Here is a 72,089-nt window from a genome sequence, read left to right on the forward strand (position 1 = left end):
GGTCGTTCTGGGTTTGCGGAAGTCAGTCTGTCGGCGTACAACTGGCTAGAGGAGGGGGAGGATGTCAATCTCCTCTCTAAAGTCTCCACAAGGGCCTGCTGGTATTCTTCCATTTTGACCTGTCTGACTCTTTCTTCAAACAGCTTTGGAACATTGTGTTTGTACCGTGGATCCAGAAGGGTATAAACCCAGTAATTGGTGTTGTCCAGAATGGGCACAATGCGTGGGTCGCGTTCAATGCAGTCTAGCATGAATTGAGCCATGTGTGCCAGAGTCCTACCAGAATCCTCATCATCCTCTTGTGAGCGTTGTGATAGTTGTTGTGATGCATCATAGTCGTCACCTTCTTCCTGGTCTGCTTCTGCTGACCATTCGCGCTGAATTGTGGAAGTCCAACGTGCACCGCTCTGGCCCTCGTCAGTGGTGGCAGGAAATTCCTGCTCCAACTCCAGCTGTTACTCCTCCACTTCTTCGTCATAGCTGCTGGGGCCAACGTTTCCTGAGGCGGATGGCCTGATGTTGGTACCATCACACTGATCGTTTTCTCCTTCAGATTCCCCCAGTTGCATCATGACAGCTGTTTCCTTGATTTTCAACATTGACCTCTTCAGTAAACACAGCAGTGGTATGGTAATGCTGACTGAAGAGTTGTCACTGCTCACAAGCAACGTGGATTGCTCAAAATTTTGGAGGACTTGGCAGAGGTCCAACATGTTGGCCCAATCGGATCCACAGAAGCTTGGCAGCTGTCCGGATGCGCCTCGGTACTGCGCCGTCATGTACTGGACCACTGCACTCTTCTGCTCGAAAAAGCGGGCTAGCATGTGCAGCGTAGAATTCCGGCGCGTAGGGACATCACACAGCAAGCGATTGTGGGGGAGATTGAAGCGCTCCTGCATCTTGGCGAGTGCCCCCGAAGCAGTACTGGAATTTCTGCAATGTTTGGCCACTCGTCGCACCTTCAACAGAAGATCGGCCACGCCTGGGTATGTCCTCAGGAACCGCTGAACTACTAGGTTCATCACGTGTGCCAGGCAAGGGATGTGTGTCAGCTTAGCCAACCTTAAAGCGCGAATGAGATTACTCCCATTATCACACACAACCATGCCCGGTTTCAGGTCCAGCGGTGCCAGCCACAAATCCGTCTGTTCCTTTATTCCCCTCCAAATTTCCTCCCCTGTGTGCTGCTTATCCCCAAGGCAGATCAGCTTCAGCAACGCTTGCTGACGCATGCCAACAGCTGTGCTGCACTGCTTCCACGATCCTACTGCTGCTGGTGCTGGGTTCGCGTTTCCGGATGAGGTACAGCTTTGAGATGCGTTGGAGGAGAAGGAGTCAGAGAGGTAGGTGCTGCTGTTGTTATCCAGTGGGAGGGACGGCGGTGCAGCTGTTTGCGGCGTGGGCAACACCCGCGCCGTAGCAGGTGAGGAATCGCTGCCAGGCTCCACAAGGTTCACCCAGTGCGCGGTAAGGGAGATGTATCGACCCTGGCCGAACGCACTCGTCCAGGTGTCAGTGGTGAGGTGAACCTTGCAGGCAACGGCATTCTTCAAGCTTCGGGTTATTTTGCTGACCACGTGCTCATGCAACTCAGGCACTGCAGAGCGCGCAAAGTGGTAGCGGCTGGGAACCACGTAACGTGGGATGGCCACTGACATCATGCCCTTGAAGCTGTTTGTCTCCACCACTCAATATGGCAGCATTTCGCAGGCCAGAAGCTTGGCTATGCTGGCTGTTACTGCCACGGCCCGGGGGTCATTTGCTTGCAATTTCCTCTTGCGCTCAAACATCTCCGAGACAGACAACTGAACCGTAGGGCTGCACACTGAAGGGCTGTTGGTTGTTGTGTTTGATGAACACTGGGAGACCTCAAGAGCACTACTCCGGAAAGTGACAGTGTCAGCGTCGTCTGATGTTTGTGAATGTTGTGAACCACGCAATGGCTGGGCTACTGCTGCTGCTGAGGCAGGTCTGGTGGTGAGTCTGGTGATGAACCCAAGGGAGGCAGTGTTGCTGGTACCCTGTCCTGTCGAGTTTGCCCACAGAGTGGGATGTTTGGATAGCATGTGGCGGCACATGCTGGTGGTGGAGAGGTTGTTAATACTTTTCCCCCTGCTCAGGCGGGTCTTGCACACCTTGCAAATCGCCATGGTAACATCCTCAGTGCAGTCTTCAAAGAAAGCCCAGACTTTGGAGCACCTGCCTTGCTGGCGATTTCTGTTTGCGCCTCTTTTGCCTCTCACTTGAACTTCCACGCTTGTGGTGCCTGAAATTGCGCGCCGCCTACCTTGTGGCACAAGGTGAACTCGTGCAGCAGTGGGTTCTTCAACAGACTCATCTGTGCTGCTGCTACGACGGCGATGTTCTCGTTCACAAACAAAATCTGGGTCTCTGTCCACATTGTCCATACCCTCCTCTTCCATCTCCTGAAACTCGTCATATGTCATTGTGGGGGGCCGCCGCCGTGGAGTAGAGCTCCCCAGAACAACCTCTGCGCAGCTCACTCCAACGTCGTCTTCCAGATCTTGTCGGCCGACCTCCTGCAATTGCAACCCCTCCTGCCCAACTTGCTCTGGGATTTGGGTTTCCGAGTCCTCCTCGGACTCGCCTTGTATTTCAGTGCGCGGTGCATTTCCCACAGTTAATGGTTGTGAATCCGGGCACAACATTTCTGGCTGTTCCTCCATTGACCTTTGAAAGGTGGAAGTTTGTTGGGCTGGGAATAGCTCCTGCGAATACCCCATTGTGTCCTGAGGTAATTCATTGGACTGGTTATCTGGCAGTTGTTTGCGTGGTGTCGCTGCCGGTTGTGTCAGCTTTGTGCCCACTGGCTCCTTGTAACTGGCTGAGGACTCGGACCTCGTGCGTGATGTGCTGGTGCTGCTTAACCCACTGCTGGATGCTTGAGAGGTCATCCAAGTAATTATCTGGTCCTGTTCTTTTGGATCTGTGAGGGTTGTTGTCCTGGACAACATGGGCGGTATTGAGTGGGTTTTCTTGGGTGCTCCCCTGTGGCCTGTACGTGAACCGTCAGGGGAAACACCTCTTCCCTTGCCCCTCCCTCTTTCACCAGATTTCTTCCTCATTTCACTTATCCTTAAAGTACACGCTGACTGGCAGCAGTACAGTGGCAGTACAGAAATGCTATACAGTGGTGGGTGAGCGGTGTACCACTATTGCCAGCAGCGACACAGAGCACAATGCTATACAGTGGCGGGTGAGCGGTGTACTACTGTTCCCAGCAGACACAGAGTGGCAGTAAACACAATGCTATATAGTGTGGCTGAGCCGTGTACACACAGTGGCAGTAAACAATGCTATATAGTCTGGCTGAGCCGTGTACACAGATTGGCAGTACACACAATGCTATATAGTCTGGCTGAGCGGTGTACACAGAGTGGCAGTACACACAATGCTATATAGTCTGGCTGAGCGGTGTACACACAGTGGCAGTACACACAATGCTATATAGTCTGGCTGAGCCGTGTACACAGAGTGGCAGTAAACAATGCTATATAGTCTGGCTGAGCGATGTACACAATGCTATATAGTCTGGCTGAGCGGTGTATACAGAGTGACAGTAAACAATGCTATATAGTCTGGCTGAGGGTGTACACAGAGTGGCAGTAAACACAATGCTATATAGTCTGGCTGAGCGGTGTACACACAGTGGCAGTACACACAATGCTATATAGTCTGGCTGAGCGGTGTACACAGAGTGGCAGTAAACAATGCTATATAGTCTGGCTGAGCAGTGTACACAATGCTATATAGTCTGGCTGAGCGGTGTATACAGAGTGGCAGTAAACAATGCTATATAGTCTGGCTGAGCGGTGTACACAGAGTGGCAGTACACACAATGCTATATAGTCTGGCTGAGCGGTGTACACACAGTGGCAGTAAACAATGCTATATAGTCTGGCTGAGCGGTGTACACACAGTGGCAGTACACAAAATGCTATATAGTCTGGCTGAGCGGTGTACACACAGTGGCAGTACACACAATACTATATAGTCTGGCTGAGCGGTGTACACACAGTGGCAGTACACACAATGCTATATAGTCTGGCTGAGCGGTGTACACAGAGTGGCAGTACACACAATGCTATATAGTCTGGCTGAGCGGTGTACACAGAGTGGCAGTACACACAATGCTATATAGTCTGGCTGAGCGGTGTACACACAGTGGCAGTACACACAATGCTATATAGTCTGGCTGAGCGGTGTACACAGAGTGGCAGTACACACAATGCTATATAGTCTGGCTGAGTGGTGTACACAGAGTGGCAGTACACACAATGCTATATAGTCTGGCTGAGCGGTGTACACAGAGTGGCAGTACACACAATGCTATATAGTCTGGCTGAGCGGTGTACACAGAGTGGCAGTAAACAATGCTATATAGTTTTGCTGAGCGGTGTACACAATGCTATATAGTCTGGCTGAGCGGTGTATACAGAGTGGCAGTAAACAATGCTTTATAGTCTGGCTGAGCGGTGTACACAGAGTGGCAGTACACACAATGCTATATAGTCTGGCTGAGCGGTGTACACAGAGTGGCAGTACACACAATGCTATATAGTCTGGCTGAGCGGTGTACACAGATTGGCAGTAAACAATGCTATATAGTCTGGCTGAGCGGTGTACACAGAGTGGCAGTACACACAATGCTATATAGTCTGGCTGAGCCGTGTACACACAGTGGCAGTAAACAATGCTATATATAGCATGGCTGAGCGAGGTACACAGTGGCAGTACACACAATGCTATATAGTGTGGCTGAGCGAGCGGTGTACTACTGTTCCCAGCAGCGACACACAATGACTGGGGGGACCCTGGCTAGCGTGGCTGGAGCGCGAACTACCCTGCCTGCCTACCCAAAGCTAAACCCACGGACAAATGGCGGAGATATGACGTGGTTCGGGTATTTATTTACCCGAACCACGTGACCGTTCGGCCAATCAGAGCGCGTTCGGGCCGAACCACGTGAGCCGATCGGCCAATCAGAGCGCGTTCGGGGTCCGAACCACGTGACCCGTTCGGACAATCACAGCGCTAGCCGAACGTGCGGGGAACGTTCGGCCATGCGCTCTTAGTTCGGCCATGTGGCCGAACGGTTTGGCCGAGCACCATTAGGTGTTCGGCCGAACTCGAACATCACCCGAACAGGGTGATGTTCTGCAGAACCCGAACAGTGGCGAACACTGTTCGCCCAACACTAGTTGCGAAGTGGTTAATGCCTAGTATTGGACTCCAAAGGCAGAATGGCAAAACATACCCGAGGTTGCCGCGACACGTGCATGTGTCTCGACACATGGGTTGGGGAGCAGGGGTGCTCGGATACCAATTTTTAAAATCTGAATAGATTTGGATCCGGACACCCAGATATCCGGATCCAAATCGAATATCCGAATCCGAACTTTTGGGTATCGAGTTTAATCAGATATCCGAACTCAATAGTGGTGCAGTGGAAGCGTGCTGGGCCCATAACCCAGAAGTTGAAAGATCAAAACCATCCTATGCTAGGTGTACTTTGTTTTTTATACCTTGCTTTACCACATGTGCCAATCGGCGGCCATAGCCCCTTAAGAGAAAGTGTCATTAGGGCCTTGCTGTAACATAGATTGTAGTGTAACTATTTCAACTAATGTACCCTTCTTAAACTTGAAGATTGTATACAAATGTAAGCAGAGTGGAGCAGTGGAAGTGTGCTGGGCCCATAACCCAGAGGTTGATGGATTGAAACCATCCTCTGCTAGGCATGATTTAATTTTTGCGCCTCGCTTTATCGCATGGGCAAAACGGTTTCCATAGCCCTGTAAGAGAAAGTGTAATAAGAGCCCTGCCGTAACATAGATATTATGATAGCTAAGACTACTCCTGGGCTTTTCTTGTATTTGAAGAGATGAGTGAACTGTGACACCACACTTAAAAAACAAAACAAAACAAAAAAACAGCAAACAGCAAACAGAGAAGCTTCCCCATATTGGAGCATTGGATTTGGTAAAGTCTTAAGCCAATGTGTTGTAAGACACAAGTAAGCTTTAGGTTAGCAGGAATGGTTGCATGGCCACCTAGCTTTTAATCCTTCCCACCCTTGCCCTGGAATCTTCCAGACTTCAAATTCAGCATGTAGTGTTGGTGGTATGGTGGTGAACATAGATGCCTTCCAAGCAGTTCACCTGGGTTCAATTCCTGGCCAATGTATGTGAGCTTGCTTTTGACATCCTATAAATCCCTGAAAAACAAGACAAAACAAGGGAGGAGGAGGAGGAGAGAGAGAGAGAGAGAGAGAGAGAGAGAGAGAGAGAGAGAGAGAGAGAGAGAGAGAGAAGAATCTGAATATGAATCGGATAGCATAAAAAAGTTTGGATATCCGGGTTTCCCGGATATCTGGAATCCGGATGAGCACCCCTGTTGGGAACCACTGCCTTAGGGCAATGACTAGTGTTGGGCGAACAGTGTTCGCCACTGTTCGGGTTCTGCAGAACATCACCCTGTTCGGGTGATGTTCGAGTTCGGCCGAACACCTGATGGTGTTCGGCCTTTTAAGTTCGGGTTCGCCCCGAACTACTAATCTGCCGACGAACAGGGCCAAACAGGGCCCCTGTTCGGCCGAATACTGCCCCCCTATGGGGTTGCAGGCATAAGGGGGGAGCATGCCCCGATCGCGGGGGGGGGGGGGTCGGAAATTCCCCCCACCACCTCCGCTAGCGCTCCCCCCTCTGCCCGCTTCCCCATACAAAAGTTTCAGGAAGTACCGGTCCGGTGGTAGTGGGTGGCTGGCAGTGGGCGGCACTGTGAAGTGAGTGACTGATGAGGAGGAGTCCGGAGAGTGACGCGTTGAGGGAGGCCGGGCAGCGGGCGGTTCAGCAGTAGTATCGTACTACTGCTGAACCGCCCGCTGCCCGGCCTACCTCAACGCGTCACTCTCCGGACTCCTCCTCCTCAGTCACTCACTTCACAGTGCCGCCCACTGCCAGCCACCCACTACCACCGGACCGGTACTTCCTGAAACTTTTGTAAGGGGAAGCGGGCAGAGGGGGGAGCGCTAGCGGAGGGGGTGGGGGGAATTTCCGACCCCCCCCGCGATCGGGGCATGCTCCCCCCTTATGCCTGCGACCCCATAGGGCCCTCAAAAGCGGGATGTTCGGGGAGTTCGGGGTTCGGCCCGAACCTGCCGAACATTGCGGCCATGTTCGGCGAACTTTCCCGAACCCGAACATCCGGGTGTTCGCCCAACACTAGCAATGACCCACTAGAACGATTTTAGCCATGCCTTGAAATTGCTGGTGATTCCAAAAGCGCTAGACTAATGAAAATGAAATGAAATGAAAAGGTGAGTTCACAGAAGTGATTAGTGAAATTGCAATTGCAGTTCCTGCAGCTTTTCTTAAACAATTGCACTCCGATACAAAGCATAGGAGCACTGCAAAATCGCTTTTGAATCACTGTGCAAAAGCAATTTTGCTGCGATTTTGTGTGCATTTTGTGTGTTTTGAATAAAGTTTTTACATACATGTCGAGTCCATGCGTCATCTTCCGGCACATAGTTCCACCCCCTTGCACAGAAGCCATGCCATTGCATGCAAGAGGGGGGGTTGATTATTTTGGAAGCCAGCATATGGACCCAGTGCTGTATACAGTGCATCTGAATGCTTGCAAATAGTGGTGCAAATTGTGGCCCAAAATGGTGGCAAAAGTACCTGCACCTTTTGCCTTAGGGTAGTTAAGTTTGTCATAAACACTTTTACTATAAAGAAATGCACAGACAACATTTGTCTTTTCCAACTTTACTAAAATAATCTGCTTATACTCTTACTATAACCTTAGTTAGTGTGAGTGCTTATACTGTCAGATTCAGTGCTTGAAAAGAAATGCAATCTGAGCTAACAGTCCATTTTAAAATTAATAGCTGGCTATAATGTGAAGTGGAAAGAAAATATTAAACAACAACAAATTCATTGTGAAAAAGACCTATGAAGCATTTATAATAATACTTTTTTTTATGAAAGTGGAGTTTCACTTCAACCTTGATGGAAATATGGTTAGTGCCAAACATAGTTTTACATAAAGCTGCTTAGCAATATAGTAAAATATTCTTGCACACCTAGCAACACTTTGTTTGCATAGTGTAGTTTAGTTTAGTCAAATATGATCCATAATATTAGTATTATCCTTAATATTCCCAAAATTGTCTTTGTTTGAGGCCTCGTTCACAGCGGGACATTATGGAGGCATTGCAACCTGTAACAATGCACTGTGATGATAAGTCTATGCAATGTTCACAGTGTAGTGTTAGCATTGTGGTGTAACGTGTTGCGGTATGGTAAAATACTGCACGTAGTAAGTTACCGTTAAATGCACACGTTAACAGGTACAGGGAAGCATACTTTTCATTGTCTGTATTCTTCACTGTACCTCACTGTAAGCAATGTAACATGGCCGTTATGCGTGGTATGACTTTTTTGTACTTTTGCATTGTGTTCCTGAAGACAAAGCAGCATGTCATTGTGAACGAGGCCTGAGTCTATATTCTATTCCTTGTTACATTTTAGGAGGGCTATTAGTTTTAAAAGGAATATTTTCATTTTTTTTCTTTTAATACTTCTGTTCATGTAGCATTCTCTTTCCCAAGTGAGATAAAGTAAGGGCACTTATCTCCTGTAACTCCATACTATATGTATGAGGCTGAAATGCATATTTTACAGTTGCAAGAATTGTGATGTTATGTGCTTCTTAAGTGAAGAGATGTATGAATTATTTCTTAAGTCAAAACACTCTTGACAAAGCAATTTGTGTAGAACCTAATTCTTTTATATATAATCTTAAGGTTTTTCTTTCAGTGCATAATTTTGCAAAATTTATTGTTAAATATTAACACTTTTTTCAAGAGATCATTGACCTCTTTGTTTATCTTAAGTCAGCCTTATTCTTTAAAGATCATCTGACCAATCATGCATTGCCATTTCATATTAAATAGCAGAGTTTTTAGATCAATTTATACCTGATTTTAAATCAGATACAAAAAGGGACAATTTGCCAAGATGTTTTTTTTTTTTTTTTTTGGGGGGGGGGGGGGGGGGGGGGGTTGTGGGCAGGTGCCAAAAAAACATGGTAGGATAGAGGAAGGATAGAATAACATGTCTTGCAAGATACAAACACAGGACCAAAGCGTTGTTTTATTCATATACTTTTTTCATGTTGATTAGTGATTTGATAAATGCATTGAATCAAGCAAAAGTTGATTTAAAATTAGGATCTCACTTAACTCACTTTGTGTTTCAAATAAAAATCCATTAGGGAAGGCACATCACAACTATGTAGTGCACCTGCTCACGGCCACATGAACAGGGACGTGCTTTGCCGAGCAGCGCCTGTGCAGTCACCACCACCACCCCGACCAGGAAATAAGTTTGGGTGGGGTCAGTAGGCTGTAACAGAGGGGGGGGGGAGAACAGGTAGAGCAGTGTGCATAAGGATAGCCCATAAAACATGCATGCCCCCCCCCCCATTTTTAATTTTATGTTGCGCTAAGGTATCCTTTAAAGGAGGCTCCCAGATTCCAACAGAAGTCCCTAGAATCTATCCAGCCCACCTCCTCCTGGGTACTGGAGGTGAGGTAGAGGTGGCCAAGGGCTCTTCAGAAGAGGTGGGGCTTTGTTGCCCCACTCCTACAGAGGTACTGATATTGCTTATTATAGTGGGGCCTCATGCAGATTGATACCAGCCTGCATAGGTGAGAAGAGGTTAAAGAATGTTTAAAGGGCGGACAATGCAATTTAAAAAAATGTGTATTAAAAAAATAAAAAAATAAACATGTTAAGGAATAAGAGAGGGTCCTAGAGATGTACAGTGGTAAACTGATTACTACTCCTCATTCTTTAGTCAAGGAGTTATTGATTATTTACCAAATTAGGCGCCCATCTCATTGAGTATGACCAACTTGATATGAACGTTGGCAAATGTAGAAGGTGGTCTCACAATTAGAACTACACAATCTAAATCAATATACTTGCTAAATCTGTGAGCTTGTAACTTTTTGATGTATGTTAATACATTTTACCTGTTTTTTCACAGACCTTTATTCTTTTTCTTTCTATCTGGGTAACCCCCTCAAAGATTTTATTTAGCATGTTTCTGCAAGTTAAATTACAATTTTAGACTCCGCTCAGGGGCCTTTTTTTATTATAAATACTAAACAGAAAATAATGTAGTCTTCCTTCCAGCATTTTATCTATCATACATTTGCCTGTACAACTATCAGAATTGATAGGCTGTTGGTTGACAGTGTGCATAGCTTTTTAGGCCATTAGCACCCACTATGACAACAGAACACTCAGCTGTGCAGTGAGGAAGGAACACGTCAAAGATCAAGTCAAATATTTGCAATGTATGTGGGTCCTGGACACACACTAATGGAAATGTGTTATCTGCTTATGAGCTAAAATACACAACTATTTGAACCAAGCACAACAAAACAGTTCAAGTAGAATTATTAATTCTTGCAAATAGAAAATATGTTTTTGTGACAATAATATTTGAAAGTTTTATTCTATGGGCAAAAGTTCCCAAGTAAATGCATATTATATAAGTAATTTTTATTTATGTTTTTAATCTGAAGAAATTGTTATGTATCATTAGCTACTGTTCCTGATGAGTTGCTTTGCCAACTAAACATGCTGGGTGGAGCTATGGAGCAACATTGTGAGACGCTAGCTTGACGCGCAATGTCTAAACATGCTGGAGTGCCTTCACCAGCCTCCTGATAGCGGCGGGCATCCATTGTAGCCGCTTAACATGCAGACTGCTCTGGCTTAATTGCCTTGCAAGTGAGCCAGTTTACTGCAGGCCTCACACCGCTTTCCAGCGGTGGGTTGGTGGATTATACTTTTTGGTTATCCTTGCGTTTAATTTCACATGTGTAGTGTGGACTTTTAAAGCTTTTTAGTTTTTATAAATAAAAACGCACAATACTTTTATGCTATGATGGTGTTGGTCATTAATTGGAGGTTACCACCTGGAAACAGGGAGTGGACTTTTATCTGAGTGCAAATGCATATACTGCATATATATATTCTATTTACCATTCGCTACTGAGTTCTGACTTAACTGTAAATGTGGTAATTAACAGTCAAATAAGAGAGGAATCTCGCAGGTCTCCACAATCACGAAGGAGGTTATGAGTAATACTGAGTCACCAAATGGTGTCCAAAGATGTTTAAACTGTGTCCACCATCACCAGTATAGGAATGAGGCTTACTGAAAAAACAAACAAAAAACAACCCACATTATAAGGTTGTAAAAAGGCTCAAACACTTCCACTGGTGGTGGTAATCATTTAAGGTTGATTAGGTTGTTCCTCCCAGGAGACTCCACAGGTATATCAGGTACTGTATATAGGAAACAACAAAATCAGTACTAAGTGCAGACTGCTTTATTCTTTAAAAACTTTAAACTAAAATGCAACACTCACATGCGGGGCCCATGCACTGGGAACCCCAATATTAAAAGGCGCATATGGGTTAACCAAACAGTGGAAAAAGTCTATAGGTGTCGCCCGTCTCCTTCCCGACCTATGTACTGTGGATTTAATATAATAAATGCAAACACTCATAACTGGTATTTTAATTTTTATTTTACATCTTCAAATGAAACTAGTCTCCAGTCTTTTTTATCTCAGAAAGTGTTGCTGAATGGTCGGTTTTTTCCTGTTATCAGTGTGCTATAGCCATCACAAGGGCGTACTTGATTTTTATTTTTTATTTATTTATTTTATTATAGAAAAGCAATAAAATGACACTTTAGAAGAGATGTTCACTATGTTGTTGAGATCTCAATGCTATGATGCTGTAGATCTCAGCGCTAGATGCGAAAGTTTCTAAGATACAAATAAAGAAGGTAATTCCACACTTTACTGAAATATCAATGAAATAACTTTCCATAATAGAGTTAAAGCAGGAAAAAAAAACGATAAGCAATCAGTAGTACTGTTTTCAAAGTCATTCTTTTCTGTTTAGTATTTTACTCATTATAATAAAAAAGCCCTCTGAGTGGAGTCTATAATTGGGATTTTGTGCCTTTCAGAAACATGCTAATTAAAATCTTTGAGTGGGATACCCAGGTAGAAAGAAAACAATAATAGTGTTATAAAAGTACATAAAAATGTCTTTTAAAAACGAAACTGGGGCTATTTGATGGCACATGCTGGAAATCAAAATATGATCATCATAATAATCCCAGAGGACTGATATGCAAGTGTCTAGGACACATAATTGACAACACTGACTAGTTTTAGGAAGGGAACTTAAATTAAATATATAGTGGTTTGAGATTTTGGTGCACAGTTTGCAGGGATTGTATCTTAATGTACACTTACTCCCGCGTATGCGCATTCAGAAGTCTAAGTTGTAGTACACAGATATGCACACACCCTAATTAATCATCAGCTTACACCCCCCTAGTGACCAGGCTATTTTTTACAATTCAGGCCACTGCAGCTTTGAGTGCTCACTGCAGGGCCGTACAACTCAGCACACAAGTGGCCACCCCCCTTTTCTGCCTACCAGCAGAGCTTTCTGTTGGTGGGCTCTGATTGCTCCTTCAATGTTTGTTTGTTTTTTGTGTATGTATTTGTTTATTTTTTTCAAAAATGTGTCTGTTTTTTTTTATCCAATCCCTCCCTCCCCCCGCCAGCCAATGACAGTGATCGGCTGTCATAGGCATTAGCCTATGAAATCCAATTGCTCTTGTGCCTCCCCAGGGGACAGCCGAGTGACAGGGCTGTCCCCAGTACAGCGCTGCCATAGATCACAGCACTGTACAATGTAAACGGTTTTGCCGTCTAACAGACTGCTGGTAGAGTAATGACGGAACAGAGTTCTGTCATTCAAGCGTGGATGTGTGCGCATTGGCGTGTGTGATTCCCTGCAAACCACGCCCCCAGGACTTAATGTCAATTGGCGTTACATGGTCCTGGGGAGCAGATGCGTTCACGCCTATCGGCGTGACGCGGTCATTAGGTAGTTAAGGAGACAAAGCCAAAGCTGGAAGTTAGTGTATGGAAAATATTTGATTTATAAAGGATCAAACATGGGGTACATTATAATGCAGACATTGGCGCACACCAAATATAAACACCAGTACAAAATACATAATTTTTAATTACAGTGACAAATGTAACCTGATGAATAATATGTACAAACAAATTGCAAGTCACAAAGTGAATAACAAATCCACAACAAAGATACAAAGGGTGAGAGAGTCCTGCCCTTACAAGCTTACAATCTAAAGCAATGGAGGGATGGGGGGGCAAGAGGTGGCATGGGGGGATGGAACCAAAGGTGGTTAGTACACATGCAGTTGGTAGTAGGCAGCAAACCAGAATATTATTGATACGTCCTTAAAACAAGTATGTAAATTAATATATTTGCAAAGGTGTCTAAAGACCTGGGCAATATTTAAGTAATTGGTAATACTATGGACATACCCAATCTCTGATTCTAACACTAGCCCTTCGCCTAATGCCTAACACTACCTCCCTCCTAATGCCTAACACTAACCCCCTGTCTACCACTATAGTAGCTGATTTTCTACTCACAGCCTAACTACTTGTCATACAGCTATAAATAGCCAATTGGATAGTATTGCCTGAAAGTAGTATTGGATATACAAGCTGATCAGCTACTGATAGCCAATCGGCTAGTATTGGGTGCCCAAATCACCAGCTAGGTGATACCCCAGTTTAAAATTCTGTCTATTACACATACCAAAACAAGCACCATAAAACATAATTCAGAGAAATCACTTAAAAGACTCTAGGTCATGAAGCTACTGTTCATTCATGCAATATTACATAAATGTCAATATAATGTATAGCAACAAGATGTCCACAGGATTTTTGGCACTAGTGTCAATTGCTCTGTACTACAAACTGGAGTCATCTGATTTTGCCTAGCAGCATCCACCCTGACATTAAGTCAAAACTGTACTGTGGACATGTAAGTATATTAAATTACAGTAACTGGGCATCCTCATCTTGTAGGGATGATAATGCTTTTCAACTGCTGGATCTTAACCAGCTGGGCACTTTGCCAGCCCAGAATTATTTACACATAATTAATCTTTTTAAATCTTTATGTGTTATTGTCTTGCAAGCACTGACACTGCATTAGCTAAAGTCATTGTAGTGTTTTCTTTGTAGATGCTCATGCTTTATGATCTATGCTGATTTTCTGCATTCTAACTACTGCCCATTTACTTGCTACAGTGCTTACAAAGAGTTTTGGTACATTTTTGAACAATAGTTGTATTTTGACCAATATACATTAAACCTGAAGTGTAATAACTCAGTATAGGTGTATTAGTCAATTTATGTTATAGGTTATTTGAGGGATTATTGGTGGGCAATACTTGCAGTGATAAGCGAAAATGCTGATATTCTTTTTGCATTCATTTTCATGAAAATAGTGTAAATTTTTAATTTCGAGCAAAATACCATCAAAAATCATTTTGTAATAAGTTTTAGATTTTTTTGCATTTTTCACAAATGTTCATGCTAAAATAAGGCTTGTAGTGTTGGGCAAACACCTAGATGTTCGGGTTTGCGAACGTTCGCCGAACATCGCCGCGATGTTCGGGTGTTCACGCCGAACTCCGAACATAATGGAAGTCAATGGGGACCCGAACTTTCGTGCTTTGTAAAGCTTTCTTACATGCTACATACCCCAAATTTACAGGGTATGTGCACATTGGGAGTGGGTACAAGAGGGAAACATTTTTAGTAAAAAGAGCTTATAGTTTTTGAGAAAATCGATTTTAAAATTTCAAAGGGAAAACTGTCTTTTAAATGCGGGAAATGTCTGTTTTCTTTGCACAGGTAACATGCTTTTTGTCGGCATGCAGTCATAAATGTAACACAGATAAGAGGTTCCAGGAAAAGGGACCGGTAACGCTAACCCAGCAGTAGCACACGTGATGGAACAGGAGGAGGGTGGCGCAGGAGGAGAAGGCCACGCGTTGAGACACAACAACCCAGGCCTTGCATGAGGACAAGAAGCGTGCGGATAGCAATCTGCATTTTGTCGCCATGCAGTCATAAATGTAATACAGATGAGAGGTTCAATAAACAGGGACCGGAAACGCTAACCCATCACAGATGTTCATTGTTCATGTTACTTGGTTGGGGTCCGGGAGTGTTGCGTAGTCGTTTCCAATCCAGGATTGATTCATTTTAATTTGAGTCAGACGGTCTGCATTTTCTGTGGAGAGGCGGATATGCCGATCTGTGACGATGCCTCCGGCAGCACTGAAACAGCGTTCCGACATAACGCTGGCTGCCGGGCAAGCCAGCACTTCTATTGCGTACATTGCCAGTTTGTGCCAGGTGTCTAGCTTCGATACCCAATAGTTGAAGGGTGCAGATGGATTGTTCAACACAGCTATGCCATCTGACATGTAGTCCTTGACCATCTTCTCCAGGCGATCGGTGTTGGAGGTGGATCTGCACGCTTGCTGTTCTGTGTGCTGCTGCATGGGTGTCAGAAAATTTTCCCACTCCAAGGACACTGCCGATACCATTCCCTTTTGGGCACTAGCTGCGGCTTGTGTTGTTTGCTGCCCTCCTGGTCGTCCTGGGTTTGCGGAAGTCAGTCTGTCGGCGTACAACTGGCTAGAAGAGGGGGAGGATGTCAATCTCCTCTCTAAAGTCTCCACAAGGGCCTGCTGGTATTCTTCCATTTTGACCTGTCTGACTCTTTCTTCAAGCAGTTTTGGAACATTGTGTTTGTACTGTGGATCCAGAAGGGTATAAACCCAGTAATTGGTGTTGTCCAGAATTTGCACAATGCGTGGGTCGCGTTCAATGCAGTCCTAGGCCGAAGAGGTCATAGCCTAGGGTCACAAAAACCTGTTTATTTGGGCAATTTCAATGGTAGTGATGCTGACGTACATAAATCTCAGCCATGGCCGTTAGCAACGTCTGAATTTCACGAAATGTCTCATGCAGGTAGAAGACATATTGTTAGACTTGGATTCCAAAGATGGGGTCCCTACATCTCTGCAAGCCAGAGTTACAGGGGTCCAAAATTGGTAAAATCCCCCATAGGCTTTCATTGCCTCCCTATTTCACTTTCCAAAATCTCACATCTTTTCAAAGGGCAATTGCTCAGCAGTGGCAAATTTTCTAGCATTGTAGGGACCCTTAGGGGGAACATGACTGGTGAGTTTTGGGCCCCTAGGCCAAAGAGGTCATAGCCTAGGGTCACAAAAACCTGTTTATTTGGGCAATTTCAATGGTAGTGATGCTGACGTACATAAATCTCAGCCATGGCCGTTAGCAACGTCTGAATTTCACGAAATGTCTCATGCAGGTAGAAGACATATTGTTAGACTTGGATTCCAAAGATGGGGTCCCTACATCTCTGCAAACCAGAGTTACAGGGGTCCAAAATTGGTAAAATCCCCCATAGGCTTTCATTGCCTCCCTATTTCACTTTCCAAAATCTCACATCTTTTCAAAGGGCAATTGCTCAGCAGTGGCAAATTTTCTAGCATTGTAGGGACCCTTAGGGGAAACAAGACTGGTGAGTTTCGGGCCCCTAGGCCGAAGAGGTCATAGCCTAGGGTCACAAAAACCTGTTTATTTGGGCTATTTCAATGGTGGCGAGTCTGACGTACATAAATCGCAGCAATGGCCGTTAGCAACGTCTGAATCTCACGAAATGTCTCATGCAGGTAGAAGACATATTGTTAGACTTGGATTCCAAAGATGGGGTCTCTACATCTCTGCAAACCGGACCCCAACCAAGTAACATGAACAATGAACATCTGTGATGGGTTAGCGTTTCCGGTCCCTGTTTATTGAACCTCTCATCTGTATTACATTTATGACTGCATGGCGACAAAATGCAAATTGCTATCCGCACGCTTCTTGTCCTCATGCAAGGCCTGGGTTGTTGTGTCTCAAAGCGTGGCCTTCTCCTCCTGCGCCACCCTCCTCCTGTTCCATCACGTGTGCTGCTGCTGGGTTAGCGTTACCGGTCCCTTTTCCTGGAACCTCTTATCTGTAATACATTTATGACTGCATGCCGACAAAAAGCATGTTACCTGTGCAAAGAAAACAGACATTTCCCGCATTTAAAAGACAGTTTTCCCTTTGAAACTTTAAAATCGATTTTCTCAAAAACTATAAGCTCTTTTTGCTAAAATTTTTTCCCTCTTGTACCCACTCCTAATGTGCACATACCCTGTAAATTTGGGGTATGTAGCATGTAAGGAAGCTTTACAAAGCACGAAAGTTCGGGTCCCCATTGACTTCCATTATGTTTGGAGTTCGGCTCGAACACCCGAACATCGCGGCCATGTTCGGCCCGAACATCTAGATGTTCGCCCAACACTACATGTGACCCGTTCGGCCAATCACAGGGCTAGCCGAACGTTCGGGTAACGTTCGGCCATGCGCTCTTAGTTCGGCCATATGGCCGAACAGTTTGGCCGAACACCATTAGGTGTTCGGCCGAACTCGAACATCACCCGAACAGGGTGATGTTCTGCAGAACCCGAACAGTGGCGAACACTGTTCGCCCAACACTAAAGGCTTGGTGTAATTGCCTTCTTAAAACAGAAGGAAATTTGCAATAATTCAGTTATAAATGAACATTTGTGGTTACCCACAATGCACTACCACTAAATATGCAAATTATCCCTTTTTGCCCTTGTTAAGCCAAGCAAGCATCCAGAACCGCTGGTGTCTAGCAAGCCTATAGCTTTAAGTTTTACACAGCCATATCAAACCCACATGTAGACAGCCTGTTTCGGACTTTTGGTTCTCATCAGTACATGGCAGGGATTGATAAGGCTGTATGAAATAGGGCTTGGACGAGTACAACAGAGTAACCAAGCAGCTCAGGGTGACCCAAACTACTAGGAATGTATAGGGGGAAAAAAACAATTTAGCATTTCTTTCAAGGTAAAAATACCTATTTTTCATGTTTTTGGGGAATTTTACATATTGTACAAATGCAGTGTACTTTCCCAAATATTTTCTAGCAAATAGCATTTTAGATGCAAACATGACTTCCCAAGCAACGTTGAATACCTGTGCTTGTGCCATGTAAAAGAAATCATGTGGGATCAGGTGACTAAATGTTTAGTTGTATGATCAGAAGCTCACGTGCACTGAGAGATCACCATAAAAATCCACTGAGTTCAAGAAATGGGCTCTGGTTTGTCTCTGTTATATTTAGAATTGTGTTCTGCATTTACACCAGATGTAGGTACACCAGATTGTAATTTAGGTACACCAGATTGTAATTATCTGTATGAGTGCCTTATCAGCAGGTATGGGCTCACAACTAATCACGAGTCCATAAAGACTCAAATTCGTAATTAAAATGAACAATAATTGCCGCAACTGTGCGGCTGGATGATAAGGGGTTATTTACCCACAATTCTGCTGTCCTGCCTGCATTCCAAATAGGTTGCACGCGTCCTATTGGATATGTTGCAAGCCTCACCATGGCGCACTTCCTTCTTCTGGCTTGAAGGAGGAAGTGTGCATAGTGAGGCTTGCAATGCGTCCAATAGGATGCGTGCAAGCTATTTGGAGCGCAGGCAGGACGGCAGAATTGTGGGTAAATAACCCCTTATCATCCAGCCGCACAGCTGCGGCTATTATGGCTCATTTTAATTATGAATTTGAGTCCTTATGGACTTGTTATTAGTCGTGAGCCCATCCCTGCTTATCAGTAGGTGTAACTCACAGCACCTGGAAAACAGAGGGCAGACGCTTTAACCCTTTCTGTGCTCCCTAAAAATCCATCTAGTTAAATCTTCAGGCTTTTTTAGGATTTCTGTAACTTGTAATGAAGATGTTCTCCCGTATTGGTTATTATGCTGTGCCTAATATTTTAGAGGAGAGGAAGTTCTGAGTTTATATCCACTTTAAGTAGAGCCCATACCTATTTCTTCTACTTGGTTAATTTATACACCACATTCTCATCAAGTAGAATTGAGTTAGTTGACTGTATTTTGTATAAATAATATTTTGTTAGTTAGGTATTATGCTGTAGCACAAGCATTGGTATAACCAGTCTACAGTTATACTCACTGGCATCCAGTGGCGTCCTCTTTTCCGCAACTTTGGGCCTTCTCATTCTGTGGCAGTCCTGGGTATCTCTGGGATGGTGGAGATTATGCCATTATGCTGGTTCTCCATTGAGCATGCATCTTGAGACCATGTGTGTTGTGCAGTATATTATTTATCAGGCTCAAAGGGGGCATTAGTCATAGCCATGGCTAAATAGCACTCAGTGCTATCTGCTTGTAGCTTATCCTTATTTTGGTTATTATGCTTATCCCTTTGTCTTGGTACATTGGCTTACTTGTAAGCCCAGATTCTGTTAGCCTAGTATCTACATTTTGCTCAGTTGACCCTGTTTTTTTCTGACAGCCCAGATCCCATCCTTGCTTGGTTAACCCTGCCTGCTGGTCAGCCCAGACTCCAGCCTTGCTACAATAACTCTGTCAGTCAGTCCAGCTAACCCTATACTGCCTTTCAGTCCAGACCCCAGCCTTGCTTAATTTACCCTGTAAGTTAGTCCAGTTAATCATGTCCTGCCTGCCAGTTCAAACCGTTTAGCCTGTCTAGTCTATCAGTCCAATTGCCTTTATGCCAGTCAATCCAGTTATTTTGTCATGCTTGCCAGTTCACATCCTTGGTTACGCCAGTTATCTGTATTCTCTTTTTATTTTTTTTTTATTTTTTTCCAGTTAGACTAGTTTGCCTGTCCTGACAATCAGTCAATTTACTCTGCCCCACCAGTAAGTTCAGTTGTCCTGTCCCACCTGCTCCAATTATCCTGTCCTATTATCTTTGTCCCTATCCAACCAGACTTCTAGCCTAGTCCACAATTTGGTATACCTCTACCCATCCCAAGTATGTCAACTTAGATCCTGTCCTGCCAGCCAGCCTGGCAGTCCAGTCTTGACCCTAGACAGTCACTTTCACTCTTTCCCTACCAGCTGTCAGGCCCACCTTGGGCTGCACTTTGACCTAGCTCTGTCTGTTGTAATTTCTATCCAGCGTTTGGTCTCATCGTCTCCACACTGCAGGATGTGCCCTCCTATTCTCCTCACTGGTGTGATTATTCCCAGGGCTCACGGCCTGGTGGCAACTTACAGCAAAGCAGTCCACTACCTGACAGGGTTAGCAGCTTCTTGTTCCTCACAAAATATTCTGGTGAAGATCTTAGATCAGTGGTCATCTAGATGTCCAAACTGTAGAGAAACCTTGTGTCTTCAGTCAGTACCAAGATCATTAGGGCCCTAATGGCTACAGTTACAGTTTAAACTAGTGCAAACTAATAGATTATTGTTCCATGTTAATTGCTGGTTGAATTTAAAAGGAAGGTTTTTTTAGATACCGTACTTAAACTATTTTCATAAGGCATGGTAATACCACAGTCCATGAAGAGACCTAAGGTGTCTTAAAAGCTTGATGCTAATTCTTCTACACTTCTCAGAGTATTTGATGTAACAGGACCTTTTATAATATATAAACAACACCATAAAATAAATATAAACATAAAATATTCCAAATACTTTGCTATATTAAGTAATATTAAAATGAACTGCAAATCATCTGGAAATATGAGACAATTCTTAAATATGGTGTAATTGTTAAGGGCTCTACCTTTGACATAGCAGAGTTAGGTTTAAATCTTGGCTCTTCCTATTTAAGCAAGCCAGCCCCTATTCAGTTAGGCGTGAGCTCTAATGGCTGCCTCTGAAGTGCTTTGAGTCCGACAGGAGAAAAGCGGTATACAAATATTGAAAAATATTATTGAATATGCTGTGTCTAATACAATTGCTTTTGCAGTTTAAATCTTTAACTGTAAGTTCACAAATGTTTGGTCATGTATGCATTCAAGTGAATACAATAAGAATGATTCAAATTTTGTTTAGAGAATAGTTTCATGTGGTTTGGGTATTTGAAAGATGCATTAGCATAAGTGAATTTCTCTGTATGTGCCTTTCACAGTTAGCTTAGTCTTATATTAAAATGAATATCATGCTGTCCTGTGCTTACTCATACGCACAAATGACAAAAAAAAAATCCCACTTTGGTCAGCTGTAGAGCCAATGAATGGTTAATAATTTAGACACACCATTTATAGAACTACTGAAAGGCATTTCTGAACAACAGAATGTACACTGCCATTACTGTATACATATTGACGTATTGCTTGACCTATTTTAAAGCCCGTCCAAAATTTGTAGAATGATTTCTACATACATGTCTTACTGTGGTTCAATGAAGTTAAATGACCTGATTTTTTTACTAGCACGTACTAATGTTGTTCAGTAAACATATACTGACAGATCTTAGGAAATATTGAAACATTTATGAATATTTTTTGAACAAAAGAGTAGATTTCAGTTGATTTGGCTATACAGGAATTTATAGTAATAAATGTGTAATTTTTATAATTCTAGTAGGTATATATGCAACTATTTCAAATATTTTTATGGTATAAACGTAACACTTTGGGGTGATAATGGCAAGTGCACAACTCTCACCAAACAAGACCCCCACATCACTCAGTCCCATGCACGCCTCCAGGACTTCTCAAGAGCTGCTCCAACACTATGGAACTCCCTACCACCACCCATTAGGACAGCCCCCTCCTTCAACATCTTCAAGAAGGCCCTTAAAACTCACCTTTTCACTCTGGCCTACCACCCCTCACAAATGAGCGAACTTAACTTGCCTAATCTCCATACTCCCATCCAGTGACTAAGCATTACCTTGTACTCATACTGTTCTGCGTGATCTGGGGTTTTTTTTGTATTCCTGTATTGTCATATTGCTGTATGTCACCCTAAATATTGTCTGTAACCTTAACTAATGCCCAGGGCTGCCTAATATGTTGGCGCTTTATAAATACAATAAATAAATAAATAATATGAAAATGAGGGAATAATATACTTTTCTTGAAAAAAGACAAGCAAGTATTAAGCACAAGCATGACAGAAAGCGAATGCTACTGCTTTCCAAAGCTTATTGATGTAATTAAAGAATAAAAGATGCCACATCTAATTAGTAGTTATGGAATGGTATAAATAACATTTTGACTACAACAAGTCACTTGAGATGAATAGCAGGGGCAAGGCTGGAAGAGATGTGTGGAGACAGGCAGTATGAGAGCCCTCATACTGCCTGTCCCCACACACACGTGCAGACAATCTGCCCAACTATTATATCTTATTTAACTATTTACTGAATGCAGGGTATGGTGTGCGCCCAGTATATAAATGAGTTGGTTGTTTAGTTGGTCAGCGCATGTGTACATAATGGTCGTGCAAACAACAAGTTGTGTAGTTGGTCAGTTGGTCGTTTGGTCATGCATTAAGTTGCACGTGCAGGGCCGTTTCTTCCACCGTGCGGGCCGTGCGACTGCACTGAGCGCAGGCCAGCAGGTGAAGGAAGGGGGCGCAGGATGGAGGACACTGCTAGATGAACCAGTAGAAGAGACAAGAGCGCTCTTCTGGTGTAATACTTTTCTTTACTTAAAATTTTCACGCATACAAGTTGCACTTACAGTGTGTTAAAATCAATAGCGCTTCTCAGGCCTGCCCTGTGTTTGGCCAAAACAACAGGTGCGGTGTCTCCCGACACGGAGCTGGATTCGGTGGGCGGGGCTTGGTCACGCTGGAGCCGTCTGACGTCACGATGCATTTCGGCGTTAACCACGCCTTCGTCAGGTTTACACCAAAGGAGCACTCTTGTCTCTTCTACTGTTTCACTTAGGTCACTGGCACCACCCAGCAACCAGGAGCAGCACCTTTGTACCATCATAACCCATACCAAGTTAGGGGGCAGCGCAGGAGAATCTCTTCTTTTCGTATAACTGCTAGATGAAGCCAGTGACACGCTGTGCAGGCTGATTACACCAGCACGATCACCGTGCTTCACAAACTGCTCCTGGGCTGCGGCAGCCACACAGATTATCTCTGTACTACTCTCTCCGAGTGTGTGTACAATAGTTGCCTTGACCACGATAAAGCTGCGGCGCCGCCCCCTGCTCTCTCCAGCCAAGCATGTTGCTAGTGTGCAGTGCCTATGCTTCCTGGTAGTTCTCCCATGGGCTGCTCTTGTATCTTGTTACAGACAGGCAGTGCCGCCCCTCCTCCTGATTTCTCCATGGGCACTGCCTGTCATGATGTGCGTCACTGGCCAGCGCGAAAATTCAAGAAAGATGGAGGAGACAGATTCAAGAGAGATGGAAGGACAGAATCTATAAGCGCTGGAGTGTGTCTCAGCTACAGCACATGGTGCAGTGAGCCTTCACTGACAGGAGGGGGGAGATAAGAGACACAGATAAGAGCCAGCATGTCTGAGGGAGTCACACGGAGGACAGAGACAGCCCACAGCCCAGCAGTGTGTTCCAGAGAGCAGCAGAGGCCAGGCTAATCACCAAAAAGGCAGAGGTAAAATTGTAAGTCATGTTATCTTTTATCTATAGGCATTCTCTCTCCCTTTTACCACCTTCTGTCTACCATCTGTCAGTCTCTCCTTCTCAACTTTTCCATCTCTTTCCACCACTGCCCGCTAGGCCTGAACGATTTTAGGAAAAACTTGAAATGAGTGATTTCTGTCCCAAATCACGATTTCGATTTGATTCACAATTTACTTTAAAGTAAGCTTTGTTTCCCCTCTGTGCCTCTCTGTCCTGTCTCTTTTTGCACCCTCTGTGTCCCCTTTGTCTCTCTCTGTGCCTCCTCTAGGTCTCTCTCTGCGCCCCCTTTGTCTCTGTGCCCCCACTGGGCGTTTCTCTTGCCCCCTTTATTTCTCTTTGTGCCCCCTTAGTCTCTCTGTGCCCCTTCTGGGTCTCTCTCCTGCCCCCTTTGTGCACCTTTTGTCTCTCTCTGTGCCCGCTCTGTCCCCAAGCTGCAGCAGTGCTGGACATACCTTCCAGCATGAATCCAGCGATGCCCATCTGACCTCTTCGCCTACTGCATGCACGGCATACTTCCTGTATGTCATGTGACATACAGAAACCAGAAAGTATGCCGTACCCTAGAGGCGATAGAGGACAGACAGCATTGGACTCGGGTGGAAGGTATGTCCAACACTGCGGGCCGCACACGCCGGGACTTGGGGGAAGTTTGTAGCTGTGTCTCCAAACTGTCCCCATGCGGAAATGACGTCATCACGATAATCGCCACTTTGACGATTTCCAAATCGTGATCTTGGTGATCGCGATTTCGGTTTAAATTTGATTTATCTTTCAGGCCTACTGCTCGCCCTGTCACACTCACCCTCTGGACGCCCCAGTATTGTTCACAGTTCTGTCAGTTAGTCTAGACCTCTTGAGCAAGCAGCGACGCTGTGATGCGCGTGGAGGGGACACCTGGGGGACTTACCACTGGTCTAGGCACGGAACATGTAATTATCCACTATTTTTCTGATCCAATTTCTGTTTCTTTTCTGACACCGCCACAACTACGGGGCTGTTTGGTTTGTGCAGCAGCATATGTTTATACAGATATTCATGCAAGAGGTCTTGGATTTTTCTTGGTAACATAACATCCAGCTTTGTTTTTGTGGAGTATTTATGAGTTTATGATACATTTTTGCACACTTGTAGTGTGCATGCAGGGTGTTAGTTTTATTTGGCCATATTGTACCTGAGTTTTGGATAGGTTATGTAGCATTTTGTGTCCGTGCCGTATTGTATATTCACATATTTTTTGAGATGTGCTGTTGATAACTCTGTAACATATTATGATTGGACCAGAACCCCCATTGTCTGTGTTTTCTCATTTTTAAGTAATTTTAGATTTTATTGTGTTAAGGTGTATTCAATAAAGATTTATACATGGAAGCTAAAACTAGTCCATATGCATATTTATCATTTTTTCTCAGACAGATGATCTTTTTCTTCAAGTGTTTATTCTGTCGTTTAGTCCAGTCGCTTGTCTGTCAGTCATTTCAGTCCACGAGCCTGTCCTGTCATTCATTCCAGTCCACCTGCCTGTCCTGTTATTCACTCCAGTCAATTAGCCTGTCCTGTCATTCACTCCAGTCCATTAGCCTGTCCTGTTATTCACTCCAGTCCATGAGCCTGTCCCGTCATTCACTCCAGTCCATGAGCCTGTCCTGCCATTCACTCCAGTCCATGAGCCTGTCCTGCCATTCACTCCAGTCCATGAGCCTGTCCTGTCATTCGATCTAGTCCACGAGCCTGTCCTGTCATTCATTCCAGTCCACGAGCCTGTCCTGTCATTCACTCCAGTCCATGAACCTGTCCTGTCATTCACTCCAGTCCATGAGCCTGTCCTGCCATTCACTCCAGTCCACGAGCCTGTCCTGTCATTCATTCCAGTCCACCAGCCTGTCCTGTCGTTCATTCCCAGTCCACCAGCCTGTCCTGTCATTCACTCCAGTCCATGAGCCTGTCCTGTCATTCATTCCAGTCCACCAATCTGTCCTGCAGTTCAGTGTTCCCCAACCCTGTCCTCAAGGCCCACCAACTGTGCATGTGTTTTGGAAATCCACAGAGGTTGTTAATCAGCTCTGCTGAGACACTAATTACCTCACCTTTGCATGTTTGTGGTTTTCTGCAAAATGTACTGTTGGTGGGCCTTGAGGACAGGGTTGGGGAGCTCTGCATGTAGTTCATTCCAGTCCGCCAAACTATCTTTCAGGTGTCTGAGTCTTCTGATGATGAGGGGGATGTGGGGTTGTTTGTTTTTAGCAGTGTGCCCGACTCCCTGATTTGCCTAGGGTGTCAGGGCCCTGGGGTGCTAAGGTGGCTGCCAGTGCCACACAATTACTTGGGAAGGTGGGGGTGGGGTGGAGGGTACCGGGGTCTTTTTGGCTGAGGGGATTTTGGAAGACCTGCATGGGCCACTTGGGGGGGGGGGCTCTCGAGCTAAAGGAGGTTTGTTGGCCAGCTAGGGAGCTAGGGTGGCTGTCACACAATTTCTTGTGGGGGGGGGGGGGCATATTTTTTGACATTCGCCCTGGGAGAAATTTAACCTAGAAACTGCACTGTGCACGTGTGTACGTGCCTTAAGGGAGAACTGGTAGATTGTGAGAACAATGGACATTGGAAGGGTGGGGACACAAACAAAAGAATACATATATCAGTTTTAATAATACAATGTAATCTTACCACCTGCTTTTCTGGTGCCAAGTCTGGTAGACACTGAATATCATTTTGTTTCTCTTTGAGGCCTCTTTCCCACCAGGACGTTGCGTTTTAGGGGACGTTATGGTCGCATAACGTGCACCTAAGGCAACGCCTGGTAGTGTTGGAGGTGGACGCCAGAGTGAGCCGCATTGTGCGGCTGTTGGTGCGCCTTTTTTTGTCTCATACCTTGTGGGAACCACGTGATCGGAACACTCCGCATCATGTGGTCCCGCCAGCCAATCAGCGGCCGCACCAGGAAGAAAACACAGCAGAAGTGATGGGAAGTCCGGCTCTTTTCAATGAATCAATTCATTGAAAAGAGCCGGACTTCCTATCTCTACTGTTCAGAATCGATTCAGAGCAGCAGGACTGAACCTAGTGATGGGAAGTCTGGCTCTTTTCAATGAATCAATTCTGAACAGTAAAGATAGGAAGTACGGCTCTTTTCAATTAATCGATTCAATGAATCGAGCCGAACTTCCCATTACTACACGGCAGTGCAGTGAATATTAATTAGCCATGTGGCTAACAATAGCGGACTCTCCCCTCCTCCTCTCCTGCTCAAAATAAAAAAAAACCACAATACTGAACATGTGCAAACAGTCTAACGTAGAACGCACAGCATGCTGCACTTTTAAATAACGTGCAGCGTTACAATGTAACGCAACGTGGGCACTGTGAACAGCCCATTGATTTTTCATCACTGTGAGTTGGTCTGCACTAACATGCGCCTGTAATATCTTACTGTGAAAGCAGCCTCAATGCTGTCCTTTGCATCCGATACAAGAATGTGTATTGCAGTATAATGACAGACATTGGTATTAAGTATAAGGCCCAAATTTGCCTTTTACCAGGAGCCATATCCTCAGGCTGAGTATGACAACTGATGTACGTAGGTATAATATAGATAGATGTCTTTGTACTGAATTAGCAACCAGAGGTTTCCAATCCACACAGTATGGCACAGTAAGTCAATGATATAAAATAATCCAGGCTTTACAATGTGTGGGAGTACAACAGAGAGCACTGAGGATTACCTTTTATCTTTGAGTATGAAAACTCCTGCCCTACTGATCGTGTCATCACCAGTGCTTACTCACAAGGTGGAGATGGGCCTTCCATGGTAAACACACCTATTATGATTTGGCCTCCCTATGTAGAAAGACAGTTTATAACATATAATATAAACTGATAAGAAAAATAAATTTACAAACTGCCTAATACTATGTAGGTCTTTTTGTGCACCCAAAACACTGACTCATTTCAGTATACAGTTATAAAATATGTGTATAATATATAACATAATATATGCATTTGCATTAACAATTAGGGAATACTAATAATACACAAACAATTAGATTACCAATGCCATTGTACACAGCGAAGGAAGATATTGACAAATGATAGACAACAGTACTGTAACACAAAATGAGGAAAAGCATTGCCTTTTTGAACATACAGTCTAAAGCCTTGTAGAGACATACTGGGCTGGTCACCCGGGAGGCATTGGGACTCGGTCAATCGGGTAACATTGCAGGGTCGAGGCTGTACAGGTGCATCATTAGCCTGCAGGCTAGTGACACATTCTGTTGATATGTGGGGGTAGAAAGTGCCTACAGTGTGCTGAGCAAGGAGAGGCTCACAGTAGGAGAGGTGAATGAGGAGAACAATGCTGTCAGACAACACTCAGCCAAATTGATATGCTGGGCTGATCACTGGTCAAGGCAACAAGGCCATCAGGAGCTGCTGTACACATGCTAGATTTTCAGCAGAGATGGTCATTATCCGACACCTCAGCTGAGTTTTTATCTAGCACAGGCAAGGGCAAACTTGGCCCTCCAGCTGTTGAGGAACTACAAGTCCCACAATGCATTGCAGGAGTCTGACAGCCACAGTCATGACTCATAAAGGCAAATGCATTGTGGGACTTGTAGTTCCGTAACAGCTGAAGGGCCGAGTTTGCCCATGCCTGATCTTGCATATGTACAGTTAGGTGTTAATGGATAAAAAAAATTAGTAATACACACACACACACACCTTTAAAAGGTAATTGCCCTACGATTTACAAGGTTTTTTAACTTTCCTCTGCATCATCTTGGATAAGTGCAGGACAATGTTGTACCGATTGTTCTAGTTGAACTTGATAAACTGATGTCATTTTTTTCAACCAAACTATATAACCCCACTACCAATTCAACTTCATCTTATCTCTAACATGTTTATATGTTTATAAGAAAAATCACCAAAAATAAGTTGTTCCTGATGAACTCTCTTTTTTATATGAATAAGGTAAAAAAACAAACAAAAAAAACCCCGATAAGATGGGTTAACTCACAAGAAATCTTGTATGGATCAACCCCTAATTGCTTCAACTATTTTCAATAATCTTTTCATCCGGCTGTAACACACATACCTGAATTTGTGTGGGTCATGCATTGTGCGGAGTTATAATTTCACATTCATCGTAGTTCTAACGTGTTAACATTTTTTAATTGTGCTGCGGTGTTGCTTTGTTCCTTTGTGTAATATGCAAGACAATAGAAACGCAGAAAATCATGTTTTGTTTTGTAAACATTTGAAGTTAATTAAATGAATTTTCAAGTACAATAACATCATATTAATGTAATAATCTAAGATGGTGCTGTGAGAGGGTTGTGGCACTCCTAGGTCATGGCTTGGCTTCCTATTGGAGGAAGCTAACAGAGGCGGGGAGCGGTGGGGGGGAGGGGCTGTTATCGAGGGGGCGATGCGGAGGAGGCTGATTGACAAGCCTCGGATAAACAAAGCAGACTAGCGACAAGCAGATTGTCTGTAGCCTGGCAATCTTTTCAGGGGGGACAGCAGAGTGGGGGGAAGGGGGGGTGGGAGGCTGGCAGCGGTGATAGAATGACACAGCGGCATGTCATTGTGCACATGACATGCTTATGGGTCCTATTAGAATTTCAATATGCCACCTTTGGTTTTCTTTAAAGCAAATTTGAAGTGAAAATTAACTTATGAGATAATGAAATAAAGTCTTATGTTGTTTTCCAGTACAGGAAGAAAAGAGCTTCTCTGAGCTAAATCGACCAACTTGGTCGAACACCATCCTGTTTCCTGAATAGCTTAAACAGCTATGAAAAAGTAAGTGCTGCGTGATGTAGGGCCAACTTGCTAAATCGGGTGAATGACGATAACAGCAAGGGACATCGGGATGAGTGGCGAATGCAACACAACTGGCCTGCGGTGTATGGGCAGCCGACAGTTCTCTCTCTAAGCAGAATTGATTAGAGAGGCATGTTTCCCTTAGTTGAATTTGACCATCATCGCTAGATATATGGGTACCTTAAGAGACAGCCTAAAACCTCTTGCACATTACATGCGATTCTGATTTTTTTATACAATCCGATTTTGTATTCCAATTAGAAAATGTAGCAGCCTGCAGTACTTTTTTTTTTTTTAACCACTTGAGGACTCAGCCTTTACCCCCCCTTAAGGACCAGCGCTGTTTTTTCCATTCAGACCACTGCAGCTTTAACGGTTTATTGCTCGCTCATACAACCTACCACCTAAATGAATTTTGGCTCCTTTTCTTCTCACTAATACAGCTTTCTTTTGATGCTATTTGATTGCTGCTGCGAGTTTTACTTTTTATTATATTCATCAAAAAAGACATGAATTTTGGCAAAAAAATGATTTTTTTAACTTTCTGTGCTGACATTTTTCAAATAAAGTAAAATTTCTGTATACATGCAGCGCGAAAAATGTGGACAAACATGTTTTTGATGAAAAAAAACCCATTCAGTGTATATTTATTGGTTTGGGTAAAAGTTATAGCGTTTACAAACTATGGTGCAAAAAGTGAATTTTCCCATTTTTAAGCATCTCTGACTTTCCTGACTACCTGTCATGTTTCATGAGGTGCTAAAATTCCAGGATAGTATAAATACCCCACAAATAACCCCATTTTGGAAAGAAGACATCCCAAAGTATTCACTGAGAGGCATAGTGAGTTCATAGAAGATTTTATTTTTTGTCACAAGTTAGCGGAAAATGACAGTTTGTCACAAAAAAAAAAAAAAAAAAAGGTTTCCATTTCTGCTAACTTGTAACAAAAAAAAATGAAATCTGCCATGGACTCAACATGCCTCTCAATGAATACCTTGAAGTGTCTATTTTTCAAAATGGGGTCATTTATGGGGTGTGTTTACTGTCCTGGCATTTTGGGGGGTGCGGAATTGTAAGCACCCCTGTAAAGCCTAAAAGTAGTCATTGCACTGTGGGCCTCTTAGCGCAGTTTGGCTGCAAAAAAGTGTCACACATATGGTATCGCTATACTCGGGAGAAGTAGTACAATGTGTTTTGGGGTGTATTTTTACACATACCCATGCTGGGTGGGAGAAATATCTCTGCAAATGACAATTTTTTGATTTTTTTACACACAATTGTCCATTTACAGAGTTATTTCTCCCACTCAGCATGGGTATGTATAAAAATACACCCCAAAACACATTGTACTACTTCTCCTGAGTACGGCGATACCACATGTGTGGCACTTTTTTGCACCCTAACTGCGCTAAGGGGCCCAAAGTCCAATGAGTACCTTTAGGATTTCACAGGTCATTTTGAGACATTTGGTTTCAAGACTACTCCTCACGGTTTAGGGCCCCTAAAATGCCAGGGCAGTAAAGGAACCCCACAAATGACCCCATTTTACAAAGAAGACACCCCAAGGTACTCAATTAGGAGTATGGTGAGTTCATAGAAGATTTTACTTTTTGTCACAAGTTAGCGGAAAATGATTGTTATTGGGTTTTTTTTACCAAGTGTCATTTTCCGCTAACTTGTGACAAAAAATAAAATCTTCTATGAACTCACCATACTCCTAACGGAATACCTTGGGATGTCCTCTTTGTAAAATGGGGTCATTTGTGGGGTTCCTATACTGCTCTGGCATTTTAGGGGCCCTAAACCGTGAGGAGTAGTCTTGAAACCAAATGTTTCAAAATGACCTGTGAAATGCTAAAGGTACTCATTGGACTCTGGGCCCCTTAGCGCAGTTAGGGTGCAAAAAAGTGCCACACATGTGGTATCGCCGTACTCGGGAGAAGTAGTACAATGTGTTTTGGGGTGTATTTTTACACATACCCATATTGGGTGGGAGAAATCTCTCTGTAAATGACATTTTTTTGATTTCTTTACACACAATTGTCAATTTACAGAGATATTTCTCCCACCCAATATGGGTATGTGTAAAAATACACCCCAAAACACATAATACTACTTCTCCTGAGTACGGCGGTACCACATGTGTGGCACTTTTTTGCATCCTAACTGCGCTAAGGGGCCCAGAGTCCAATGAGTACCGTTAGCATTTCACAGGTCATTTTGAGAAATTTGGTTTCAAGACTACTCCTCACGGTTTAGGGCCCCTAAAATGCCAGGGCAGTATAGGAACCCCACAAATGACCCCATTTTAGAAAGAAGACACCCCAAGGTACTCAATTAGGAGTATGGTGAGTTCATAGAAGATTTTACTTTTTGTCACAAGTTAGCGGAAAATGATTGTTATTAGTTTTTTTTACCAAGTGTCATTTTCCGCTAACTTGTGACAAAAAATAAAATCTTCTATGAACTCACCATACTCCTAACGGAATACCTTGGGATGTCCTCTTTGTAAAATGGGGTCATTTGTGGGGTTCCTATACTGCTCTGGCATTTTAGGGGCCCTAAACCGTGAGGAGTAGTCTTGAAACCAAATGTTTCAAAATGACCTGTGAAATGCTAAAGGTACTCATTGGACTCTGGGCCCCTTAGCGCAGTTAGGGTGCAAAAAAGGGCCACACATGTGGTATCGCCGTACTCGGGAGAAGTAGTACAATGTGTTTTGGGGTGTATTTTTACACATACCCATATTGGGTGGGAGAAATACCTCTGTAAATGACAATTTTTTGATTTCTTTACACACAATTGTCAATTTACAGAGATATTTCTCCCACCCAATATGGGTATGTGTAAAAATACACCCCAAAACACATAATACTACTTCTCCTGAGTACGGCGGTACCACATGTGTGGCACTTTTTTGCATCCTAACTGCGCTAAGGGGCCCAGAGTCCAATGAGTACCGTTAGCATTTCACAGGACATTTTGAGAAGTTTGGTTTCAAGACTACTCCTCACGGTTTAGGGCCCCTAAAATGCCAGGACAGTATAGGAACCCCACAAATGACCCCATTTTACAAAGAGGACATCCTAAGGTATTCCGTTAGGAGTATGGTGAGTTCATAGAAGATTTTTTTTTTGTCACAAGTTAGTGGAAAATGACACTTGGTAAACAAAACCCAATAAAAATCATTTTCCGCTAACTTGTGACAAAAAGCTAAATCTTCTATGAACTCACCATACTCCTAATTGAGTACCTTGGGGTGTCTTCTTTCTAAAATGGGGTCATTTGTGGGGTTCCTATACTGCTCTGGCATTTTAGGGGCCCTAAACCGTGAGGAGTAGTCTTGAAACCAAATGTTTCAAAATGACCTGTGAAATGCTAAAGGTACTCATTGGACTCTGGGCCCCTTAGCGCAGTTAGGGTGCAAAAAAGGGCCACACATGTGGTATCGCCGTACTCGGGAGAAGTAGTACAATGTGTTTTGGGGTGTATTTTTACACATACCCATATTGGGTGGGAGAAATATCTCTGTAAATGACAATTTTTTGATTTCTTTACACACAATTGTCCATTTACAGAGATATTTCTCCCACCCAATATGGGTATGTGTAAAAATACACCCCAAAACACATTGTACTACTTCTCCCGAGTACAGCGATACCACATATGTGGCACTTTTTTGCACCCTAACTGCGCTAAGGGGCCCAGAGTCCAATGAGTACCGTTACCATTTCACAGGTCATTTTGAGAAATTTGGTTTCAAGACTACTCCTCACGGTTTAGGGCCCCTAAAATGCCAGAGCAGTATAGGAACCCCACAAATGACCCCATTTTACAAAGAGGACATCCCAAGGTATTCCGTTAGGAGTATGGTGAGTTCATAGAAGATTTTATTTTTTGTCACAAGTTAGCGGAAAATGACACTTGGTAAAAAAACCCATTAACAATCATTTTCCGCTAACTTGTGACAAAAAGTAAAATCTTCTATGAACTCACCATACTCCTAATTGAGTACCTTGGGGTGTCTTCTTTCTAAAATGGGGTCATTTGTGGGGTTCCTATACTGCTCTGGCATTTTAGGGGCCCTAAACCGTGAGGAGTAGTCTTGAAACCAAATTTCTCAAAATGACCTGTGAAATGCTAACGGTACTCATTGGACTCTGGGCCCCTTAGCGCAGTTAGGGTGCAAAAAAGGGCCACACATGTGGTATTGCCGTACTCGGGAGAAGTAGTACAATGTGTTTTGGGGTGTATTTTTACACATACCCATATTGGGTGGGAGAAATATCTCTGTAAATGGACAAATGTGTGTAAAAAAAAATCAAAAAATTGTCATTTACAGAGTGATTTCTTCTACCCATCATGGGTATGTGTAAAAATACACCCTAAAACACATTGGTCTACTTCTCCCGGGTACGGCGATAGCACGTGTGGCACTTTTTTGCAGCCTAACTGCGCTAAGGGGCCCAACGTGCAATGACTACCTTTGGGCTTTACAGGGGTGCTCACAATTTAGCCCCCCCCCCACATGACAGGACAGTTAACAAACCCCACAAATGACCCCATTTTAAAAATAAGACACCACAAAGTATTCCATGAGGGGCATGGTGAGTTTATAAAAAAAATTCTTTTTTGTCACAAGTTAGCAGAAAAGGATACTTTGTGAAAAAAAACAAAAAACAACAATTTATGCTAACTTGTGACAAAAAACAAAATCTTCTATGAACTCACCATGCACCTCACGGAATACTTTGGGGTGTCCTCTTTCCAAAATGGGGTCATTTGTGGGGTCTGTCCTGGCATTTTAGGGCCTCTGCAATCATTACATGTATGGCCAGTATTTCTGCTATACTCCTTATATTGGGCATACAGGTAGTGCATTCTGGGCTGAAAGGAAAAATGAACGGCAAACATCCCTTCATTCGCATCGATCAATGTGGATGAACAAATATCTGCCAAAAAATGTGAAACAAAAAGAAAAGAAAGAGAGACATAGGAGCTGCCACCCCAAAAATCCAAACCCACCAGCTCGTATGCCCAGGCAATCCTGATTTATTCATCCACATTGATCGATGTGAATGGAGAAATCATTGCTTGAGTTCTTTTTTGATACAAAGTGCTTGCCAAAGCATATGAATCCCCAACACCACACCTTGGCCCATATGCCTCGGCAAACATATCTTTTTTACTGTGGAGGAGAAATCTCGTCCTACAGCGCTGCATGCACCGATTTTGTGTAACCTGACAGAAGCGCAATGCTTCTGTCAGGATGCACCATCAGTGCTGCAGCTGATTGGTCGGTCGGTCGGTCGGTCGGTCGGTCTGGATAGAAAAAAGAGAGAAGAAAAACGAAAAAAACAAAACAAAAGGAGGGGAAGGCGTCCGCCTGGACATAGGAGCTGCCACCCCAAAAATCCAAACCCACCAGCTCGTATGCCCAGGCAATCCTGATTTATTCATCCACATTGATCGATGTGAATGGAGAAATCATTGCTTGAGTTCTTTTTTGATACAAAGTGCTTGCCAAAGCATATGAATCCCCAACACCACACCTTGGCCCATATGCCTCGGCAAACGTATCTTTTTTACTGTGGAGGAGAAATCTCGTCCTACAGCGCTGCATGCACCGATTTTGTGTAACCTGACAGAAGCGCAATGCTTCTGTCAGGATGCACCATCAGTGCTGCAGCTGATTGGTCGGTCGGTCGGTCGGTCGGTCTGGATAGAAAAAAGAGAGAAGAAAAACGAAAAAAACAAAACAAAAAGGAGGGGAAGGCGTCCGCCTGGACATAGGAGCTGCCACCCCAAAAATCCAAACCCACCAGCTCGTATGCCCAGGCAATCCTGATTTATTCATCCACATTGATCGATGTGAATGGAGAAATCATTGCTTGAGTTCTTTTTTGATACAAAGTGCTTGCCAAAGCATATGAATCCCCAACACCACACCTTGGCCCATATGCCTCGGCAAACGTATCTTTTTTACTGTGGAGGAGAAATCTCGTCCTACAGCGCTGCATGCACCGATTTTGTGTAACCTGACAGAAGCGCAATGCTTCTGTCAGGATGCATCATCAGTGCTGCAGCTGATTGGTCGGTTGGAAAAAAAGAGAGAAGAAGAAAAAAAAAAAAAAAAAAAAAAAAAAAGCAAGCAAGCAGCAAAGCACTTCAATAACATTAACTTTTTAAACTTTATTAAATATGTTCAAACCAAACAATAACATTGGTAACCAAATATTAACTTTTTTGCTTACCTGTTTTTTTTTTTTTTTTTTTTTTTTTTACCTGCGAGCTGAGGATAAACTTCTCCTCCCCCATGGGTCAATGTGCAAAGTGCAAATCGCACAGATATGTGGCGAAGTACATTATGCATTCTGTCCCAAGTGAAAGGAGAGGTTTCTGGCAGGCCAGTGTATTTGGATCTCTCAAAACCTGATGTTTGGGTTCACACTGCATACTGGCCTATCCGGTCGGTCGAGCCCGCTGCACCGTCTCGCCCAAAATAGATCTTCAGGGAATACCACAAGAGTAGCATTCGGCCTAGTAATTAACTGCGTCGCCGTAGACTAACATGACTTCCGGGCCGACCCAAATTGCCGCAGAAGCCACGCAGTAACGTAGGCATGCACTAGCGTTAAGTCAAGCACTTCCGGCGTAGGGGGGGACCGCAAAGTGTGACTTTTGCTAGGCAATTTGCCCTAACGCATCGCGCCAGTGTGAAATAGCACTGAGAGACCCTTGTGTGCCTACTGCTGTGTCTGTAGTTCCCTAGGTTCTAAAAGTGTGCCTTCTCATGGTACCTCTCATAACACTCCCCTAGGCATAGGCCAGGCTGGTCAGGACAGCGGGGACAGTAAACGGGGGTGTCATGCCTTATTCCAGCCTTGCTGCAGACACGACATCTTTTTCTGGGGTTGCGTTGAGTTGGGGTACTGGGAATCGGGTAGGCGTAATGCCTTCCATGCAGCCGGCTAGTTGCATTTGGGGGTTGGGCTCTGTCACCTTCTGGATAGAGGAGTGCCGAAACAATGTCTTCCTGGAATTGAAGGAAAGATCCAGTTCTCCCAGCCTTACTGTAGAGAACAAAGCTGTTGTACATCGCCAATTGAATTAAATACACAGACACTTTCTTATACCAGCGTCTGGTTTTCCGGGAAATTAAATAGGGCCCTAACATCTGGTCATTGAAGTCCACCCCTCCCATGTTGGCATTATAGCTGTGGACGGCGAGGGGCTTTTCAATGACCTCTGTTGCCCGTGTAATTTGTACTGTCGTGTCTGTGTGAATGGTAGACAGAAGGTAAACGTCCCTCTTGTCCTTCCATTTCACCGAGAGCAAGTCATCGGTACACAAGGCGGCCCTCTCCCCCCGTTGAAGTCTGGTGTTAACGAGCTGTTGGGGGAAGCCCCGGCGACTAGGCCGCACGGTGCCACAGCATCGGATTCCTTCTAACTTTAAGTGCTGAAAGAGGGCCACACTTGTGTAAAAGTTGTCCACATAAAGATGGTACCCCTTCTGGAACAAGGGTGACACCAAGTCCCACACAATCTTTCCACTGCTCCCCAGGTAGTCAGGACATCCGACCGGCTCCAATTTTGAGTCTTTTCCCTCATAGACCCTAAAACGAGATGTATAGCCTGTGGCCCTATCACAGAGCTTATACAGTTTCACCCCATACCGGGCGCGCTTGCTTGGGATGTACTGTTTGATGCCAAGGCGCCCGGTAAAATGTACGAGGGACTCATCTACACAGATGTTCTGTTCAGGGGTATAAGCATCTGCAAATGTGGATGACAGGTGGTCTATGAGGGGCCGAATTTTGTGGAGCCGGTCATAAGCTGGGTGGTCTCTTTCATGACAGGTGTCGTTGTCATTGAAATGCAGGAAGCGCAGGATGATCTCAAATCGCGTCCTGGACATGGCAGCAGAGAACACGGGCATGTTATGTATTTGGCGTGTAGACCAATAAGAGCGCAATACATTTTTTTTAGTAATACCCATGTTGAGGAGAAGGCCCAAAAAAATTTTAAGTTCGGAAACTTGGAGTGGTTTCCACCGAAAAGGCTGGGCGTGGCAGCTTTTCGGATGGGCGGTTATAAATTGTGTGGCATATAGGTTGGTCTCAGCCACAATTAAGTCAAGGAGATCCTGGGTGAGGAACAGTTCAAAAAAGTCTAGGGCCGATCCTAGTTCAACTGTCTCCACCTGGACTCCAGACTGGGCGGTGAAAGGGGGCAGTATGGGTGCGGCGGGATCAGGGGAATGCCAATCAGGGTTTGCCAGCACCTCTGGAAAACCAATGGGAGTACGGGCCCGTCTACTTGGTGGCTGCGGATCGGATCTTAATTCACGTACCACCGAACCAGTTTCTACTTCCAGGATGGTGTCCGCCACTTCATCAGGGTCTTCTGCGGAAATACTGGTGTTGATAGGCCCAGGAGATGCTGCGCTGCTGGTGCATGCCTCACCAAGAAAAATCAGATCAGCGCCACTCTGCTGCCCTTGAGACTGATCTTCCGCCACCTGCAGTCCAGTGACATGGGGTGTGGTACGCCTGGCTCTAGCCGGGACCTCAACCTCGTCATCGGAACTATCGGTCTGAGAGCCACTGCTGTCTACAGGATCGTACTCTGAACCCGAAGATTCGTCGAATAAGTCGACCCAATCATCCTCATCCGACTGGTCCATGTACCTGTAGATGTCTTCATTGGAAAACCTCTTTTTTGCCATGGTGGCCTGCTAAATTTAGGAGGTATTCCTCTGAGACTACCCAGGAAAAGAGCACCTACCTAGCGAAAGGGAGTACTTGAGAGGTAGAAAGCTGTGGTCACTGAGTTTAGATAAAAAAAATCAAAACTGATGTTTACAGTGCCACAGCTTGTGTAGTGTTTTTTGCAGTGATCAGAAAAAAGAAATTTCTGTCACTGCGGTGGGGCGGGCTGAACGCAGTGCAGGCGAACGATCAGGTCTGATCGGGCAAACACTGCGTTTTTTTGTGGATCCTAGAGACCCTAATATAGATCTGACTGTGATCACTAATAATCACTTACAGATACTATATAGTACCAATGCTGATTAGCGACAGTGATGACGCTAATTAGTGACTGTGGTGCAGTGGGCTGAGCACTAACTGACACTAACAACCCTTTTGCTTAGATAACTGGCCTAACTGTTTGTTACCACTAGTGATACTAAAAAAGTTTTTAGATCACTAGGATAGTGATGGTGAGGGGGGGGGGGGGGGGGGGGTTGGGGATCAGAGAGCAATCACAAATAATCAAAAACAATCACGAGACAATTACAACACAATTACAGCAATCGGCGCAATCAAAGCCAATCACGGACCAATTGAATCCAATAACGTGACAATCAAAAACCAATTACGTGACAATTGAAGCCAATCACACGACAATCGATGCTAATCACAGGGCAAAACAGCCAATCAGTGGGCAATTGGCACAATCAAAACCAATTACGGGCAATTGAAGCCAATCACGCGACAATCGAAGCCCAATTACGTGACAATCGAAGCCAATCACACGACAATCGATGCCAATCACAGTGCAATTGAGACAATTGTAGCCAAACAAAGCACAATCAAGCCTTACAGACAGGAGATAAGATACACAATGGCAGGGGGGAGAATATACGCAATCAATGAACTAGGACGGTGTGGGGAGGATCGGAAGGGGTGGGGGGTGATCAGATACCCCTAAGGGGTAGTTGGGGGTCTAATCTGATGGATAGGAGTGACAGGTGGTGATAGATGGGTTATTGACGGGTGATAAGTGGGTGTTTACAGGGAAAAACAGATGTAAACAATGGACTGCTGATGTGATCAGGGGGGGGGTGTCTCGGAGGGATCTGAAAGGGTGGGTGGGTGATCAGAAGCCCCTAATGGGCAGTTGGGGGTCTGATCTGATGGGGGGCAGTGGCAGGTGGTGACAAGGGATGATTGACAGGTGACGGATAGGTGATTGACAGCTGATCAGCGGGCAATTACAGGGAAGATAGATGCAGTATACGGGGGGAGGGGGGGGATCTGAAGGGGTGGGGGGTGATCAGATACCCCTAAGGGGCAGTTGGGGGTCTGATCTAATGGGGGGCAGTGACAGGTGGTGACAAGGGATGATTGACAGGTGACTGATAGGTGATTGGCAGCTGATCACTGGGGAGATAGACAGATGCAGGGGAGATAGATAGGTTCAGTATACAGGGGGGGGGGGGGGGTCGGGGGGAGATCTGGAGGTGTGGGGGGTGATCAGATACCCCTAAGGGGTAGTTGGGGGTCTGCTCTGATGGATAGGAGTGACAGGTGGTGACAGGGATTGATTGATGGGTGATATGGGGGTTGGTTGGGTCTGATCTGCGGGCTGCAGGGGGGTACAGGGGGGTGTCTGATGGGTGCTGCGGGTGATCGGGGGGTCTGTGGGGCTCCTAATGTGTGCGTGTGTGTGTGCTTACTGTGCCTGCTCTCCTCGCTGGTGGTCGATCGCTAAGTGTGACCACCAGCGGGAGGCAGGCAGTATAATACAGTTTGTTACGTAAACAAACTGTATTATACCTGTTCTATTGGCCGATTTGAATTTTTACAGCCCGCCGGCGCTGCTGATTGGCCGGCGGGCTGAAGTCACATGGGGGCCGAAGAGTGTGACGTAGCGATCGCGCGGCTACAGCCGCGCGATCGCTCGTTAATTAGGCTGCAGCCGGCGACGCAGTACTGCGTCGCTGGTCCTGCAGCTGCCACTTTGCCGACGCACGGTATAAGCGTGCGGTCGGCAAGTGGTTAAAAAAGACACAAAAATTGGATCGTATAAAAAAATCGGAATTGAATGTAGTGTGCAAAAGGCCAGAGATAAGGCTTTACCACAGGAAAGTTAAAAAGATCATTAGCTCTGCTCTGTTTTACAGATTAAAATACAGAGTTTGGTTTCTAAACTGCACATATGACAGAATGATGCAATGTTATAAATAAAGCTATATAACCAAAAATAAAAAAATATGAGAATATTTTCTTTGTTACAAAAGTTTTATTAATTATCTGTATTATACATACAACATTATCTCATAGGTTTATTTTCGCTTCAGTCAGTGTCACTTTAAACATTGTTATTACTGTAGCTGTACTACGTGCAGAGCTGTGTTCCTAATTTGACTATAGTTCTGCTTTAAATGAATGGTTGTTTTGAAAGTCAGAATCAGCTACTTCATCAATGATGCATGTAGATGGACCACACCTAGAACATAGGGAAGACATAGAAGCTCTCATTTTATGGTATTATTAGAATTGCAAATGAGATTGCTAAGCCAAGAATAGTTGAAATTATAGACTGCAGTCATATACAAGCATTCTTCTTGCTGCTTGCTGCTGATTTAGAAGTAGCTGATAAGTAACTGATTCTACTGTGCTGTCCCATGTAAATGAAAATAATTTTGATTTAATCAGCCTCAAATAGCTTGTCCTTTTCTTGAAAGTGATATCCAAGTAGATTACATGCAGTGTTGCATGTCATAATATGACTGAACAGCTGAGAACTGTAGTGAATTTTCATAACACTGTCAACACAGCAGAATGTAAAGTCAGTTGCTAGACTTTATATTATGTTTTTCTTCATAGAATATGTTTATATACTGATTTTTCGCCAGTACAGAATATACAGAATATACACACATACACGGTATATGCCAAGCTGGAGGGGTAGCTGGCAGGACGGGGGTATTGGGCCAGCGGCGGGGAGGGGGGTCGGACCCCCCCCCTCCCTCGCCTGGGTCCCCGTCCTCCGCTCCCCTCCAGCCTAAATAGAAGCAGCCGTATGTGTAAGAGGCACAGGCGGGGAGGACACTCACCTCTTCCCAGCGTGCGTTCCACTGACGTCACTTCCTGCAGCGTTGCAGGAAGTGATGTCAGTGGAGCGCACGCTGGAGCGAGGAGGAGGTGAGTGTCTCCCCGCCCGTGCCTCTTACACATACGGCTGCTTCTATTTAGGCTGGAGGGGAGCGGAGGACGGGGGACCCAGGCGAGGGAGGGGGGGGTCCGACCCCCCTCCCCGCCGCTGGCCCAATACCCTCGTCCTGCCAGCTACCCCTCCAGCTCGGCGGGCCGGCTCCCCGCACCCACGGATGGGCGGGTGCCGCCCCTGGAAATTTGCCGCCTGAGGCAAAAGTTTCACCCCGCCTCATGAGCGGGCCGGCCCTGGGTCCGTAACACCGTGCATTTGCTCATTTGCTTTGGAGCCAGGTTGGAGGATTTTCTTTTATATATTTTCATACTATCTATATGAACATTTAAATAGATTGAAGTAACATATCTTTTTACATGGTGCAGGCCTTACTAGACATGCATCAGTAATGTAAACAGAAGGTAGATGCCCGTAGAAAATACCAGAGGGGAGAGTTTCCTTTCTTGCAGATCTTTTGGCTTCAGCAGAGTCACAATTCTGAAAGAGGCATATTGCTCCAGTCAGACTTGAGTCAAAGCACCTCATCTGCTTCCTTGTTCAGGGTATAATACATGCTCTTACATCTAGCAATCTCTCTCTGATTGCATCTGATTAGAGAGAGTCCTGGGGGCATCGCCTAATCTTACTAAACTTTAGACCCCCCCAGGCGGAAAAGAACTCGCTTGGGCGATATAATCGCCCAGCGAGTTCTTATCACGGTATCTAATTACCCTGTTCATGCCTCCGGGAAGCGATGCTTCCCGGCAGACATGAGCGTTAGCTTAGACCTGCAAAAAGCAGGTCTAAACCAGCTAACGCACGTCGTTGTTTAATAAGGAGACCCCCAAAGCTCCCCGTCGGGTCGCCGCATAATTTAGAAGCCCCCGCGCAGCTCTGTAAAGGCTCTGCAAAGTCATTATATGTACCGCCGCCGATCACCCGACGCCTCTCGCCGCAAAATCCGTCACGTAATTACAGTGTATCTAACACTGTAATCACTGTCCGCATAGGAGCCCGGGCAAAGCATCTTTGAATCTGCAGCCGGGCTCCCCATTGGTCCGCTGTCTGAGCCGTTTTATTGGTTCAGGATATGGCCCAAAGGGTCAAGAAGACAGTCAGGCAACTTGTGTTGTTTAAAAGGAAATCAATATGCCAGTATAAATATCACTATCACTTTTGCCTTGGGTCCCCTTCAAAGTGGCTGATAGAATGAGAAACCTTGATACAGAGTTCTCAAGAATTCTCATAAGCATAAAAATGTAGTTTGTACGTCTCCCCCTGCATAAGCTCATACATTTAATGTAAATACAATTTTTCTTTTTTTTTTTTTTTATAATTTTCAATCTCTAATCCAAAGTATTCAATAGTTAGCTAAAATGCATTTTCAAAAACTGCACTCAAATCATAAAATGATCATATGATTTCTATTTGTTTTCAATAAACACATTTTACAAGCTATAGCATTTGAATGTATACTTCTTAAATGTTTAGACTTATTTATATATGCAATGTTCTTTACTACAAAAAAAGAATATTCTAATTGGAAAACGAATACATCCCCAGACAACAATGACATTAGTGTGTTGGTCTGTGCAGTGAATAGTGTGCTGTTACTCTGTCACATTCTTTCTTTCTGAGGGTCGCACTGCTATAATGTTCAGATTGAGATTTCCCACAGTGTACAATAGTGATGTTCATTTACTATCCTAAGCTTTTAAAATCAGTTTTTGCCATCTTGGACTCAATGAAACTGTATGTGACGGAATGTTTTTGATTATTTTATTTTCTAAGTATGTGATCTGTATTTCTATATATAAAACTGAATTCACATTCTTTGCTGCTAAAGGACAATGGCATACTTAAAAATTAGCTCATGACGGCTACAAAGACGTTATTCGCAAAGATAAAATGAGCACAATCATGGATTATAACAAGTAGAATGGAAAGACTTTGATGTTGATCTAATCTAAAACAGATGACATAAGAAGATATTGTCAATGTAACTTTTATGAGAATGACATACCCTCTGAAATCTGTAAGAACAAAACTGGGTTTAGATTTTTTCTAAAAAACATCAAAAGGTGCTAGTTTATTGCTTCTCTTTTATCATTACCAATCAATATGTAATTGTCACCCACAGTTGAGTCTAAAAATAGCAGTAACGACTAAAGACTTCATCAAACATTTGCCCAGTTTGCTCAAGATCTTTTTTCTATTGCAGCCAACAAAGTTTCTCATTATGTGTTGTCCTCATAACATCTGACCCTTCCTTCAATTTAAAGATGGCCACACACAAAATGCATTTCTATATCTCTTTTCAGTTCAAGAGTTGCAATTATTATTGCAATGTGTAAGAATTGTAACCAATGTATTACACACACACACACACACACACACACACACACACACACACACACACACACACACACACACACACACACACACACACACACACACACACACACACACACACACATACACACACATACACACATACACACACATACACACATACACACACACACAAACACACACACAGACACACACACACACACACACATACACACACATACACACATACATACACACATACACACACATACACACATACACACACATACACACATACACACATACACACACACACACACACACACACACACATACACGCATACACACACATACACACATACACACACATACACACACACACACACACACATACATACACACACATACACACATACACACATACACACATACACACACACACACACACACACACAGACACACACATATACACACACACACACACACACACACACACACACACACACACAATGATTGAAAACACTGAAAAAAATTGCTTAGTTCTTTAACTACTACTTTTACCCCCACTTCTATATAAAAAAAAATGGGAAATCCAATCAGAATTATTAAACTACTAAAAAACGTTACATTTTTCTCTACAACCGATCATGTTTATTGAATTGCCATAAAATTTGATTATTTTATTGTGTCAAAACATCCATCCCTTAGATTGTAAGCCTTTGGTTGGGTCCTTCCTAGTGTATTCTACATAATCGTGTGCTCCTTTCCTAGGACAGCCTCATACTTGTATTACTGGCCCTACCTATTCAGCCCAAATTCGCATGATCATGTATCTCGTATCCTGTTTGCCTTGTATAACTTTGTCCTATGTTGTATAACCTTGTTTCATCTGTCATTCTTGTATCGTTGTACTTATATATTGTCCAGTGCTGCACAATATGTTGACGTTTTATAAATACAATAAATAATAATAATTGTAATCCAGTCATGTATTACATACATACTATGTACTAACATAGGTGTTTACAAATATGAGTTATTATCAGAATCTTATAACAGACATTTGCCTATACCATCCGGCATAGAGTACCCTGGAAATATATAGGGTTACATTTGTAGAGACACATGAGCCTGATCCAATATTTTCACATCTTAGTGTAACAATTTTGGAATTCTCTCCGTGATCAGCGCACAAGACGTGCGCTGACACTGCGGAAATCCTCCACAAGCGTATAATTTGAGGGAACCCAGCAAAAGGTGCAACGCACCTGTAGAGGGAAATTCCTGTCGGCAGGTGGAGCTGTGGAGTGCAGAGGAACAGCTCCTCTGCCCTGCCACAGATGCCAGACAGGATTTGTACGAAGGGAAGAAACGCAGGGCAAGATAGCCCTGAAAGAGAGAGATCAAAGCGACAGAGGGTATGTGTGTCCACCAAACTAGTCGCCACCCTGCGACGATGAACACACAACCATGAAGATAAAGTGAGAAGGCAATCGCCAGAGATGGCGATTGCTAACAGCGACACAAGACCGAATAAGCACAGATGAGGAATGTATGTATGTCCACCAATCTAGCCGCCAACCTGCGACGGTGGACACACGACAGAAGAAACCAAGTGAGAACGCAATCGCAAGAGAAGCGATTGCGGAAGAGAATGAGCACAGGGATAGAATGTATGTATGTGCCCCAATCTAGTCGCCCACCCGCGACGGTGCACATACAACAGCAGATATGAAGTAGGAACGCAATCGCGAGAGAGGCGATTGCCAGAGGTGACACAAGGCTATAGCAAGGCAGAGCACGAGAGTAGCAAAGGCACAGCAAATCATACAATGAGAAGATAAGGAAAATAACAAACGCTAACTAAACGCGAACACCGCACTCATTCGCAACAGTGCATACGTTTATGATACACGAAAACAGGAATAAGTGAGAGAGACGGATCCACAGCACTAGCGCAAGGCGAGTGCGATCCAGGCAGACAGAACAGAAAGATCCACAGCACTAGCACAAGGCGAGTGCGATCCAGGCAAGACAGATCAGAAGGGGCTACCAGTAACAACCGCTGTTCCGGTTAGCACCCAGACACACAGAACGATTTCCTGTCGACCACCGATGGGACAGGACAATCGCAACAGACAAACAAACAGATATGCAATCCTAACTGCACTAGGAAATCTGCCTAGTGCAGTCCCAGAAATTACTCTAAGCTAATCTTTAAACAATGAGCAAGGCTGACACTCTAGGAGTGTTTCACAGGACTAACCCTTATGACCAGCCCAGATCTGTCATATCACATGGTATATATAGAGCAAGCCTACAAAGGATGTGGCTAGGCAATCTGCATGACAAACGTATGCAAATTCCTCAGCAGCAAGCTGCCAAACTGACAAAAGGTCTCTCTTCCAGAGACCTGCAGAATGCAGACCTGAACAGTGGTCAAAAAGCTGCCTGCCTGCGCAGGCAGCCGAGCGGAACCTCACACTTAGCAATAAAATGGCTTTTAAGCCACAAGCTAGCTATAAAATACTCATACCATTTTTGACAGAACTTTTCATGTACTTTTTGGTACAATTGCAAAGTCGTAAAAAGTTATTTTTTAACAAAAAACAATTACCTCCTAGGAGGAGCAAACTTAGGAGAAAGCACTATAGTCTTTTAGACAACACAAAGCAACTTACAGTATTGGCAAATATATCACAGTGTTTTGCAACTATAAAACCAAACAACCAGGTTATATAACATAGGGGCTTAGTGTCTAGAGATCCATCACTCCCAAATTAAATTAACCTTTCATTTCCTGTTTTTGTTTCTTTGTAAATAAACCTGGAAGAGACCGGTTTAGTCTTTGTTTCCATTCTTCAATAGCTGGAAGATTAGAGGCTATCTACTTGTGGTCAATATTAGATGGGCAACAAATAAACGTTCTAAAATACATACCCTGTCTACCTGGGGCATACCGTCATCTGAAATTATACCGAGGAGGCATATTTGAAGGAATATGGTGACTGAATACCCCATTTGGTCATGTAAAAAAGGCCACTACTTGTTTCCAGTAGTGGTTAACTGGGGGGGGGGGGGGAGGGGAGGATTTGCATTTCAAATGGAAAAAAAGGCAAGGGCCAAGTTTCTTACATTTGGGACAATTAGTGGAAGTGTTAATAGAAAATCTGGCAATCCTGCTAGATAATTATATTTGTGTGAGTCTTTTACTGAACAGAAAGGACTACCAAGCAGCTGGTATTAATTTATTTTATTTTTTTAAGCAGCTGGTATTGTTCAAAATAAAATGAATATTAGAGCCTCCCTATCACTCTCACTTCAGGTGTCCTTTAAGTGTAGAGGTGACTATTCACAACACAATTTGTATATCAGATCATTCAGATGGAATTGTAAAAAACAGAGAAACAGGCTGGCTCAGTCAATCCTGAATGATCATATTATTGATAATTTCTTTTAAGTAAATCTTAAAAGAATAAAAAAAATGCTGATAATTACCTAGGGAGGGAAGGGTCTGAATTCTATAGAACCTTTCCTTTTCTCTCTTGGTCGCATTGATACAGCGATGTCAGCCCCATCTCACATATGTAGCCAACTGGTTGAAAATGCCTACAGGGACCTTAGGGAGGCTTCAGGATCAGGACAGGAGCACTTGTGTCCCCGGGTGCTCCCAAAGATGGGTGACTCGTGGCTTCCAAAGCCTTCCAAGGGCTTCTGGAGGTAGTGTAACTCCACTGAGGGACATCACTGTAAAGAGAGGCCAGTTAGGAATTAATAGGATCTAGAGCTAGATCTAGGAATGTGATGCTTATGCAGGCCTGTGCATGCGCAGTATGGACCAACCTGTTTTTCGGAGCACTTGGGCGTCTGAAACCTTTCAAGGGCTCCAGTGGGTAGCATAACTTCACCGGGGGACAGTGCTGGAGCGAGGGAACTGAGAGGGGACAGCTAGGAATCAATAGGATCTAGAGCCTTTCCTCTCCATAGGTAAGTATATATTTTTTTAAGCTACAGATTTATTTAAAGATCTGGTTGAATGGTGGGCCCCTTATTTCTTCACAGATATGGTAACAACACTTCAAAATTGAGAATAGTTTGGATTTTTAAATGCTGTGAATTGATTATATATGATCCTTTTGATGTCATTAGTTGCACAAAAATATTGCTGATTAAATAGAGCCATAGCTAAAATGTCAAAACTGCTCTGGTCCATAAGGAGAAAACAAACAACCTTTAGCAGTAAAGTGTCTATCCTTTAGCAGTAAAGTGTCTATCACCCGCCAAAAGGAAAGACAACCTGCATAGAAAAATGTCAGAATTAATGTCAGAGTGTTAAGACTGTCGTTTGTTTTGTTCTCAGTATGACATGTGTTGAGTATCACTGAAAGTTTACAATAATGTACAGATGTCCTGGAATGCTGGTTTTCATCATATTGTGGACTAAACATTGTTGGAATGCTAGTTAAACAATGCATGGTAGAAAGGTAGATGCTGTCTTTGTCCTAATCAGTATTACCAACAAACAGAAAGGTATGGTTTCATACCTTTGCTCTTTAGAGTGCATCACGGTGAAAGCTTGTACTGCTATGTTTATGATGCTAGTTCTGAAGATGTTGTTGCTTCAGCAATGTCCTATCAGGCAAATTAGGGCATACAGTATCCTTGCAAATTATCACACGGTATAAAGGTTAACAAAGAGAAGCTTCTGCTTATTTTAAGAAGGGTTGAGTTTATGGTCCACAATGTCTTTCTCTAGATTTAAAACAGAAATATGCCTTCTTAAAACATGTTTTGCATATTATTTTTAGTAAGAGGGATTTTTGGTTCTTTTTAGCCCCTTACACACTCCTAGGAGTTCTGGTTCCCCATGAGCTTGCTGGGCACTCTGTAACTTTATTGGTGTACCAATATGGGACAACATATACACACACACACACACACACACACACACACACACATATATATACACACACACACACATATATATACACACACACACACACACACACACACACACACACACACACACACACTGTACACACACACACACACACTGAACACACACTGTACACACACTGTACACACACACACACACACACACACACACACACACACACACACACACACACACACACGTAAAAAATGATTGGAAACACTGAAAAAAATTGCTTGGTTCTATAACTACTACTTTTACCCCACTTCTATATAAATAAATGGGAAATCCAATCAGAATTATTAACCTCCTTGGCGGTAATCCCGAGCTGAGCTCGGGGTATGCCGCCGGAGGTCGCCGCTCAGGCCCTGCTGGGCCGATTTCGGTTCTGAAAAAAGCAGCACACGCAGCTGGCACTTTGCCAGCCGCGTGTGCTGCCCGATCGCCGCCGCTCCGCGGCGATCCGCCGCGTGCAGCGGCGAAAGAGGGTCCCCCCAGCTGCCCGAGCCCAGCGCAGCCGGAACAAACAGTTCCGGCCGGCGCTAGGGGCTGGATCGGGCGGCTCTGACGTCAGGATGTCGACTGACGTCCATGACGTCACTCCGCTCGTCGCCATGGCGACGAGGAAAGCGAAACAAGATAGGCCGCTCATTGCATCGAAAGTACGCATCAGGAGCGCCCTCTAGTGGGCTTTTATGCAGCCAACTTTCAGTTGGCTGCATGAAATATTTTTTTTTTAATTAAAAAAAAAACACATTGCAGCCTCCCTGGCAAAATAAATAAACCGCCAGGGAGGTTAAACTACTAAAAAAGTTAAATTTTTCTCTACAACCGATCATTTTTATTGCATTGCCATAACATTTGATTATTTTATTGTGTCAAAACATCCATCCCTTAGATTGTAAGCCTTTGGTTGGGTCCTTCCTAGTGTATTCTACATGATCCTGTGCTCCTCTCCTAGGACAGCCTCATACTTGTATTACTGGCCCTACCTATTCAGCCCAAAATCGCATGATCATGAATCTCGTATCCTGTTTGCCTTGTATAACTTTGTCATGTGTTGTATAACCTTGTTTCATCTGTCATTCTTGGGGGGGGGGGTGCATTTGCATATAAAATGGAAAAAAAAGGGAAGGGTCATTTTTTTTTTACATTTGGGACAATTAGTGGAAGTGTTAATAGAAAATCTGGCAATCTTGCTAGATAATTATATTTGTGTGAGTCTTTCACTGAACAGAAAGGACTACCAAGCAGCTGGTATTAATTTATTTTATTTTTTTAAGCAGCTGGTATTGTTCAAAATAAAATGAATATTAGAGCCTCCCTATCACTCTCACTTCAGGTGTCCTTTAAGTGTAGAGGTGACTATTCACAACACAATTTGTATATCAGATCATTCAGATGGAATTGTAAAAACCAGAGAAACAGGCTGGCTCAGTCAATCCTGAATGATCATATTATTGATGGTTTCTTTTAAGTAAATCTTAAAAGAACCAGACCCTTCCCTCCCTAGGTAATTATCAGCATTTTTTTATTCTTTTAAGATTTACTTAAAAGAAACCATCAATAATATGATCATTCCATTTTCAACCAGTTGGTTACATATGTGACATGGGGCTGACAGCGCTGTATCAATGTGATAGAACCTTTCCTTTTCTCTCTTGGTCACATTGATACAGCACTGTCAGCCCCATGTCACATATGTAACCAACTGGTTGAAAATGCCTACAGGGACCTTAGGGAGGCTTCAGGATCAGGACAAGAGCACTTGTGTCCCCGGGTGCTCCCAACGATGGGTGACTCACGGCTTCCAAAGCCTTCCAAGGGCTTCCGGAGGTGGTGTAACTCCACTCAGTGCAGTTTCTAGGCTAAAATGCACCCAGGGCGAGGGTGTAAAAATTGCAAACCCCCCCCCCCGAGCAAGGTATGGGTGCCCGCAGTATAGGTTAGCCAGGTCTAGTTGCACTTAGTATAGGTCCCCCCAGTATAGGTAGCCAGGCATAGGTGAGCCAGTATAGTTGCTCCCGCTATAGGTTAGCAAGGTAGGTGCCTCCAGTATAGGTAGCCAGTATAGTTGCCCCCAGTATAGGTTAGATAGGCAGGTGCGCCCGGTATAAGTTAGATAGGTAGGTGCCCCAGTACAGGTTAGCTAGGTGGGTGCCTCTAATATAGGTAGCCAGAATAGTTGCCCCCAGCATAGGTTAGATAGGTAGGTGCCCCCAGTATAGGTTATTTAGGTAGGTGCCTGCAATATAGGTAGCCAGTATAGTTGCCACCTGTATAGGCTAGCTAGGTAGGTGCCCCCAATACAGGTTAGATAAGTGCCCCCAGTATAGGTTAGATAGGTAGCTGCCCCCCCAGTATAGGTTAGATAGGTAGGTGCCCCTCAGTATAGGTTAGATAGGTAGGTGCCCCCCAGTATAGGTTAGATTAGGTAGCTGCCCCCTAGTATAGGCTAGATTAGACAGGTGCCCCCCCAGTATAGGTTAGATTAGGTAGCTGCCCCCCCCCCAGTATAGGTTAGATAGGTAGGTGCCCCCCAGTATAGGTTAGATTAGGTAGCTGCCCCCCGTATAGGTTAGGTAGGTGCCCCCCAGTATAGGTTAGATAGGTAGCTGCCCCCCAGTATAGGTTAGATTAGGTAGCTGCCCCCCAGTATAGGTTAGATAGGTAGCTGCCCCCCAGTGTAGGCTAAATAGGTAGCTGCCCCCCAGTGTAGGTTAGATTAGGTAGGTGCCCCCAGTATAGGTTAGATAGGTAGCTGCCCCCCAGCGTAGGTTAGATTAGGTAGCTGCCCCCCAGTATAGATTAGATAGGTAGCTGCCCCCCAGTGTAGGTTAGATAGGTAGCTGCCCCCCAGTGCAGGTTAGATAGGTAGCTGCCCCCCAGTGTAGGTTAGATTAGGTAGGTGCCCCCCAGTATAGGTTAGATAGGTAGCTGCCCCCCCGTGTAGGTTAGATTAGGTAGCTGCCCCCCAGTGTAGGTTAGATTAGGTAGCTGCCCCCCAGTATAGGTTAGATTAGGTAGGTGCCCCCCAGTATAGGTTAGATAGGTGGGTGCTCCCCAGCGTAGGTTAGATTAGGTAGCTGCCCCCCAGCGTAGGTTAGATTAGGTAGCTGCCCCCCAGCATAGGTTAGATTAGGTAGGTGCCCCCAGGATAGACTAGATAGGTAGCTGTCCCCTATAATGGAGGGGGGGGGGCTGGAGACGCAGGGAGGGCAGCCCGGCTTCTCCCTCTCTCTCCCGGGCCGCCCTCCGTGCTCCCCCCTCAGATTCAGAGCGACCAGCCAGGAAATGCTGTTTACAACTCACCTCCCTGGCTCCAAGCGCTGCTCTCTCGCCGCCGGTCTTCTCGTATCTGCCTACACGCTGATACACATGCTGCTTCCGGCTAAACAGGAAGCAGCGTGTGTATCAGCATGTATACAGAGAGAGGAGACCGGCGGCGAGAGAGCAGCACTTGGAGCTAGGGAGGTGAGTTGTAAACAGCGCTTCCTGCCTGCTCTCTGACTATGCATCTGAGGGGGGAGCACGGAGGGCGGCCCGGGAGAGGGAGGGAGAGGGAGGGCTGCCCTCCCCGCGGCTCCGGCGCCCCCCTCCTTTATAGCGCCCCCCTCCCGCACGCCCTAGAAAGGGGCCTGACTCCACTGAGGGACAGCGCTGGAACGAGAGGCCAGTTAGGAATTAATAGGATCTATTATTATTATTATTATCATTATTTAGTATTTATATAGCGCCGACATATTACGCAGCGCTGTACAGTGTATATATATATATCTTGTCACTAACTGTCCCTCAAAAGAGCTCACAATCTAATCCCTACCATTGCAATATGTCTATATTATGAAGTGTAAGTACTGTAGTCTAGGGCCAATTTTAGAGGGAGCCAATTAACTTATCTGTATGTTTTTGGAATGTGGGAGGAAACCGGAGTGCCCGGAGAAAACCCACACAGACACGGAGAGAACATACAAACTCTTTGCAGATAGTGCCCTGGCTGGGATTCGAACCAGGGACCCAGCGCTGCAAGGCGAGAGAGCTAACCACTATGCCACCGTGCTGCCCATGCTAGATCTAGGAATGTGATGCTTATGCAGGCCTGTGCATGCGCAGTATGGACCAACCTGTTTTTCGGAGCACTTGGGCTTCTGAAACCTTCCAAGGGCCTCTGTGGGTAGCATAACTTCACCGGGGGACAGTGCTGGAGCGAGGGAACTGAGAGGGGACAGCTAGGAATCAATAGGATCTAGAGCCTTTCCTCTCCTTAGGTAAGTATATATTGTTTTAAGCTACAGATTTATTTAAAGATCTGGTTGAATGGTGTGCCACTTATTTCTTCACAGATATGGTCACAACGCTTCAAAAGTGAGAATAGTTTGGATTTTTAAATGCTGTGAATTGATTATATATGATCCTTTTGATGTCATTAGTTGCACAAAAATATTGCTGATTAAATAGAGCCATAGCTAAAATTTCAAAACTGCTCTGGTCCATAAGGAGAAAACAACCTTTAGCAGTAAAGTGTCTATCACCCGCCAAAAGGAAAGACAACCTGCATAGAAAAATGTCAGAATTAATGTCAGAGTGTTAAGACTGTCATTTGTTTTGTTCTCAGTATGACATTTGTTGAGCATCTCTGAAAGTTTACAATAATGTACAGATGTCCTGGAATGCTGGTTTTCATCATATTGTGGACTAAACATTGTTGGAATGCTAGTTAAACAAAGCATTGTAGAAAGGTAGATGCTGTCTTTGTACTAATCAGTATTGCCAACAAACAGAAAGGTATGGTTTCATACCTTTGCTCTTTAGAGTGCATCACGGTGAAAGTTTGTACTGCTATGTTTATGATGCTAGTTCTGAAAATGTTATTGCGTCAGCAATGTCCTATCAGGCAAATTAGGGCATACAGTATCCTTGCAAATTATCACACGGTATAAGGGTTAACAAAGAGAAGCTTCCGCTTATTTTATGAAGGGTTGAGTTTATGGTCCACAATGTCTTTCTCTAGTTTTAAATCAGAAATATGCCTTCTTAAAACATGTTTTGCATATTATTTTTAGTAAGAGGGATTTTTGGTTCTTTTTAGCCCCTTACACACTCCTGGAGTTCTGGTTCCCCATGAGCTTGCTGGGCACTCTGTAACTTTACTTTAAAGAATTGGCTGCAGCATTTCTCATTCCCAACTTTCCTGGTGGTCTACCAATATGGGACAAAATATAAATCTGTAGGAGTAACTACACAAAAATGCAGAATGTTTTGGATATAGTAAGCAGAGGAAAAATGTAAAATCAATTGACAGCAAACAGCAGTTGTCATGTTCCATACTTGTTGAGAACCAGATTGGAAAATATTGGTACAAAATCCTTTCCATCCCATAAAATGCTTTCCATCCACATGACTCGGGCCTTTAGGGTCTTGTAACATTTGGGCCCATGTGTAATTCCCTTTTTCTCCTGAGTTTTCTCCTAGGTGATATTTTCACACTTTGTCAATATAATGCATTTTGTACTATCAGCAAGCAAGAAAATACTAAAAATAATTTTCATAGTACTTTGTCAAGTGCTGAAAGTTAATTTAAAGTAAGCATGAGATTAAAGAAAAAAATGAAGTTTTACTTACCAGGGGCTTCTTCCAGTCTCTCACCAAGGGTCCCATTAGGTCCCTTGGTGTCCTCACAATCCCCTCTGTTGTTCAGTTATCACACCCATTAAAGTCGTGGACTAGTACTGCACATGCGCCACTTTGATTGCACTCCTGTACCTGGGAGCATTCTGCGCCTGCACAATTAGTTAAGGCTTGTAACTGCACATGCACAGACTGCTCCTGACCATGGGAGTGAGATCAAGGAGGTGTGTGACCGGGACTGCACATGTGCAGTAGCCCGTGATCTAACAGGGTTGTGGACTTTACAGAAGGACACCAGAGGCGATAGGGTGGACATAGAGGGACCTAACAGACTACAAGGGATAAAACTTAACTTTTTCCATTGTTCTAGGTTTATTTTAAAGAGAAAATTAAAAATTATCATCTGGGAGAAAAAAAAAATTGATTAACCTCCTTAGCGGTAACCCCGTGTGTGACACGGGGTAAGCCGCCGGAGGGTGCCGCTCAGGCCCTGCTGGGCCGATTTTCGTAATTTTTTTTTGCTGGACGCAGCTAGCACTTTGCTAGCTGCGCCAGCACCCCGATCACCGCCGTCGCGCGCCCGATCGCCGCTATCCGGTGCGGCGCGCGGCCCCCCCCCAGACCCCTGCGCTGCCTGGCCAATCAGTGCCAGGCAGCGCCAAGGGGTGGATCGGGTCTCCCAATGACGTCCCGACGTCGCTGACGTCGGTGACGACATCCCGCCCCGTCGCCATGGCGACGGGGGAAGCCCTCCAGGAAATCCCATTCTTTGAACGGGATTTCCTGATCGCCTATTGCCGGAGGCGATCGGCGGGGCTGGGGGGGATGCCGCTGAGCAGCGGCTATCATGTAGCGAGCCCTGGGCTCGCTACATGATTTAAAAAATAAAATAAAAAAAAAACTGCTGCGCTGCCCCCTGGCGGTATTTTTCATACCGCCAAGGGGGTTAAGGGCCAAGGTGCTGGAATGTATCTTTGCACATGCATTTTTTGACGCACAGTGTATATGGTGATTTGTGCTATAACACGGCCACAATATCATTGGAACATCAGGTCCATTATCCATAAAAAATGTCTACGTGTGTTAAAATACAAAGCACAGGAAAGCCCACTGTACTGTGAACAGTAACATGAAAAACCATGTACCCACATTTTAACTAATCTAACATTATCCTAAGCTAGCAGTAAGGACAGGAATTATCAAAAAATGTCCCCACTTGGTACTCAGAATACAATTATACGACAATATTCTGAAAGACGTTCTAACACTAAGGCTTGATTCACACTGTACACATTGCAGAATGCAAACATTATAAGGTGTGTGAACTGCAATTGTGACTGTGTGCACTATACCAATAACGTAAGTTGTAAGCCTGCATGCAGTGAGTTAGTAACAAGGCAGAGATGTGAACAGGCCCATAGAATTGAATTGCCAGTGAGTTCACATTCTGAATAATTATGTGTTCAGAATTATATGGTGTGAATGCACCTTAACACTTTGCTTTTTTGAAAACTAAAATGAATGTCTTGTCCAAAGCAAAGTTTTAAGTCCATTTCCCCCTTCTATACATCACTTAGTTTTGCTTTGCTTTGCTTTCCTGCATTGGCCCTGGTGTTATATTGCTGTCTTAGACATGTCATTAGAGCACGATTATGCAAGGTCTTGAAACAAATATTTGGAACGCTATAAATCCGGGACCAAACCATGAAATGTCTTTACACGTAATATAATAGCTGTAGCACTCATATTGTTTTCTCTATGTACAGTAACTATTTGGCAGCTCTTCATCCAACAGATTGAACTAAGAATCATTACAGAGCCAGAAAACTATTCCACTTACTTTGGCCTGAAAGTTCAAATGTACACATAAGTATTTTCATGTCAGAAGAACTTGTATACTCTTCTGCAATTTTTGAATCAACCAGACCCCAAACCTGAATTCTGTGAGTCTGGGGAAAAAATAAAATATAATTATATTGTTTGTAGTTGCTAGACAGCGCATATTTCTATATGCTGAAATGTGCTGATGCCTTTCGAGCTGCAGTATTGTCTGAGTCAAACCCCTGAATAAAGCATGCAGCTAATTTAGTCAGTCAGATAACCTGATCTGTTTGTGCAAGGTCTATGGCTTAAAGAGTAACTGTCAGGCTGCAGAAGCTAATTTAAAACTCTATTCTCCTGTGTTAAACAGTTTAGACAGAAGCCAAAAAGGCATTACTAAAGATAAAAATCTCTCTTACATTTGATGTGTGCTTATCAGCAAAGCTAAGCTCCTAAGGAGGACGCAAGCCGCATTCCATACTGCAAAGCATTCTGGGGCCCTCCCCTCGGCTGCTAAGGAGAAGACGGGATCAAGTTTCAGCAGCTTCTAACTCAGTCCAGCCACAGCACAGATAAATCTCAGGGCAGAGTACACTGCAGGAGTCCGCTATTGTTCCTAGCCACATGGCTCATTAATATTCACTGCACACTGTGTTATTCTGTACGAGCTCCTCTGTGATCAGGAAGCAGGCAGGACATGACGACACATTTGGCTTCACAAACATGGAACCTGCCATGGGCTGTCAGGAGCATCATTCTCTGCATATACTATATAAAAATTCTGTGAAATCCAAACGTGGACAGTGAAATGCATATGTAATGTAAGTACAGCCAATCTTTAGCTACTGATATATGTGTTTATTTTCTCTGAGACCTTATACCTAACAGCTCCTCTTTAAAGTATTAGAGGCAGAGGATCAGCAGGACAGCCAGGCAATGTGCATTATGTAAAAGGAAATAAATATGTTAGCCTCCATATTCTTGTAGGGGAGAGTTCTCGAGTCGGCACTACAATGTGACTGTTGATTCCTGCTCAAGACGTTTTCCCCCTGTGTGTGGATGGAGCCTCCAAAGAAGCACTGCCCGGGGCGAAACAGCCATCAGGCTTTTTTGCCCCTACCCACTGGCAGAGACTCATCTCCGGATCCCTAGTATGTCACTTGTGCATATCCATCTATACTCATGCTCCAAAAACATAATGTAAGTAATGTGATCACTTTACATGCAACTAATTAAACTAGTAATAGCAGCAGTGCCAGTGGCTCTCTTTCTCCCATTGTAGCCTCCATAGGGCTTGATTCACTAACCGGCGCTAAGCCGGTTAGTGTGCCTTATCTGAGGTTAGTGTGCTTTATCTGAGTTAGTGTGCCTTATCTGAGGTTAGTGTGCCTTATCTGAGTTAGTGTGCCTTATCTGAGGCTAGTGTGCCTTATCTGAGGTTAGTGTGTCTTATCTGAGGTCAGTGTGCCTTATCTGAGTTAGTGTGCCTTATCTGAGTTAGTGTGCCTTATCTGAGTTAGTGTGCCTTATCTGAGTTAGTGTGCCTTATCTGAGTTAGTGTGCCTTATCTGAGGCTAGTGTGCCTTATCTGAGGTCAGTGTGCCTTATTTGAGTTAGTGTGCCTTATCTGATTTAGTGTGCCTTATCTGAGGTTAGTGTGCCTTATCTGAACTTAGTGCCCCTTAAGTAGCTTTGTGCACAGTAAAAGATGCACAAAGCTACATTGCGCACTGCACGATAACATCACACCCGCTATACTGTGCATGATGCGACCTTAAGGTCGCATAAGATGCAACCTAAACGGTGCATCAGTGCACCCAGTGGCGTAGCTAAGGAGCTGTGGGCCCCGATGCAAGTTTTACCATGGGGCCCCCCAAGCACTCTATACATAACTATTGATACGGCGCACCAAAACCTGCCAATGGCAACTACAGTGTCAGAGATGCAAGAAGGGGATGGGGAACATTTTCTTAATGATTACCACTATTCAAAGTATCTATAGAAGTGATTTTTATGAGCACAGGACCAATAGAGAGCCAATACTGTAGTTGAGGGAGTGCCCTTCGGGGCCCCTCTGGCCCAAGGGCCCCAATGCGATTGCAACTTCTGCAACCCCTATTGCTACGCCCCTGAGTGCACCGTTATTGTCGCATCCTATGCAACCTTACAGTATACAGTATAGCGGGTGCGACGTTATGGTCGCACCGCACGCAAAGATCGACGCATTACACTGTGCGCACTGTGCGCGGTGCAGTGCGTGATGTAGCTTTGTGCATCTTTTAGTGCACACAAAGCTACTTAAGGGGCACTAAGTTCAGATAAGGCACACTAACCTTAGATAAGGCACACTAACCTCAGATAAGGAACACTAACCTCAGATAAGGCACACTAACTCAGATAAGGCACACTAACCTCAGATAAGGCATACTGACCTCAGATAAGGTTAGCGCTGTAGTTTGTGCCCACTAAGTGATAAGGCACACTAACCGGCTTAGTGCCGGTTAGTGAATCAAGGCCATAGTCTTCTGACGTCAAGTCAGGTGTGCTTTAACTGATCTGCAATCACACGTTTGATTTAAAACACATTTGGCAACAAGCTGCTTTTAGGAAAACTTTGTTGTCTGCTGTAGTTCTGAAAAAGGCACATGACCAGCTGCTATGCCACTTTTAATGTGGAGGAGTGGGGCCTTGATCTCAAAAGAGAAAAGTTAATGGATTAGAGTGACTGCATGACCTCCAGATTACTCATCCACAAATAAGTGGGCACTAGCTGTTGATATTAAACTAAGAACATCTATGGTATAAAGTAGATATCGACTATATTGTAATAGTTGTGTATTGTAGTGAAGGATATTAACTTTCAGAACAATTAAAATAGCTCACCAAATTAATATCCATGTGCATGACATAATTACATCAAATATCAACTTATCTATTTATACGTTAAGCGTCCTTCAATAATTTTATACTGTGTAATCAAGTTCTAATAGAAGCCCATGCCTAATTGCTTAATCTGTATTTTTATGTAAATTGCAGTCAACATGATATTTTATTTATGAATGGATTATTACATTATAATAAAAAGGAGATTGTATTCCTTCCATTAGAAAATGCCAGAGTTCAATTTTTTATACACGGAATCAAAGATGTCACCTTGGAAAATGCCATGTCATCCCATGGAAAGGTAAAGCTATTGTTTATAGATATCGCTTTATAAACTTCCAATTTTGTTCTGCCAAGTGCAACATTTTATCAGTGCTGAAGAGATATGTTTGGCAGTTTTTTAAATTGCCATATTAACATTTAATTTGAACACAAGCTAGAGATCAAGAAAACTAAATATACTGTATATACTGTGTATCTGTGTACAAAATATTAATCTGTTTTAACTTCTAATGGGGTGGTATAATACCCCCTAAAAACAAAATAAAATATTTCTCATGCACCCTTTCATATGCTATTGGGTTGTGATTGGGACAGAATTTTTTAAAACATATTTTTGGCACCGCCCAGTAGCCCAGGACTTTTGGAGGAATGTTTGTGATATTTGTGAGACAAACAGTTTCGGTGTCCTGCTCCCCAGTTCAGGTTTTTCTTTATGCTAGCTCTCCTGAGGTCCTAAGTGCATTTAAAGAGACACTGGAGCAAAAAAAAAATATATGATATAATGAATTGGTTGTGTACTATGAATAATTACTAGAAGATTAGCAGCAAAGAAAATATTCTCATATTTTTATTTTCAGGTATATAGTGTTTTTCTAACATTGCATCATTCTCTAATATGTGCAGATTACACAACACTCAGCATTCAAAATGATTCTTTCAGAGCAGTCTGTGAACTAATGACCTCTCCTCTGGCAGAGAAAAAGAAAACAGTTGAGATAATAAAAGTCAGATAACAGCCCTGTCCACGACTTTGAAAGTCGTAGAGTTTAATGACTTTTTTGCAAAGAGATAACAACTGGAGTTTCTTAATTCTTCCTGTACTAAAAACAATTAGACTGATGTGTCTGATCTTAATGTTTTATTTCTTAGCTGTACTACACATACAAATCATAATATCATAATTTTTTTTCGCGGCAGTGTCTCTTTAAGCATTTGTATACAGCCAGTATCTTGGCAGCTCAATGGGTTATGGTTTTAACCGGAAGTCCACAGTCCCCCCTATCTTACAAATTGAGCAGAGATTAGATGTGATGATGGAAACTGACAGACTAGCCCATATCATTTCATCCTCTAGTAACAAATTTACATTTGACAGTGTGAAATGATCTACATACAGAACACAACATCCCAATAGTCCTTGATGGTCTCCTTTTTATTTCTTTTTTTTTTCATGTGGTCACTTTAGCAATACACAACCAGTAACGCAGCCTGTTGTGGTATGCGCTGGCCCTCTCCTCGCAGTCCATTAAAATGTAAGTTACACTTTTTTGCTTAGCTGCTCCCAGGGTTATACATATCTTGTTTTTAACTTAGGTTAGGCCACTTGCCCGGAGGTTTACCTCACCGTGGTGCAAGTGTCCAGTATATTATACTTTGCATGCAAACTGTAGTGGAAGCCAAAGTTCCTCCATAGCATAATAAATGTAGCATTTGTTTTGGACGCAGGGCATTCATTTTTAGCCTAATAGATGTGGTGCATGCCTGATCAATTAACCAGTCAATTGCAGCATGTTTTTAGGGATGCGCAACCCCCCAACCTGTAATTGTTTTGGTTCAGGCCGGTTTCAGACTGCCAACCAGCTTTATAGGAGCACTGTGCTGTGATGATCGGCAAGGCACAATAATATTCTTTCTGGCTGCATGCCAAGCAGGAAGTGAGGCCCTATAGCTGTCACTTTCTGTGGCCAAAATTTGAATTGCATGGAAGTGTATTGACAAAATACTCTTCCGCACATGTGCCCCACAACACGGATGCTAATCATTTTAAAAAAGCTGTGTCGCCATTGAGTAACATTACTTCTGGTCGCCACACGTCAGCGCACATGACGGCCCCTAATGTCCTGTTGCCAGTGAGTCAAATTGTAGACTTTTGGCTCATCGCATATCACTGTGCCAGATATGAAATACCCCATAGACTTGCATTGGTTTAGCATTACTCTGCGGCAAAACAGGGTAATGCAATGCGCCAGTGTGAAAGGGGCCTTAGTCTTTTGACAGACTCACTGTGCTTTATTTGTCTTCAGAGAATAGGTTTTCAGCTAACTATGCCAGCTATGGTACCGGTGACATTATGTACTTAGGATTGTCTTATGAACATGTTATTTGTCATAACCATTATTACATCTTTGAGTTACTGTTGTCATTTCATTAACCCTGGTTTTCTGTTTGCAGTGATGAGTGAAAATGCTGATATTTTTTGCACATTAATTTTCATGAAAATAATGTTCAATTCGACTTTTGAGCAAAAATACCGTCAACAATTATTTTGTAATATGTTTGTGATCTTTCAAATTTTTCATGTTTTCTCTGTAAATTATTGATGTTTTTGTGTTTTCCTGGTACAAATAATGATTTTTCACAATTTCATGGTAAAAATATGTTTATTAATACATAATTATTTTTTTCTTAGTTCATTTTCCATAATTTACCTTGTTATACCACTACTTGTCATCTGCCTTTTTCACTATCGAGCAAAGCTATCATGGTTCCCCTCTTACTTATCAAAACATCAATTTTTGTACAAACATCCAGTTTTTGTACAATGGTGCCTCATCCTTTCCCCTTCTTATTTCTGTTGGAGTCCCACAAGGTTGTCTTTCCTGCCTTTTCCTCCATTTACTATCCTATATCACTGTATATGCAAATATTAAAAGTTCTACCTTCTTCACAACAGGGGTATTGCTAGTATGCCGGAAGATTCTGGCCACCCCTGGGCATCAGGAAGGTCACCTCTGGGTATCAAGAAGATCTTAGCATGGATAGCGGACAATGCTGAAAAATGGGCGTGACCATGATGGGTCATGTGTATAGCCAAGTGTACATGAACCAAGCAGTGATGTAATTCAAAGACAGTGGGCCTACCCAGCAAAACTGTGTATGTAGTCCCTCTCCTTTGTTGAAAAATAAGGACTTAGCTACCATAAAAACAGCCATGTGGAATGTAACAAAATAGACATTTTCCACAACACTACTTTTTATATTATAATTAAGAAGGCAAATACCCCATGTAACTATTAGGTGGCGCATCACCCCAAAATACAGAATTTATCAGTGTGAAGTACACATCACAGTTAACAGCATGTCCCCCAAATATCACAGTTAAGTAGAGCATCAGTACCAGTCAACATAATAATGGCACGTGTACACATTCCTAAATGATGTTTAACTGTGCTGAATGTGACAGCTTGGCATTGTACTTAATCTGCAATTCTGCATCAAGCAGTGCATTGTCAGAATAACAGATCTGACATCAGTATGTTTTTTTTACTTCTCATTATAGCAAACAGTGTTATTGGGTCTCAGCACCACAAAATATGTTGGCGCTTTATAAATCAATAATAATCACCTGCCAGCAAAAATACATGCACTCAGGGCTGGGGTAAATGTATTTATTGGTTTTATTTTGATGTATACCCACCTTATTTGATATCCTATCTCCTCTTAGCCTTAATGATTCTCTAATGCTGGGTGCACACAATTTAATTTCCAATCTGATAGATGGATAATCTTATGGGAAGTTGTATCATGTGTACCAAACTTTCCAAACTGCTCCCAATACAGGGATTGATTTTCCAATGATAACTTCACAAAATCGAACCGTTTATCAATCAGAAACAGATTGGACATGCTGGAAATAATTGTCTGAATCCCGGTAATCAGACAGGAAATTGAATCGTGTATACCTAGCATAGCAGGTTGTACTGCTTATGGACTCAACAAAAGTGTAAACTGGGGAATTTATGTATTTCCTCTATTTGCCACTAACCACGTAAAATTACCATTCCTCACCACTGTATCATTTCCCATTTTTAACTACTTCCATACCAGTAGTCACTGCTCCCTTAATGAGTTCAGGACCATAGGCTTTTCACCTCCCCCCCCTTCAATTAACCAGGCTATTTTTTACAAATTAGCGCTCTGCAGTTTTAATAGCTTGCTGCAGAGCCATACCAAGCAGCACACAAATTACCCCCCCCCCCCTATTTTCTGTTGGTGGGCTCTGATTTCTTGTGCAATGTGTTTTTATTCATATATTTTATTTATATGTATGTTTTTAAAATAAATGTCTCTAGTTTACTTTTTCACCCCCCTCCCTCCCCTCCCCCACCAGCCAATCATGGCGATCAGCTCTCATAGACATCAGCCTAAGAGAGCCGATCGCTCTCTGAGCCTCTCCAGAGTGACACGGCTGTCCCCGGCTGTCCCCAGTACAATGCTGCCATAGATCGCAGTGCTGTACAATGTAAATAGATGGCAGTTTCACTGTCTAACAGTGTCCGAGCAGCGATCACCGCTGGTAGACTGATGCAGTCACTCAAAGCGGGGAAGTGCACGCAGCAGCACGAGTGATCCTCTGCAAAACCTCGCCCCAGGACTTGACGCCTTTCGGCATTAGGCTTAAAGGGATGACAGCAGAGATGAATTAAGATGTAATGGGGCCTAGGCAAGGTAGTAGATCTTGAACCCTCTTGTGGTCCTTTTGGTAAGCTGAAGTGTAGAGAGGTCAGCGAAGGTGGCAAGTTGGCCCATTGACACCTACTAGGTCCTCAAGCACCTGCTTAGGAGGCCTGGCAATAAAATCGGCTCCTGACCTGCTCACGCTGTTCTGTTGTCATATAGACGGCAGTGCGAGTGGGTTGTGGGGGGACAGAGTGGCGTGATCGGTGGGAGCAGCCCCATTTCTAGGGGCGTGCAGGCCGTGCGGCCTCCCTGAGCACTGAGGGAGGGGGGCACCGTGATGGAGGGGGGAGCTACGGCTGTGGGAAGGGCGGCCTGACTTCTCCCTCCCTTCCTCTCCCCGGGCCGCCCTCCATGCTCCCCCATCTGCTGCAGAGTTAGCGCAGCAAGAAGTGTTCAATAGAGCAACTCACCTTCCTGCCATTCCAATCGCCGATCACTTACCACTGGTCTCCTCTGCATAGCTGTGTATACACACTCTGCTTCCTGCTAAACAGGAAGTAGAGTGTTTATAAGCAGCTATGCAGAGGCGGAGATGAGCGGTGAATGGAACGGCAGGATGGTTATTTGCTCTATTGAATGTTTCCTGCTGTGCTAACTCTGCAGTGGAGGGGGAAGCACAGAGGATGGCCCCGGGGAGAGGAAGGGGGAAGGGGGCACCTGCCTATTTAACCTATATTGCTGGCACCTACCTATCTAGCCTATACTAGGGCACCTACCTATCTAACCTATACTGGGGGCTCTTACCTATCTAACCTATACTGTGTGCACCTATCTAGCTAACCTATACTGGGGGCTCCTAGCTATCTAACCTGTACCACAGGCACCTACCTATCTAGCCTATACTGGGGGCACCTACCTATTTAACCTATACTGGGGCATCCAACTATCTAACCTATACTGGGGAACCTACCTATCTAACCTATACCTTGGGCACATGCCTATCTAATCTATACTGTCTGGGGGCAACTATACTGGCTACCTATACTGGAGGTACCTACCTGGCTAACTTACACTGGGGGCAATTATACTGGCTACCTATACTGGGGAACCTATGCCTGGCTACCTGTACTGGGGGGACCTATAGCTGGAGCTGGCTACCTATACTGGGTACATCTAGACCTGGCTAACCTATACTGCGGGCACCTATACCTGGGTCCACGGGGGTGGGGGGTGGGGCGCAATTTTGACACCCTCGCCCTGGGTGCAATTTAGCCTAGAAACTATCCCTGGGTGGGAGCAATGGGACCAAGCGGCGGCAATCTTTGAAATATACATCCTGTCAGAGCCGGACAGTCACCTGCAGGATGTAGATTTCAACTGTGCTGGTCCGGAAGCAGTTAAACAGCAGCATGCTCTTGAGACATTTAGTGGGATTCTCATGCTATTTTGCTAGTGGGATTGTCATGCTATATTAAGCTCTAAGGGCTTGTTCACACTACAAGAGCTTTTTAAGTGCTAGAGATTTTAAAAGCTCTTGCTGATGCAATGCTATGAGGGCTTTTTACAAAATCACATCGCTCCAGTGAGAACACACAAATAGCATTACATTAGCAAGAGTTTTTAGAATCACAAAGCATTTAAACAAACTCTTGTAGTGTCAACAAGCCCTAACTGTTTTCAAAAACAGGAACAAATAACTAATAGCGTCTGTTCTTGGATTTTAGGGGTGTTTAGGATTTTGGGCTTCCTGAACCAGAACATTTTGGTGTGTTCTATCAAACTGCTCTCATGCTGACTCATGCTGAACAGAAGCATATTCAAGTAACACTACTGACTACGTTTTATTGCTAATAGTGTTGGGCGAACAGTGTTCGCCACTGTTCGGGTTCTGCAGAACATCACCCTGTTCGGTTGATGTTCGAGTTCGACCGAACACCTGATGGTGTTCGGCCAAACCGTTCGGCCATATGGCCGAACTAAGAACGCATGGCCGAACGTTTCCCTGTTCGGCTAGCGCTGTGATTGGCCGAACGGGTCACGTGGTTCGGACCCGAACGCGCTCTGATTGGCCGAACGGGTCACGTAGTTCGGGTAAATAAATACCTGATCCACGTCATTTCTCCGCCATTTGTCTGTGGGTTTAGCTTTGGGTAGGCAGGCAGGGTAGTTCTCTCTCCAGCCACGCTAGCCAGGGTCCCCCCCAGTCATTGTGTCGCTGCTGGGAACAGTAGTACACCGCTCACCCACCACTGTATAGCATTATGCTCTGTGTCGCTGCTGGGAATAGTAGTACACCGCTCACCCACCACTGTATAGCATTGTGCTCTGTGTCGCAGCTTGAACATTGAAAGCAGCTTTCTGTTCCGCCCCCATTTTGCGTCATGTTGAGTTGTTGACGTCATGTTCATCCTCGGCCTCGCCTTGCATTTCAGTGCGAGGTGCATTTTCCACAGAAAAAGGTTGTGAATCCGGGCACAACATTTGTGGCTGTTCCATTGACCTTTCACAGGTAGAAGATTGTGGGGGTGGGAATAGCTCCTCCGAATAGCCCATTGTGTCCTGAAAACTACTCATTGCATTGCTTTGCGCACGCATTTTTTTGTCCTCATGCAAGGCCTGAGTTGCGCCTGAAAGCGTGGCTTTCTCCTCCTGCGCCTCCTCTTCCATCCTGTGTGCTGCTGCTGGGTTAGCGTTGCCGGTTCCTTTTCCTGGAACCTCTCATCTTTATTACATTTATGACTGCATGGCGACAAAATGCATGTTACCTGTGCAAAGAAAACAGACATTTCCCGCATTTAAAAGACAGTTTTCCCTTTGAAACTTTAAAATCGATTTTCTCAAAAACTATAACCTGTTTTTGCTAATTTTTTTCCCTCTTGTACCCACTCCCAAGGTGCACATACCCTGTAAATTTGGGGTATGTAGCATGTAAGGAGGCTTTACAAAGCACGAAAGTTCGGGTCCCCATTGACTTCCATTATGTTCGGAGTTCGGCTCGAACACCCGAACATCGCGGCCATGTTTGGCCTGTTCGGCCCGAACCCGAACATCTAGATGTTCGCCCAACACTAATTGCTAAGAATAAACAAACACACAGAGGGATAGATTTATCAAGAGTGTCTGAGACAGAATATTGCTAGGTTTTTAGAAATCCATGCAGAACTGTCTCAGGCATCTTAAGAAATCATTAGTGCAGATTCCTTCTAAAACTGTTGTAAAATAGGAGGAGCTAGGAAGGTCTCTCAGACAGTGCAGTGTGTGAGGAGAATTCCTGTTGCTGAGGTAACCAACACACATGCATTATTGATAGCAGCAGGCTCTGAGGAGGAATTCAGCAGGGGGGAGGAGTACCACACAAATGATGTCTAGCCTGCACTCTGCAATCATGTCTAACCTGCAGTTCTACACCTGTAAAACTGCTAATAAGCACTTCTTAATCTGTGCCAGTTTAGGGATGGATTTGCACTTTTCTTAACTGTAGTACAGCTCTATAAATTCATGCTAAATTGCCACTATTACTAGGATTTAAGAAGGTTGTTATTATCATTTAGAAATATTATCCCTGCTGGTTAGAACAGATTAAAGGATACCCAAACTGACATGTGACATGATGAGATAGACATGAGTATGTACAGTGCCTAGCACACAAATAACTATGCTGTGTTCCTTTGTTTCTTTCTCTACCTGAAAGAGTTAAATATCAGGTATGTAAGTGGCTGACTCAGTTCTGACTCAGACCGGAAGTGACTACAGTGTGACCCTCACTGATAAGAAATTCCCCTTTTTACCTCTTTCTTGCTCTCAGAAGCCATTTTCTGCTAGGAAAGTGTTTTATAGTTGGAAGTTCGTATCAGTATTAGGGTCACACTGTAGTCACTTCCTGTCTGAGTCAGGACTGAGTCAGCCACTTACATACCTGATATTTAACTCTTTCAGGCAGAGAAAGAAAAAAAGGAACACAGCATAGTTATTTGTGTGCTAGGCACTGTACATCATGTCACATGTCAGTTCGGGTATCCTTTAAGAAGAAAAAACTGTCGATAATGCATTGATAAATCTCCCCCACAGACTCAGGGTAGCATGCAAATATCACAAACACTGAATGCCAACTGCAACAAACAATTGCTAACTCCCAGCTAGAGCAATGTCCTGCCTTTATCTGGTCAGCAGATGCCAGTCAGCCAATCAGGTGTACTGGCATACACCCTTTGCCTGCTGTACCAAATCTAGCAGAAATTGCATAAATTAGCATTCAGGTGGGAGGCTTCGGTTGGACGCAATCATGGATTGCTTAAAAAAGAAATTTAAAATCACAAACACTGGTCCGCATGACAGCCGGGGGCCCCAGGTCTCCCTCACTAGCTGGGGCCCCCAAACCACCATGCGATACCCAGAGGGAAGTGTGGGCAAGCCCTGGACCTCTCACCTCCAGGGAACTCACCCCCACCACCTCTATACTGAATGCCAACTGCAACAAACAATTGCTAACTCCCAGCTAGAGCAATGTCCTGCCTCTATCTGGCCGGCAGATGCCAGTACGCCAATAAGGTGTACTGTCATAGACCCTTTGCCTGCTGTACCAAATCTAGCAGGTATTGCATAAATTAGCATTCAGGTGGGAGGCTTCGGTTGGACGCAATCGTGGATTGCATCGTTTACAGGGACGCCCCGTGTAGGCACATCTCTCACACGGCCCCCTCCCTAACCACTCACCTGTCAACCGCATCCTGGAAGCTGCAAAAAAGAAATTTAAAATCACAAACACTGGTCCGCATGACAGCCGGGGGCCCCCGGTCTTCCTCACTAGCTGGGGCCCCCAAACCACCATGCGATACCCAGATGGAAGTGTGGGCAAGCCCTGGACCTCTCACCTCCGGGGAACTCACCCCCACCACCTCTATACTGAATGCCAACTGCAACAAACAAATGCATGCACATATGGCAAGAGTGAAACTAGCATCAATAAGCATATAGTGTGCCTAGGTCCTTAAAATGTTGATTGGAGCTGACACTCTACCTAATTATGTTTGTTGGCTATTTGTATGGTATCAAGGGAATATTTCAGGGTGATACTTCACTAGCACGGCTGCTACTATGTAAATTAACATAGTTACTATGTTTATTACATAGTAACTATGTTAATTAACATAGTAGTGGCCATGCTAGTGAAGTATTGCGGCCACAATACTTTACAGCAGCGGCCGGCATTTAAAAGAGCACACATTGCTATGTAAGCAACGGGCATAACTAAGGATGGCAGGCTATGCTGTACGACTGTGCGTAGTGTGCAGCCCTGGATTTAGGTTGCATGCTGGTCATGGAGCTTGCGCTGCTATAACAGCTCAACTTCATAACTTCATAATCCCCATAGTGTTTAAAAATGTTATTAAAAGACTGTAATGGATGTTTAAAAAAATATAATTGAAGTACACGCTGACTCTTTTTTTTCCTCTCTCTGAGGCCTCTTGCACATTGCATGCATTTCCGATTCCGATTCCGCTTTTTAATCAGTTTTTACATCCGATTCAGATTCCGATTTGCAGTGTGCAGGGAGCAAACTGCAAATCGGAATCAGAATCGGATGTAAAAACCGATTAAAAAGCAGAATCGGAATCGGAATCGCTTGCAGTGTGCAAGAGGCCTAAAGGTGAGCAGATGGTGTTCTGAGCTTATTGGCTAAATGTTCAGTAGTTCTGGCCAATCAGCATTTTTTACATTAACAGCCGAGTAGACAATCAGATGCTATGTTCATAAAGCCTACCATAATGTAAATGTAATGTATTACCACGGGATCTCAGGAACTCCTTTGGTGATATACTTTAAAATCCTCCCCCCCCCGTCAATTTTTCAGTAACTGTTAGCTGCTCCTAAATCGTACAAAACAGAGGATAACAGTTCCTGTATCAGTGCTAGTACAGGACAATTATTAAGCATCATAGAAGGTCTGTTCACCATTTACTCCAATGCATTTTGATTATTACGAAAATCAAAAATGAGATTTTACAAACATGTATTGATTTATGTGAAATATATTGGTAAATGAAATGACACAATTCCTTCCTTCTGTAAATATTAGGTCTGCATTAAGGATGACCTAAAAGCCTTTTCAATAGCACTCTACCATTCAGGGCCGGGCCGAGGCATAGGCTGGAGAGGCTCCAACCTCAGGGCGCAGTGTAGGAGGGGGTGCACAATTCATTCCTAATTGTGTATGAAGCAGAAAGAAATAAGAAAAGGGGATACATGGCAGTGACTGCAAGGCAGATAACTAGATATTAAGGTGTTGGGGAGGTTGTGGGCCCTGTGGCCCTCTTAGTCTAATAGCAATCAGTGTGTGACAGCTGGGGTGGGAGGGATGGAGGGGCACACTTTGGTGTCTCAGCCTTGGGTGCTGGAGGACCTTGTCCCTGCTCTGCTACCATAACAATGATTTTTCCAAGGCAGATACTGCCAGCCTCTTCATTGCTTTGTATTGACATTTGCCAGTGGTCAACAAAACCTTCTGGTAGGGTCGCAGTACCGTTCTTTTCATGCCAATGTCATACTGTTTAGCATAGAGTTAAAAGGATGGGGGGAAAAGCACTCTGCCAAGGTGTTTTTACGAACAAGGACACACATAAAAGAGCAACATTTGGAAAAACTGTCTGGAGAACCAGACTGACACTGTCATTGCTCTTTCCACAATTTGAGTGTTAACAGTGAGAAATTATGAAGTTGCACAAAGCATATTTTGAAGTTGCCCATGTGACAGCAAGGCCCATATGCAATTCCTATTTTCTCTTGAGTTTCCTTCCAGGTGATATTTCCACATTTGGTCCATTCACAATTAACTTTTAATTCTGAATTGTCTCCTTGAAGATAATTTTTATCTTCTTTTAAGCTAACTTTTCAGCACTTTGCTATTTAAAAAGTAACAAAAAGTACAAACTTTTTTTTTTTGTACTTTCTCCCTTGCTGAATAAAATGCCTATCAAACCACTAGCAAGCAGGAAGACAATCTTTTTTTTGGGGGGAGGGGGGGGGGGGAGGGGTTTATTTTTTCAATTCCCAGATTGACTACCTGCAATAGATGTGCTTATACTGAAGCTAACACCCTCCTTTGTTGTACCTGTTCTGAATGCAAGTTGTGTAATTTTGTCCACATTGTGGAGCTCTGCACCAGGGTTGCTCGGGTAGTACTTTTTAATACCCGCCCGGATCCGGGTACCCAGATATCTGGATCCGATTCGGGTACCCAGATCCGACCTTGCGGATACCCGAGTGAATGCGGGTATCTATCCAAATTACCCGCGGGTACTCGACCTATTCAGATATCTGGATAGAAAAAATGGAAGTGCCCTTTAAATATCTTTAAAAAATTTTTTTAGGGTAAATGATGCATGTAGCATCATGTTTTTTTTTAAAGAAAACCACTAATTTATTATTTGGTGGACATTAAAATGAAAAAAAAAAAAAAGCTGTCAATTAACATCAGGACTAGGTTCCAGACAGCAATCGTGCAGCCCACATTGTGTCCAAAGTTCAACCACACAACTGGTACATGACAGTTTTCAGCCCAGACACCTCCAAAAAATTACACCGCAATTGTGTTTTGGGATGAATATAGGTGGTGGTATCAGCAGCAGTGGCCTGTGGCACCGTGCCGGTGGGAGCCAGTGCCAGCTTGCTTCAGCCTCTTGAACTCCTCATGCTCAATAACATATTTTTTGGCCAGATGGGTGATGAAGCTGGAGGTGCCATACTTGTAGGGGTCACAACCTCTGCTCATCTGTAGTTTTCACACATTGCATATGGCAAACTTGCTGTCCAATGAGGGCAGAGTGAAAAACCGCCAGATTGGGGAGGTGAAGATTCCCCTGCAGCCTGAATGGGATGCTTCGGCTTTTCTCCCTGTGGCGGTTGGGGGTTGAGTGGTGCGGCTGGTGGTAGCGGCAGAAGGATGTGGTGGGTCCCGCATTCCACGGCCACTGTTTGCAATGCTGATCCTCCGTGCCAAACCCACCGATGCATCCTCCTCCTCAGAGTCAGAGCTGACATCCCCAGCAGACATAGTACAACTTTTACGTGATGATGTCATCAGATGATGTGGGGTACTTTTACTTTAATTAAATCAGGGTTGCTTGTGTGTATGGGCCTTTAGGTTTATCACTGTATACAGGCAGCACTTGTTAAGCCAACAGCACTGGAGCAAGTCTGTCAGTGACCAGCCAGCCAGCCACACAAGCAAGGACGATCTGTCTCATCATGCCAGCCCTCCTTATTACACAGGGGGGCTGGCCAGGGTTCCCTTCTGTGATTGGGTGCCAGGGCTTCTGCTGGGAGCCCACTGATTGGCTGGGAGCCCTCTGATTGGCTCAATGACATCATCTCCCTTGTTACAGTACCCAGATCCGGATATCCGCGGGTACCCACGGGTACCCGCGGGTATCTGGATTATGCGGCCAGATACCCGCATAGAGCTATCCAGATATTGGCCCAGGTATCTGGATCTGGATCCGACCCGAATAGCGTAAAAATGGTCCCTG

The sequence above is a fragment of the Hyperolius riggenbachi genome, chromosome 2, assembly GCF_040937935.1.
Source record: "Hyperolius riggenbachi isolate aHypRig1 chromosome 2, aHypRig1.pri, whole genome shotgun sequence".
Taxonomy (NCBI): domain Eukaryota; kingdom Metazoa; phylum Chordata; class Amphibia; order Anura; family Hyperoliidae; genus Hyperolius; species Hyperolius riggenbachi.